Source organism: Rhamphochromis longiceps, linkage group LG22 (genome assembly GCF_057381845.1).
Source record: "Rhamphochromis longiceps isolate RC_006_pf linkage group LG22, R_longiceps_female_GT1.1, whole genome shotgun sequence".
Lineage (NCBI taxonomy): Eukaryota > Metazoa > Chordata > Actinopteri > Cichliformes > Cichlidae > Rhamphochromis > Rhamphochromis longiceps.
Window position 1 is genome coordinate 9,309,948 of NC_140577.1, and position 72,089 is coordinate 9,382,036.

A 72,089-nucleotide genomic window follows, 5' to 3' on the forward strand; every position below is an offset into this window, starting at 1 on the left:
GTTAGGAGTTCGCCTTGTAATCGGAAGGTTGCCGGTTCGAGCCCCGGCTCGGACAGTCTCGGTCGTTGTGTCCTTGGGCAAGACACTTCACCCGTTGCCTACTGGTGGTGGTCAGAGGGCCCGGTGGCGCCAGTGTCTGGCAGCCTCGCCTCTGTCAGTGCGCCCCAGGGTGGCTGTGGTTACAATGTAGCTTGCCATCACCAGTGTGTGAATGTGTGTGTGAATGGGTGGATGACTGGATATGTAAAGAGCTTTGGGGTCCTTAGGGACTAGTAAAGCGCTATATAAATACAGGCCATTTTAATACAAAGTTAATATTGAACACAAAAAGGACCCCAAACAAAAACCTGTGAATGTGGTTCATATATGAATATAAACTGTATCGACTCAGAATGAAATAAGCCCCATATTCCAGGATTTTTCCAGCGCATCCTCCCATTTCCACTTCCGTCACAGTCCGATCCCTCTCCTCACTTTTCAGTCACGTTTGATAACAGCTCTGTGCTGCGGCGTGGAGCCTTGGGGTCGGCCGTCACTTTAAACCCGCTGATTTTACACCGAGGTTCGTCCGCGCAGGAGCGTGCATCAAAATGAAACTACGGTGATGCGTTCGGGGGGCTCACTAGGATGTACGAGATACCCCCGAGTTCAGTCCCACATTGATGAATTGTACATGCCTCGCATCACACCTCCCACGCTGCAGCTTATGTAATGTCAGCCACGCGTGGCCTGGGATTGAAGGAGCTGTGACTCATTCTCATTGCTCTTTATTTTTACCCCACATTCTTCCCACCCACCCACCACCTATTTCTTAGAAGAACAGGGAGCTGTAAAAAAGAAAAAAAAAAAAAAGTATATTAGCTCAGAATTTCCCATCTGTTCAGTGATGTTAAAATATCACTGCAGCCTCATCAGAGTGAGAGCAGAGACTTCTTCATTCCAGATTAATCTCATCAGTCAGACTGTCACAGAAATGACACTGCGGTGGAAATTATAACACCTGAAAATACTCATTCCTCTCTATAAACTGTAAATCTGTATCTAAATGTCTTTCTGGAAGCTGAGATCCAAATGACAGGCCACTTTATTAGATACACCTTGCTGCTTTCCATCGCATCCCAAAGGTTGTCATTTTCATGCTCAAGACACCAGTTTGAGATTATTTGAGCTTTCTGGCATCATTGTAAAGGAACGGACTTGCTCAGCCACAATACTCACGCTGTAGCTATTCTTATTCAAGGTTTCAGATGCTGTTCGTTCAGAGATGCTCTTCTGCACCTCGGATGTAACGAGTTTCTTTTGTTTTTCGCAGCATCCTTTGTAAACCATGGATACGGCTGTGTGGGAAAATCCCAGCAGGTCAACAGTGTCCAAAACACTCAGACCAACAAGCATACTTCTTCTTGACTAATAAGTACCTAACAAAGTGGTCAGTTCACTTTCTGAACAAAACTTTAAGCTACCCCCCCTAAAAAAAAGAAAACAAACAAACAGACACACACACACACACACACACACACACACACTCTGAGGACAAAGGACATATTATTAGGGCTGATAGCCAGGCTTGTGGGCAGCACGGTGGCACGGTGGTTAGCACTGTTGCCGCACAGCTAGAAGGTCCTGAGTTCAATTCCACCATCAGGTCTTTCTGTGTGGAGTTTGCATGTTCTCCCCGTGTTTGCGTGGGTTCTCTCCGGGTACTCCGGCTTCCTCCCACCGTCCAAAGACATGCAGCTTGTGGGGATAGGTTAACTGGATAATCCAAATTGCCACTAGGTGTGAGTGTGAATGGTTGTCTGTCCCTATGTGTTAGCCCTGCGACAGACTGGCGACCTGTCCAGGGTGTACCCCGCCTTTCGCCCTATGACAGCTGGGATAGGCTCCAGCACCCCCCGCGACCCTGAAAAGGATAAGCGGAAGTGAATGGATGGAGCCAGGATTGTTGGTTAATGAATGATGGATGTCTGGTTTAAGGTATCTTATCTTATTCCTCTGTTTACAAATACTGAGAACAAGCTAATAATGGACTAAGATATTATCAGTTGCTTGTTGGGTGTATTTCTTTTGCTCTCCACACTAACTATAAGCTAACGAAGCCCGCTCAAACATGTAACCCAGCGAGCTTCCTGACCCAAAACTCTTGTCCAGTGCCAACATCTGCACAATCACAAACATCTGCAGATTTTTATCTAGATTATAGAGCAGTGGGTGGTCTAAACCATCAGTTTAGAACAGATTAAAAATGTGTTTTAAGGCCAAACTGAGATAAAAATGGACTGTAAAAAGCTCTTGAAAGCAGGCAGCTCCGGTGTCACATGTCGAGGTGTGATGCTGGCGTATTTTCTGTATGACAGAGTTTGTCTTGATGTTTAAAATCATCTAAATTTGCACAAATATGTGTATACATGACAAACTGAGTACCATCTCCCCCACCATTGCAGATTGTTTCCTGTTTAGTGTGTTCAGTGGTTCAAACACACAGTAAAGTGTAGTTCGCTCCCTCCCTTCTTTGTCTCTGACAAGAACTGATCAGATTTGGTGCAGAGTCACTATTTTAAGAGACTGCAGTCAGCAAGAATCCAGCATTAGGTTTTATTACATAATGCTACACCTGCCCGAAACGCTCTCATTGTGCTTAGCAACCTGCAGGCTCAGCTCACACCTGCCAGAACATCGCTGTCACATTCCTGCTCGTTACAACAGCGCTAATCGGCATTTACTTCCAGCACAGCATTGCCTGAAAGGTAAGCGTCCCAGCCAACGGACAGAATAATGACGGGGATAAAAATGCCCCAGCTGAAAGTCACAGGGTGCCAGATGAAGCCCAAATCAGCAGCGACATCTCAGCTGTGGCTTGTTACCGCCATCGACCTTGTGTGCTCAATCAAAATGTCAGGGCCCGGGCCTGGCAGGAAGAGTGAGGGTCCGAGTAGGCAGGTCTGCAGAGGGCTGATAGGAGTCCACCATTGTGCAAACTATTCTGGAGACAAGACTGGTTCATCTGTGGCATTTTACTGAAATATCCACACAGAGGTCGAGCCAAAGGGACATGCCTGAGCACACAAAATGAAAACAAAATGATGAAAAATGACCACACAAAATGATGACAAAGAGACACACAATGACCACAAAGAAATATTAAATGACACAAAGAGACAAAAATGAACACAAAGCGATACAAACTGACTACAGAGAAATGAAAAATGACCACAATGAAAAACAAAATAACACAAAAAGACAAAAAATGAACACAAAGAGAAACAAATTGAATGCAGAGAAATGAAAAATGACCACAGCAGAACACAAAATGACCACAAAAGATGAAAAATGACTACAAAGAGACACAAAAGTGTCAGAAAGAAACACAAAATGACCAAAAAGAGATTAAAACCATCCCACAGATAGACAAATTGACTACAATAAGAAACAAATTGGCACAAAAAGATGAAAAATGAAGGTAAAGAGATATAAAAGGAGCACAAAGAGGGCCAAATGCGTCTCAAACAAACAGAAGCAAATGCAAATACCATGCAGTGTTTACAAAGACTGCAGAATAATAAGCTAAACGATCCAAAACTGCTTAAACGGAAATAAGAGCAGTCCACATCTCTGGTCGTTTCACATGTTTATAACACTGCCCTCTGGTGGCGAGTACGCGTCTCGGCAAAGCTTTGCTTCACACCTACAGTCTACCAACACGCTATCGTGCCGGCATGCTTGGGTAAACAGAACAGCGAGAAAAGGAAATACAAGAAGGCAAAATGACGCAGAGAGTCCGGATGAAGAGGTGGAAGGCTTTGTGTTGTCATGTGTCCACAGCTGCAGACACACAGCAGCTCACTCAAACATTTAAAGCTCGTAGGTTTTCAACCTGCGCTTGGTCTTGCATAACTGTTCTTGTGGGACGTCGCGTTAGGCTGAGTGGTCCTGAAGAGCAGGGACGTCTGACACGTTTACGGCGTGAATCCATTATTGATGAGGATGACGCTTGTTTAGAGCACATTGATTTGGCTCGAGGCGCTCCGCACTTACAACTGATGCGAGCGCATTACATAACAGAGCAGCAAGGAGGAAGGAGGAGGAAATCCTTTGGTGTTGTATCTGAGAAGCATCCGACACAGTCGCTCAGTGAGCAGCGTGATGCTATCAGCTGAGACATGCCCTGTCTTACCATCTCAGTGTTTATAACCGTGTATATCTTCAAAGACACACGCCGCATCTGATGGAGATTCTTATCACAACACCAGATCGCTTCTGCCAGTCTGAAATGAAAATAAATGGGTGGAAAGATAGGAGCTATTTCCGGAGATTTGTTGAAATATATCAGAGAAAGACAACATGGTGGCTGGTTCAATTCCCAGAACTTACATGAGCTGATGGGCTTAAAAAGATGTGCAGTGGAGTTTAAGTACAGAATTGCTGTGTTGTCCTTATGATATGATCAGAAGGGAAAGGCCAAAATAGCTGGGAGTCTGAGTCTGATAAGAAGCAAATGCTTGTCCACTCTGGAAGAAGGATCTAAGTATCTATCGGTGTCTCATGCTGTGCAGAATTTAAATCTCACAGATTGCAAGTTTGAGGCTTTGGGAACAAACCTGACGTACGTAGTGTTGCTGAATAGTAGACGTTCAAATGTCAGTTTCCACTTCGGCATACATCATGAAGTGGGAAAATTTGGCATTGAGCAGTGTGGGTTTTGATTTTACCGCAAAATGACTTCAATTTTTTTACCCTGTAATAGTCACCCAGGTGAGGTGGGCGAGTCTGAAGTGGGAAAATTACGGGGTTTCCTTCATGTGATGTGATTTTATTTATTTTTTATGCTTGTAACTGACTCTTTTGGGTCGTTTATGTGCTGCAGTAGCATATTGTTTGTATTCTTATTTATTTTGTCCTTTGAAGACCACCCTTCTTTTAAGCGGACTTACTCTGATTGGCTGCCCCTCTGACCAGCAGGTTGGTCACAATGGCCAGCAGCAGTGGTTGGACAAGACAGGCTGCTATAGCTCATCATCACAGAACAGAGAGCTATCTCAGATTTACAGGTAGCCCGATGATGGAGCACATTAAAACTCCAGGTGGTTCAAACACTGAACCGTGCTGTCCTGAGATATATCAGAGATACAAACTGTCACTGACATCATACAGAATGAAAAGAAGAAAAAGAAAAAGCCAGGATGGAGAAAGCAAGCACACCAGACCCCGTATTTTCTTAGCTGCTAGAGGATGTTGACTAGTGTTCAAGACCCATGACAGAGACCGGTTCCTGGACCAAATACTTCCTTCTAGCACCCACATCTCCACTGATCTCACCTGGACCAACAATACCATCGCCCTGGTAAAGAAGGCCCAGCAGCAGTTGCACTTCCTCCGCATCTTGAGGAAAAAATAACCTTTACCAGAATCTGCTGCTGGCCTTCTACCGCCCCTGCCTGGGTGTTTGGTACTCGGGCCACAACCGAGAAGAGGAAGGTTGCACAGGAACAGGAACACCTCCCCCAAAATTTTTTTGGCTGCCCTCTGTCACCCGTGGAGGCCATCATCAGATCCTCCTGTCTTAGGAAAACCAGGGCCATCACAGGTGACCCCTTGCACCCCGCCTACCACCTGTTTGACCCGCTGCCCTCTGGTCAGTGCCTCAGGTCAATCCAGTTCCACACCTCCAGACTCAAAAACAGCTTCTTCCCCTGGGTCATTCGGACTGTTAACAAACACTACCCCCCTCCACACACACAAACACACACTACACACCCCACACCTGACCACCCACCTCACCAATGAGCCATGGTCTGAGTAACCCACAACACTCAGGCCACTCACATACAGACTCAATACTCAGACCAAGTCTTTTTGTACTGTTTCCAAACACTTTGCTGTCCAATGTGTGCCTTTCTCTTGTTTTTCATATATTCCTCTAGACTGTATACATCTCTCCTGTTTGCTATTTATTCCTGCTGTCATACTATTTATATTTTAATCTTGCAAAGTTGGCGTGGAGCATCTATAATTTTGTTATACAGGTAAAATGACAATAAGGGGGGATTCTATTCTAAATCGAAAAGCAGAACAGGCCCACTTTAACTCTAAAAGAAGCTTTAACAAATAAATTCATGCAGAAAATGTATATTGAATTATGGGTTTTGGCATCTCTTTGTGGAGTTTGCATGTTTCCCTCTTGTTTCTGTGTGGATTTCAGCACAGATGAAGCAGCTACTCTAAGACAATAACAGCTCCCTCTCTCTGTTTGATAGATGACAGGTACGCCACGTGTCAGGTGGAATAGACTGCAGCCCCTCAGGAGGCCTCACAGGACAAGCCAGTATAGATAATTACCTGTCAATCAATTTTTTATTTTTTATTTTTTTTTAGCATTTATTATGACAGGACGGGCACCTCAGTCCCAGTCAGTCAAATGTGCTATGTGGTGATGGTATCTAGTTAATATGAGCATTAGGCTTTAGTGGAAATATACCTTTGTGGCATAAAAAAGAAGTATAATAATAAACCATAGAACCACTGCAGCAGCCCCACCCCCTCTGTTTATACTCCAGTTAGCACAGTGCCACAGGTGAATATGAGGATGATGCCTCGATTTACAGGAGATCATCGCTGCCTGGATCTGATATTGACTGGCTAAATGAGTGATGAGCTGTGTGACTCAGCTGCTAGTCCCAGCTGCACAGAGGATGAGTCACTGTGAGGGTCCCAGCGGGTGAGAAAAGTCAGAGCTGGACTGCAGACCACAGCTCTGTAAGACATGTTATGCTGCCCTCTTGTGGATTTTAGGGAGAACGACAGATGAATTCTACATTTGGACTCTAAAGGTTCCTACACTGGTTTTTCATAATCCTGGAATGGAAATCTGTTGGATTTTTGTAACTTCCAGAGAGAAGTTTGCTAACATATTGGGATAATGTTAGCAAACTTTTTAATCTTTATTTTAGTGCTTTAAAATAACTGCCACCATGACTACCCAAAGCCATTTCTGGTTGTCTGCAGTGGTGCAAGACTTAAAAAATGTTTACTGAAAAAAATCACCTCTGAATTCTCAGTTTTGTAGTTTTCAAGCAGATCAATCACTTAATTTGAGATTAAGTAATGTTTAATTACATTGTAAATAAGTAGTAGTTTCTAGTTAATTTAAAAGTGATCATTCTGTAGATTCTTAAGTATTTTTTTCAGGTATGTTTTGACTAAATCACCTTTATCCTCCAGAATCAGGACCTGTGGTCTTTAATGATTCAGTTTGCTCCTTATTTGGCCCTTGATCCTTACAAATTGCTGCTTACAGCTCCAAAACACCGACAGGTGGACTAATGCACTGTTTGAGATGATAATAATAAAGAATAAGACCAGTGTTTGTGTTTATTTTCAGATTATAGTCGTTGGAATGGCAGGCTGAATGTTATCAACTGCTTTGTTTGGTTTTGGTTAAACACACATTGGGATATTTGATGATGCAACAGGGCTGTTTTTAGAAAATGTGAATGTGCTAGTTGTGAGAGATCAGAGGTGTACTGAAGAGTTTGGGTACACGAAGTTCCTGTCCTATTTTTCCTAAATAACACATCCCCATATTTGTGATTTTCAGAGTTTCCTGGATTCTGGTCAATCATGAAAGCTTGCAGTCCTTCCTGTCTGCTGCTGGAGACAGAGCCAGAGAGCGAGGGGTGTTATTGTATATTTGTCACACTGTCCCTCACACGCGACCACTGTTGGTCAGGACAATGGTCTCACATCAGAAACTAATCATCGCCAAAGAGAAACCCGGCGGGTGGGAGACGTGGCAGGGGGAGGTTGTTCCTCATTGTTCAAAGAGGAGAAACAATGAGAGTGACGAGCCGACGCTCCGAGGAACAATGGGGGTGAAGAAAAAGACCTTTTCTTCCACATTGTCATCATCATTTAAAATAAAATAAAATAAAAAGTCAGGGGGTGAAAAACTGTCCCGAAGACAGGAAGAGGTGGTTTCTTTTAGACGTTCCTGTAGCTGATTACTTTTAGCTGCTTTAAAGGTTACCCTGTCTGCAAAGCATGATGATAAGAAACAATGCTCAAGTGTTACCTATAATTAGAAACCCACAGGCTGCTGCTTCTTCCACATAAACAAACAGAAAGTCAGAAAGTGATGACTAATTATCACTTTCACTGCTTTTATTTTAGCTGTCTTCACTGCTTCATCTTTTAATTATTTATATTTCAGTTTGCACTTTATCTACTTTCATATTTTACTCCTTTTTTTAATTGACAACTTCCCCCACATTTGTTGTTTATTATCACCAAAATTGACGCTTTCTGTCCTTTATCTGCTGACGCATCGAGCTTTCTCACCCCCAGTTAAAAATTCCAGGAAGCCTTCATCCACCTTCACTCTTAAACCGTCCACTGTTTATACGGTTTTACTTTCAGCAGGTCAAATCGAATCAAATTCATCCATTAAAATCTTATAAACACTGCATGTTTGGCCAAAGTAAAAAGAACAAAATAATAAAACTATTTTAAAAACTGCGGTCAAATCTATTCTTTTAATATTTGTTAGGTTTTATGGTTTAGTCAATAAACCGAATTATAATGAGAATACTTTATTAATGAATATGATCATCAATGCATTATTAGCCATTGTTATTGTCTTATGAGAGACTCCTGACACAGATTTTAGATACCGTAATAACTGAAATCTGTACACGATTAACTTTGAGCAACCAAATCTGACACACAGGTACATCTCAGGCCCCTGAAGGTTCTTATCTAGATCATATATTCTAACATCGTCTTGTTGCCTAGCAACCACCTACCAACAGGCTAAAATCACCTATCTGGCACCTGTAACGCAGCATAAAAGCATCATGTCACATATTTTAATTGAAAAACAATAACCTGCAATTTATGTATATAAAATGGGAATTGTGCATGATACGATGTTATCATGTTGCCTGGCAACCACCTAAAATCACAATTGACATGCTAATAATTTGATTTAAAGTAGAAGCTGCTGTCCCATTAGGTAAAACACTGTCCTTGTTGTCTGTTTTGAAATATCAGCAAGCTAAAGTTTTGCTTCCCGTTTGGGTTCTCCTGGTGTTTCCGTATATAAAGTTTAAAGTTTTGTGTTTATTATATTTTCTGGATTCCTCTTTTGTCTTCTTTAGTTCTGGTTATCTCTTGCTGTTTCATTTTCTGTTTTCTGTAGTCATCAGGTTTTGTTTTCTTGTCTTTTTGGTTCGTTTCTATGTTTACAGTCATTTAGTATGAGTGGCCTCCACAGTGTGTCATCTACGCCTTTCTCTGTCTCACACTGTGTTTGTGTTTCCATCCCTTTTGTTCCATTTGTCGTGTACATCTTGTTTGGTGTCCATATTTATGGCTCTTACTTTGAAGTTTGTTGTTTTTCTTCTTTTGCTTCCTGTCTGTCTTCCCGTAGTTGCCTGATTGCTGGTGACTGTGTCTTGTTAACCCCCTGCTGGTCATTCCCACATCAGCCCAGTGGGTCCCCGTCACACTGTTCGTTAATACTTGCTGCTGTGCTGCAGATGTTCTCTGTGTTCGGGTTTCCCGCCTCCCTGTGCGCGGTTCAACCTCGACCTTGCACGTTTTCCTCTTCTCTCTCTCCCTCTCTTTTTGGACTGATTGCCTTGGCCTCATTAATTCTGGGTTGGGTTTGGGTTATTCCAAGCATTATTATGTTTTATCTACATAGAATTCAACTCAAAGTAACATGAGAACAATATGCTGAAGATGACACCTACAGGAGCTGCTTGACAATGAAGCTCCCAGCACACAGTTTTTGTGCTGATGTTAATGTCCGAGGAGGTTTGGAGCAGCAGAACACCGGTGACCGTTTCCACTTTGCAAATGGATTATCTAAGACTTTTCTCAAAATGACTGCAGTGGCGACATTTTATTACACCTTATTTGAGTGTAAGTTCAGTGAGCTCTTGAGAACGACCTTTCAGAGATGCTTGTAAATCAGATTGCATAGCCAGGTGCTTTCTTTTATATACACCTGTGGCAAAGGGACTGAAATTACCCAAATTTGATTAAGAGGTGTGGGCCAATGCTTTTGTTCATTTAGTGAATAAATAAACTGCCTCTGATTTCTTTTCAGCACTTCACCTTTCATTTTCTGAACTTCCACTCCTCTTTCAATTACAGCCTGCACTTCCACCATAAGTGGCATTTCAACCTGCCATTTTCCCCCTTTTAAACCGCTGTTTAAACTTCAGTGTTTGTATTCCATTTGCCACTTCAGTGATCCTCGGCTGTGTCAGTATTTGTTCCTTTTTATAGTTCAGTTATTAATTTAGAAACGAGAACATGTTTATCTCCATCACCTGCTGCGACCAGCCGCTGCTCTGCTTTGATAAATCCATCAAAAGGATCATTATACAGCTGAAAACTGCGAATGGCCTCTTTGAAATCACAGCACAAAAACCAAACTATAAAGGCGTGACATAGATTTCTGCCATTTTTTTAGACTGTAAACATCCCGACTCGGATTTCATTGTGTGGTCACTGCTGGAGAATTTCTTCTATGTTTAGGATATTAGAGTCCATGAGGATCTATCTTAAAGTAAACCCAGACAGAGATCACAGCTTCATCCAGACGGCCGGCGCTGCTCTGACAGCGGGCCGGGCCTCCGATGGAGACTGGCCTCATAAACTGTTTGTATGTGTCTACGCTTTATATACTGTACATTATGAGCAGCTGGAGTCAAGTCAGGCAGCACAAAGGCAAGGTCAATAATGTGAAGTGATCTGCAGGGTCAAAAGACTAGGCCCGCTGCCAGCCATTGTTGGAAGGGTGTTTCTTTCAAAGCAAGCATGCAATCCCCTCGTCTGCACTCACGCTCAAGTCTTGAGTATTTCCCGTGGAGGAAACAATAAGACAATAGCAGCAAGTGGCTTGGTGGTCAGCGCGAAGGGGGCATTTCTCAGGAATCTGGCTTCATTGTGAAATAATTTGATGATGCAAAGAAGTTTTGTTTGGACAAAGTGTAAACAACATGCAGCCATCTTTATGTACAGTCTGTGCCTCTGTACACCCCGTACCATCTAGTTTCTCCAGTATATGTTTACACATGGGTACTTCTAGCACTATTTGTATAAAATATGCTCACACAAAGAGGTTTGACATGTTTTTTTAATTTAATTTAATTTAATTTTATTGGATGTTTTCTTACTGGCAGCGTCTCAACAGTACTGGTGAATGTCAGGAACAGTATAGCAATTGCGGTTAATCGAACAAATTAATATATTATTTATTTTTACCTGATTTTTTATCCTAAGGGGTAGCAAAACCAATGTATTCCTTAATGAGTGACTATATTGACTACAAGATTGTTTCTTACCTTCCTGTTTTCTCCCAAGGGTGTTTGGGCCAAAACAGTCCCCAGGCTTCCTGAGTTCTTTTTAAAGGTTCCAGCTGCAAGTCATTGAAGGAGAAATTGAATAACCGTACCAGTTTTCATTTGAAATTATATGTTGTAGGCCAAGTGGGGGGAAATGTTATTTAACAGTTGTTGTTATTTTTAAAGTATTCCTTTAATGTTAACAAAGATTAACCCTTTTTTTCAATTCAGTTTTATTTATATAGGGCCAAATAATAACAACAGTCACATCAAGGCACTTTATACTGTAAGGTTAAGACACTACAATAATACAGGGAAAATCCCAGCAATCAAACAAACCCATTTTGGCTTTGATTTGGCAACAGTGGGGAAGAAAATCTTTCTTTTAACAGGAAGGAAGAACCAGGCTCAGGGAGGGGCAGCATCTGCTGTGACCAGTGGGTGAGGAAGAGAAAAAAAACCCACTGTGGAAGAAAGTCAGAGAAAAATAATAACTGTTTATTGAATGCAGAGTCATGTATAAACATAATGAGTCAAGAAGAAACAGTGCATCATGGGAAGTCCCCAGCAGTCTAGGCCTATTGCAGCACAACTAATGAAGGATTCAGGGTCACATGTTCCAGCCTTAAAATTTTCAGCCTAATCTTAAAAGTAGAGATGGTGTCTGTCTCCTGAATCTGAAATCTAAAGCCTCTGTCTCCAATTCTACTTTTAAATATTAGATTTTATAGGATCATTAGAGAAGCTGTGTGTTTAGGCTGTTAGTTTAGTTTAGTATGTAACTCCAGACAATGGTGTGGAGTGATTTAAAAGTCTGTAAAGTCTAAAGCAGGCTGATCATTACAGACTGTCGCTGGAACCGTGGCCCACCACTGGGCTCCACAGCGTTATTTTGTGTTGTGTTTTGTGTCAGTGTTGCTTTTATCTAAGACCAGGGTGTCAAAGGTTTTTTGTTTTTTTGGTTCAGGCTACATACAGCTCAGTTTGGTCTCATGAGGGCTGGACCAGTAAATCTATTGTCCAATAACCTTTAAAAACAGCACCTCCAAACCTCTTTTTCTTTTAGAATATATCAATTGAGTACACGCTGCTGAAAGCATTCACATTTAATGAACTATTGATTTATGAATCAATCAGCCTGAACTGCCTCAAGAAAAATATTATCACTCAGTTTTTGTTGACACTATAAAGAAATGCTGATGTAAAAAGAAAGCTGTGAGCTCGGCACTTTGAGCTACAGACTTTGTTCAGTTCATTCAAATTGTGTGACCTGTGGAATCGATATAAAAAATAATGAATCCTGTCATTAATTTATTTATATCAGTGATCAAATGGCGTTGAGCATCACTTTGTAGCTGATGGTTAGTCGATAGTGTGTTCTAGGCTCTGGTTGCCTAGGTAACCTCATCCCGAGCGACTGTGGCTCAGGAGTTTAAGCAAGCTGTCTACATATCAGAAGGTTGGTGGTTCAATCCCTGCCTCCCTGTGCTTGCATGTTGGGCAACACGCTGAAACCCAAACCACAGTGTGCATGTGAACTGCATGAGCTAACCTTCTGGCCTTCATCCTACCTCTGTCTTAGAGGCAGGGTGACGAGCCCAGATCAAAGTATTGATGCTACTCCTCCACAGTAAAGGAAGACAGTCCAGGTGGTTTTGACACCTGACTAGGATGTTTCCTGGGTGTCTCTCTTGGAGGAGACACCCAGGTTCCCCAGGATAAATTGGAGGAAGTGGCTGGGAAGAGGGAGGTTTGGGCTTCTCTGTTCAGGATGTCCCCCCCCCACGACCCTGTTAAGGACAAACGTCAAAGGCAAGATGATTTGTTCATTCAGTTTCTGACATTAAAGATATGAAACAACTTAAAGATAAAAAGGACAAGCTGTGTGCTGTGCCTCACCTGTGCATCCTTATTCATAGCCTGCCCTGTCCTCTGCAGAAACTGAGACATCCTTCAATACATGCACTGAGAGTGATTGAGATTGTGCTGGCAGGAGGAGACACAGAGGCACAGATATAAGAAAACTCCGGAAAATCTCGGTCCTGCCATACATGTGGATGTCACCTACCTGAACATCCTTGCACATGGTTTACTCGTCACAGCAAACAGGACTCAAAGGATCTGTTGCTAATGTCTTGCTCTCAGATACAAGAGGACAGAAGTCTTGCAAATTCCAAGCACTGACAGGCCAAAGGTGTTTTGGTGACATAAGGAAAATACGTTGCTGGTGGATGATCTTTGTACAGTTTCCAAAGAAATCCCAACCTGTCACATATTTTTGCAACGATTTATCAAAAGCTTGTATTTATGTGCTGTACCGGGTGACACGCTGTAATAATACATCGATGCATCAATTTCAGTGTGATTTAAGGTCAGTTAAGAGCATAAACATCATTGTTTCTGCTCCCGAGTTTACCAAACATCCATCAAACACTCATAAATACAACAGCTACATTCCCTGGCCTCTTATGAAACACTTCCTGCCTCCATAGCGGCCGCTGACTTCTTATCAGCTCACCTCAGCCTCTCTCTCCGATTGGTCGTTTCGGCTGATGAGTGGAAACCAAAGCCGCAGTCACAGGCTCTGTTCTCAGCCATTAAAGAATAAAATAACAAAAAACAAGGTGATAACAACTCGAGACCTTTGTCCTTTTGAGCCCACAAGAATGCTGACTAAATTCCATCACAGTTATTCACAGCCCTCCTCCTCCTCCTCTCCTCCTCGTCCCTGCAGAATTAATAATACATTACACTCAGCAGCAACGTGTGTGCAGTGGGCTGGATATGAAACCCAAAAAAGGGAAAGAAAACCTTGTTCAAGCCAAAGAGGAAAGCAGATCACACGGCTGGAACAGCAACCAAATGTCAAATCAGATATGAGAATGAGCAATTGTGTGTTGGAGTCACAGCCACAATCAAAATGTTTCAGGAGGCGATGCCCCCACCGTTACAATGAGGAGGCATCACGTACCGGAGGCTTTTTTTGGGTATCATACCAGCAAATGAAAACAGCCAACTTCCTCGAGTCCGTGCGGAGACAAAACATGACTTTACCTTCTCTAAAAATGGTTGCTGCGGGAGGGCACGTACAGCAGAGCCAGGGAACGCCGGGAGACGAGCACTGGGCGGAGGCGACGGGCAAAAGACACATTGGCGTTCACAAAGAACAAACAGTGATTGCACAGGAAGACATCTTTACGTTTACAGCTAATAATTAGCCCAACTAAATGTACCTGCATGTAAACATAGAAGACAGATTTCACAGAATATGAGCAATCAGCAAACATGTGGCAGGCCTACTGCCAACAATCACAACAACACAATGTAAAAAATAATGAGAGTTTAAATACATAACAGAGGCTCAAAGCTGCAGTGCAAGCATGTGCGATAACTGCTCAGTAAAGTGCACCATATTAATATGTTAAGTGCTTTTAGTGGTTAACAAAGCTAGAAAAATGCTGTGTCTGGCTTATTTTCTGTCATTAAAAAGGGTTTGAAATAATGAGGCGAGCACACGGGCAAGTAATCCCTATAAGCTTGACACAGTTTTTCTGATCGTGGCTCTTCATGATGTCAGTGAGAGCAGATACCCTTAATAAAGATTACTTTGAACTTCAAAAGGAGCTGAAACAGTTTGTTTCAGATGAAGGATGAACTGAGAGGCTGCACCAAGGGCCAGTTCTGAGACAAATGAGGATTATTAGTCCATGCTGCTCATATGGAAGTAATCCAAGAATAAAAACAGGGAGCTGGTCAGATTTAAAGAGTCATTTTTGATCCTTGTATATGTAAAAAGAGGAAATATTGCTCAAATTTAAATTTTATTTAAGTAAATCCAATAAAACTGTTAAAGAAAACTACAACTTTTATCACTTTTAGGTAGATTAAAAGGCACAGTCACCATTGTTAGTGATCTTAAACACTAAATTGTACAGCCTTTAAAAAGCCCATAAAGTCAGGTCTATTAAGCATTTGGACAATAATATGGTCTTTATATGCTGATATGCTTATTTTGGCTTCTCAACTGAATGATGGCCTCCCGCTCTTGGACCTCATACTGAATGCACTTAGAACAACACTTGGAATCAACTCCAAAGCTTTTATCTGGTTAGTTTCATGGCCAGCCTCACCTGGGCACGAAACTGCCTGTTGTCCATTACTTTTGAACTTCTGAAAACGTCAGACTGTGGACAAAAATGACTGTAATGCTTCTACGGTTCACTTTTGTTAAACCCCTTGAATTAAAGCTGAAAGTCTTGATTTCAAATCAACTGAGGTGGTGCTCAAAAGAAAAAAAAGTGCCACCACTCAAATGCTTCTGGACCTGACTGTTCATCTCCATCAAAAGTATCCAAAAGACTAATTTTTTTCTGCTGAATCTACACTTTAAAAACCTTCCTCTTAATTTCTAACCACATACAGTATAAAAGACAGACACAGCCACCATAATGTAACTCACTAGCTGGTGAAGGCCTGATGAAGGACTGCTCACTTGTTAATGATCCTCCTTTCTCACTCAGTGACCAATAATTTACTAAATTAACTTCATTTTTTATTCAGTATGACCTGAAATTATTGACTGAGCCCACAGGAAAGAGTTTCAATGAGGTCACAGAACCAGAGAGCAGAGGGCCGCTTTCCCCGCTGACTCTTCCACACCCAGCAGAGTCGCCCCCTGCTGGCCATCAGTTTACCCAAAGAAGGCGTAGGTTTCCTGGCTATTATGAAAACATATAACGGGGTTGCAGTTAAGACAAATCACACTGATGATGTAGAGGTATCAAAAACTGATGCATTAAATATGATACACATATCATAACATTATCACCAGGTTCCTCCGCACTCCTCCTGTTTGTGCTGTGAGACGAAGACGATCCATAAAGAGCAGAAACAACACTCCTGAGCTTTTTATGCTGCAAAAGATTTTTATTTCAACCGCCTGCTGAGTATGTACAGGAGAACAGTTTGTACATAAATAGGCAATAGTTATAAATATCAGCAGTTTGGCTGGTACAAAATTAAAAAAGAAGATATTGTACATTATCTACAGGAGAAGTGCCACTTTGGGTTTTATGTACAGCTTTGTCTCTGGGTGGATTGTCCATGTTAGTCCATTCACATGTTACCTGAGCTGCGTTGCACATGCAGCCACAGCGGCGGGTACACAGTATGTGTTCGGGGTTGGGAAGAGAGGGGGGCGGGATTTGTGGCATTTGGGCAACAGCAGACTTGAGGTGGTGGCTGTGTTGGTACGAATGGTGGGTGCAGCTTCTATCATAAGCCTATTGAAAGAGACAGGATTATTGAGCTGGGTGTCTCCTTTAGATATTACAACGCACACTCACGGTCACACGGCTCAATCACAGAACCTGGAGCGGAAAAACACACACATATATCCGTCATGACCAGTAATGGCACCGGGTGCGAATGCTATTCAGCGGTTAGTTTGTTTATGAAGCACACTGCGGCTATGTACAGCTCTGGATGTGCAGATCTGACAGCATCGAGTCCATTCTTGCAGTTTTAATCGCCACATAAAAAAAACCACTTTATGTAAAGACAGTAAAACTGCTGTCACTTGTAGTAGGTCCTCACACCCCTTCTCCGACCACCAGCGCAATGAAAGAAAACACATGGAAATCCTTTTATTCTAGTCACAAGCACGACTGCTCAGACCGACACCGAACACGGCGACAACGATGCTCATCAGTCTCCTGTGAGCCGCATACGAACATGCACAAAGTGCCCGCAGAAACAGATTTCACCGACAGCAGGTGAGTCACGATTGGTCCCTGAAGGCTGAGCTTACACATTCAAACGGGCGGTGCAGACCACGTGCAGAGCAACCCAGTGGTACAGGGGGAAAATAAACAGGGGGAGGGGCTTCAGGTCATTTACCTTTTTTTTTTGTTCAATATTTCCAAACCCCACAATCATCTCACAGGCATTCAGGCTCCTGCTGCTACTTCATTCCAGTGCAATATCGCCCTCTTGTGTGCTGAGCTGGTAGTGAAAGTAAACTGTTACATCATTACATAATTTACCTTCAGAGCCACAAAACCGCAAAAAAATAAAAGAAATAAAAATCAGCACGAGCATATTTTTGAATGTGCAAATGTCCCTAAAAAGTACATAAAACCACTAACTCTTTATGTTGACGTCAGTAAGATGAGAAAACGGGATGAGTAAAGCTAGACTGTGAGCGATACTTTGGTATTTCGACCTCCTGGGTGAAGGTTTGGGCAAAGTTGAACTTTCTTCGGCACCGCCTGTGTCTGGCATCTACATACAGTAACTTCGAGCACAGTCTTCACATTATTTTGTTTTTTCCAAAGCATCATCTTCATCATCATAATCTGTGTCTGCGTGTGTATAGCATCGGGTCAATGCACACTGATCTAAAACAAGGCAGATTAAAGTCAGTGCAACGTGCAAAGTTAAACTTAAGGAGCATGGGTTCATAAACAAAACAATAAAGAAAAAAGTAGGCATAGAATAAAAGAAGAAGAAGAAGAAGAAGAAGAAGAAGAAGAAAATAAATCAGAGCAGCACAATCTGTGACCTTCTCCGGGGAGGGAAGGATGGCTTTCCACGGGGAGTTTATACTGAAACAGTGCAGACATAAGCAGCACTACGGTGAGCCGAGGAGGACCGGGGCTCCAGAAAATCTGCACCTGCAGGACTCACAGACTCACTCGGAGCGATTTCTCTGGGAATATGCTGATTCTCAAGCAGCAAAGTGACCCTTTTCAATGCTGACGCACCTTTACTCCTCTTACCCTGAATAAGGAAGAATTAATCTATAAAGAGCCAAACCAAATCACTCCCTATTACAGACGGCTCCTGTTTTGTTCAACAAACCGTTTATTAGCCTTCTTGCTAAAAGTTTTGATGATGCCCCTCTGATGTCTGTACCGTGAATATGAAGCTAAGGATGTTTTCAGTCAACAGGATGCCAATCAGGTGTATTTATTTAAACAAAGGGGATCTATCAAACACGTTAGAGCAGGGGTAGGGAACTCCAGGCCTCGAGAGCCGGTGTCCTGCAGGTTTTAGATGTGTCCTTGATCCAAAACAGCTGATTTAAGTGGCTAAATGACCTCCTCAATGTCTTGAAGTTCTCCAGAGGCCTGGTAATGAACTAATCATTTGATTCAGGTGTGTTGACCAACGGCTCTCGAGGCCTGGAGTTCCCTACCACTGCGTTAGAGGGACGTTAGAGGGTAAAATGTAAGAGGGGTGTCAAGGTTTGAGCCTGGCCCGCTGCCTCTCAGCAGGAAGGCGTGCGTGATCTGAACCTCAAAGAAGGATCAAAGAAAAATAAAGGTCATGTGTTGAAAATACAATCCCTGACCGAAGTAAGACCTGAAGCGAGGCGTTCACACGAGGAAACGCGCCGCAATCTCAGAGTCTGAACGCTCCTGTACGGAAGAATGGGCTAAAAACCCCTCCGAGTTGATGCGCAGGACTGATCGATGATTACAGGAACGCTTAGCTGCCTTTACTGCTGCTCATGGGCGTAAAACCTGCATACTGACAGCACAGGTACACCTACTTTTGCCTCACACACACTGGAAATACTGGATGGTCAAATTTCCGTTTCTTTTCTCTAATCTGGTTCTTTTCCAACTTTTCGAATGAAAATATTTTTATTATTACAGCAAATTCCTGCAACTCGATTATCATTATGTCCTGTTATATTATGTTATGTTATATTGTTTAATAGAGATAAATCAGATGCAGGTAGATAACTTTACTGTCTCCCGGCTCCACCTTTGTTTACAGTAAAGACATCAGAGTGACATTGATCTCATCCTCTCTCTCTGTCTGTGGAAGAAAGCCAATAAACACACTCCCCAAACTACTCCTCTGACTCCGCTCAGAGTTGTTGTTGGCACGCTTTAAAATCGATCATCACATGCTGGTTTTCCTCTGCCACTTCGCCAACATTTACAAAGTGCAAAAATTCAAAGCTTCTTCCTGCTCGTGAGTCGGATGCTGCGGCTTTCGAGCCATCTCAGGAGAAGGAGCGAGAAGCTGTATGCAGGCCTAGAGGCGCGGCGGCGGTTCAATACTGATGAAGGTGTTTTACTGCTGATGGACACTGCTGTTCTTTTGTTTGTTTGCCGAACTTTTGTTCCGATCGCCAAAGATCATCAGCTCACGATTACAGGTCGCTGTTTAAAAAATAGATTTTTTTTCCTCCTCCCTCAAAAGTTCAACAGAAAGCCTTTGAGAGTCAGTCGGCCACCGAGGCTTGCTGTTTTCACAGAGAAGGCTTTTGGCACGAAGAAGTGGCATAACTCTGGAAACTCAGAAACATGGCTTTCAGGTCCAGAAGCTGAGGCCGAGCCTCTGCCCGGCGCTGCTCTCTGACACGATGACGACCTTCCTGCACAGTGCAGAGACGCTGGGGGGGGGCGCTCTACCCTGGATCCGGCCCTCAAAAGGTCCAGAGGACTTGTGCCTCATGTCCTTCCATAAAAGCAGGCCTAAAGTCTCTGCCCGGCTCGGTTTGCCCGCTTTCACCCCGTCATGGGTTTTCTTCACAGCGTGGCCAGGATCCGCGAGAAGGATATGACGACGGAGAGGGTGGTCTGGCCCACGCCGAGCACCAGCGCCTCCAGCGGTGCCATGCCTTTCCCCGCCACGCGGTAAACGCCCGCCACGGCCGCGCCTGAGGGAGATAAAAAAATTTAAAAGTCAATGCTAATACAAGATCTGGCAAAGAGAAAGACACACACACAGCTGCCTGTCACCATTAAACCCAACTGAACATCCACAGTCAGGGGATCAGCGGACAAACATGTCCCTCCTGGTCTCGCCCTTCTGTCAGTGATGGAGGAGCGTTCGTGCATGCCTCCTCGCAGCCACACTCTGAGCGGACTCGCTGCTCTTCCTGCAGCAGTTCTCACTGCACGCTGTCCGTCTAGTCGTGATTGAGACAAACAGCAGGAGAGGACGTTTCTCTAATCCAGGCACCAAAGCCGAGTGAGCTATTTTTAAACTGCTGGACTCGAAGGCCGAGAAAATCTAAACAAAGTTTACCAGTTAAAGCTACCAGCAGCGCTCCAGCGAATCCTCCCTTCATCAAGGTTATCATATTTACGGTGTGGAGGATGCAATCGCTGCTGCTTTTACAGAAAACAAAGTGATCACGTTACATTTTTCAGTAACAGTAATGTAACAGGTTACTGTGCTATACTCAGCAATTAGATTAGAGTTATATCATGTTGTTACATGCGTTACAAAAGGCTCTTCAGTAACCTGCACGTCAGGCGGATAGAAAGAAAAAATAATGTGTGGAGAAGGAAAACCAGTATTTCTAAAGTAGCATCACACTGGCTTTAAAGTCGGAGTGTTTCTCATCTTTGCTTTGTGTTTGTATTAAAAACTAAAAGAAAAATTGCACGTGTGTCCTGATTAAAAAGAGAAAGAGGTTGGTTTCTGTGTCTAAATCTTCAGCTTTTAGTATCAACAGGGGTTTAGTGTTCAGGTCTTAAACATCAGTCTGGCACTGGAAGGTGCCCGGACCCATTGGCTGCAAACCAAGCCCAAAGGATCACGCCTCCTCCATTGTGCATGACAATAACATTTATTTGTGCTGCTGATATTATGCACTTTGCATTATTACCAAACATGTCTGATTTGGACTCATTTGTCTAAAGGACAATGTGCTTGTGGTTTGCTTAGTTGAAACACAAAAAAGCTGTGCCATCATGCAAACCTTCCAAACACAACATAAACTTAAACATGTAACATGTCAACTGAGGCCTGTAGACTCTAAACTGTAGCTCAAATCAGAGTCCTGGACATTTAATGTTATAGAAAAGGACTTTAAACAACTATTAAAGGCTGACATTTCCTCTGTGCTGCATGACCTTTCTTTTACTTCTACTCAGCTGCGACTGCTGCCTTTGCAGTCTCCACACACACACACACAAACACACACTCTGATTTTGTGCCGGGCTCGCGTACACATGGCTGGTGACGCTGTCAATAGTCTAGCTCACTCTGATTGCTACACATTAATAATAAAGCGGCTTTTCTATTTTTGGGGCACCAGCTCACATCTGTGACGGTGAGTGAGTCATCCACAGAGCCCTACGCTACGATAGACGCAGGTCTATTTACACACCCTGTGCTCACACACTGATACAGTGAGGGGAAGGTAAAGGCAAATAAACAAAGCCTGGATATCAGCTTCACCTGCAGTGTTTAAAAAAATAATAAAGTGAATATTTTTGTGTTTCAAAAATATGATTTACGAATAAATTCTTTACAAATCCTACCATGTGGATTCATGGATTTTTTTTTCACATTCTGTCTCTCACAGTTGAAGTGTACCTCTGGTGCAAATTACTGACCTCTGTCATCATTTTAGGTCGGGGAACTTGCACAATCGGTGGCTGACTAAATACTTTTTTGCCCCACTGTATTGGATACAAAATACTGATATTTGTCCTAGCTCAAGATAACATATCACACCTGGTATAACAATGAAAACAAGTGCCAGTTATTAAAACGTGCAGACAGCGAACAGATTTCCTCACCGTTTTGATTCACAGTAGAAAATAAATGATTAACAATTCCTGATTTCTGCCTTTTTAGAGTATTTTAAGGTATTTTTACTTCACAGTCACCACAGATGTCATCATGTATTATAGATAACTATCTGCACCACTCTACTGTGTTATATTAAGTGTTAACAAAGAGAGATGAATTAGATGGCCTCAGACTAATTACCCCTGGTCTTCAAGGATCCGCTGCCCCTCATTTCTAATGCAGACTTGCAGGTATCATCATTAGTGCTGAAATGTGATACCCATGGACACTGCAGGGAACGTGACCTGAGGTGCACTGGGACTTCTTACCTTCTTACCCTAATGGATCAGTCACACTAGAGTAAAAATAGGACAGCACCTTTTTTGCGACTAGAAAAAGGAAAAGAAAAATGTTTTGCTCTGAGTGAGTAGTTGCAGCGACCAATAGCTCCTGGCCTGAGGATGCATGCTTACTTTCCACCACTTTCAATCGACTGACTGCACCCAATCTAATCACAGACAGACTTCATCTTATTGCTGTTTTATTGCCGTCTTGACACATCAAATTGTCAGCTGCGTTCATTTTGGTTGTGTTCCATTCTCCAACCACTGTTTTTCCCTACTGTGACTGTAACAGCCTGTCGCTACTTGAGAATTTGTCTCAAAGCCGCCCAAACCTTAACACATTCACTTGGATGTAATGATGTAGCTCTTAGAATTGACTAAAGGAACTGACTGTTAACTTAAAGTGAGGTGGTGTCAAGAAATAAGACTGTATTTTGTTTTTTGTTTTTCCCCATTTGTTCTGAGGTTACTGCAGACATCTGATGAACAGCAACATGTAGAAAATCTGTAGATGCAGCTAAAAGTCTGCTTCAAGCAAAAGACTAAACACCCACATTTAAATCGTTTGAGCATTTGGAACAAAAAAAGGAAACACGCCAGACTTCTCCAAGCAGCTCAAAGACCAGGTAGGAGTGTAATTTGTTAACTTTATACTAGCATGTCACTGCTCATCCCCATACCACCCTAAACACGCCCAATCTCTGCTGATCTTGGCCAGGGTGGGCCTGGTTAGTACTTGGATGGGAGGCTGCCTAGCTGGGGGGGCAGTAACTGTAGCCCAGGAGGAAGCAAAGATGGGAAAGATACTGAACTTGTGCCCGTACAGAACATTACATCACTGGGATGGTTGGTTAAACTACTGACTGCTTAAGAGACAGAGTGAAAGTGGACAGTATATCCTTGATTTCTTAACATAAAACATTGTAATAGTCAGGTGAGGATTAGTTAGAGGTCTTTGTTACAGTGCATAGACGAATCTAACACTCAGTGGCGTGAATTTAAAAAAAAAAATCTGAATAGGGATTTTACAAAATGTACCTTTAAATGTTCTTGTTGTTGTTGTTTGGAATATCTTCAAAGTTAGTGTTTAGGTCATTTGTGTGTGTGTGTGTGTGTGTGTGTGTGGTTGGTATTTTTTGGGTGCAAACTCTTCCTACCAGCGACAACAGTCCAGCCAATCACAAAAATGTTGTTAAATTAAATGAACCCTTATCGTGCCGACACGTTGAAGTTTCCTGGGCCACATAAACAAACAGGCAGGTAAACACAGAAGCAGATTAGTCTAAAAATCTTTCTCCTCCCTGTCTCTCTGTCAGCTTCTGTTTTCTTCTAGTTGACACGAGTTAACACACGGTCACCTCACCCAGCGCTCGCTCTGCCTTCCTGTCACCTCTCGTCTTCTTCTGGGTGCTGAACGCCGCACTCTGAGGTCGCTCTAAAAATAACCCGTCAGCAAGAAAACAAAAGGGGAAGTAAATGGGCTTACTAGTGATGACGCCTCCGGAGAGCGAGGCCAGGAAACCCACGCTGACCAGCACCAGGGTGATGAGGCGTCCCCGCTTGTGGCGCTGCAGCATGACTAACATGAGCAGCCCCACCGCCCCGTGGACGAAGAGCGAGGAGAAGAGACACCACAGGAAGACCCAGTACCACATCTCTGCAGGGAGAGAGAGCCAACAACACAGATCAGATACAGCCTGAAAGCACAGGATTTACCGCTTACATTAAAGGTGCTCTACGTACAATTTAACTAAAGCTTTCACCAGCAGGGGGCAGTGTGCTGAAATGTTTTCTCATCTAAATGCTTTTTTCTTTTACTTGCTGAATTAAGGTTAAACTGACCACCTGCACCATCTATTATATTATAGTATTATATAAAAGTACAGCCCAGCCTCAGAAGTTAAATATCAGGTAATATCTCTCGAACACAATGCGTAGTTGCTCCAGATATAGTATAAGTATAGCACATAGTAGTATAAGTATATACTACAGTACAGTATGATATAATGTCTTAGGGGTTCTTAATGTAACAACTGCAGCAAATAAATTATCGATTAGTTTCATAAATATTAATCAGACAATTACATTTTTTTTTAGCCTGAACATCAAACATGGCAACAAATTAGAGAAATCACCGCTTGCACTGAAATAAATATTTTTACATTTTCACATTTTTTTATATTTACTGGTTAATAACAATGATGATGTATAATGATAGTTACTGCAAACATAAAGACTACATTTTTTCCTATTTGTTGGTTTACATCACCATTTTAAAATCAGTCAGCTGGCACATTAAAGTAACAACAATCCCCTATTCTAATATATATGACTTTAACAGAGTACTTTCATTTCTGGTGAAGCATGAAATTAAATATCGATCTGAGGAACAGAAGCAGCTTTCACTTACAAAATGAATTATGAATTGTTTACCAAAGAAACCATCCTGAAGCAGACTGGTCCCAGCTTTTAATGTTTTTATGTGTTTCTGACCGTTTCACAGAGTACATATAAAAGTCGCCTCCTGCTGGTCTGTAAACAGAAAGCACGTTTAAGGCTTCGCTTTTCTTTTTCTATACTTTTACAATGCTTTTCCTTGTGTTGGAACACAACACAAGGAAAAGTTAACACAGTTGTATTGGGACTTCTGAATATTCCTTCCACCATCATGGAGCACAAACACAGATGGATGACCTCGACACCCACCGAGGACCAAATGTCAGTGAAATCTGCCTTCAGTGGATAAATCTGTAATGGTCTCTGTAAAACTCTGGCCAAAATAACATTTGAATTCTTAGTCAGAGTCTGTCTGTTGCACTTATTGATAAATTACAAGCTTGATTCAATCTAATTACGTTTTAAAGCAGTGATCATGTCCATCCTTGATGTACAGTGATTTGATTTGACATCACAATGATCAAAACAACGATACTGGGAAACGGTGATTTAAGCCCTTGTGATTTATTTTGCTTCCTTTATTTTAGTGAAATAGCTGCATTTACATATAAAGGTCAGCTTTGGTTTGCATAACGTCGATTACACATGAAACTTGAAACAGGACTTAAAGACAACAGGTTTGTAACAGAAAACCTGCTTTATAGATAAAAGCTGCTTATTTACTACTGCAACCTGAACACAGACAGAAGCAGGGGCTTAGTGGGATATCTGTACATCAGCTGCTTTAATTTTTTTTTAACCATCTCAATAAACTTTATCCTAGCTTTCAGCAACAACCTCAGGTTGTAAAAAAATATACAGTCAATAAATAAACAGCAAATACACAATAAAAATCAACAAATACAACTAATTAAATAAGGCCGTATTTGCATCAGGCTATCCTGCTCATCTAGACCTGAAAGAAAACAAGAATAAGCAGTTGTTTTAAAATGACTGAGCTGTACGTGGGAAGTTTGGTTGTTCCAAAAGTTAGGAGCTGCCACTACAAAGACTTTGTAGACTTTGCTTTTAAGCCTGGACTGGACTATCTGGTCAGAGGCTCCGAAAGTTCTGTTAAGTAAGGTGGCACCAAACCAATAAGGCTTTTAAAAACAAGTAAATTTTAAACTGGATCCTGATGGACAGGAAGACAGTGTAAGGAGGCCAGAAAAGGTGTGATCACCATGTTTCTTTCCTGTCTAAAGGCGAGCTGCTGCATTTCCTACAGCCTGCTGACAACGAAGTAACGACTGATCAGAGCCGACAAATAAAGAGCTACGAAAGTCTAAGAGAGGTAATAAAAGCGTGAGACTCTGTCTCAGAGTCATGCAGTGGTGGGAGGCAGGCCTTCACCTTACTGAGCCGCATTAGTGATAAGAAGCTCTTCTGAACAAAAGAGCTTCATGCAAACAAACGCCGATAATAAGTAATCCCGAGGGGGAAGACACAACTTATAATATTCCGTTCTAGTCTTGAAAAATTTACATTTACTGCTTATAAAGAGTGCTTCCAAGATGAAACACTGCAGCTCAGCCAAGATGCAGAGCTACAGCCGCTGCTGCACGTCTGTGAGGCGAGGGGAGGATTTCAATCTACAGCAGCCACCGTCTAAGTCAAGCCTCATCAAAGAGGCAGCCGACCGTGGCGATGGACCCGTGGCGGAGATGTATAAAACCGCTCAGAGCGACATTTCAGACAGCGAGCCCGACATGAAGCGGTAAATGGAAAATCTCGTCTGAAACAATAGCATACGGCCGCCTTTTGTGACCATCCTGACTGGAGATAAGCTTTCTGAAAAAAAAAAATGTAATCGTAGAAACAAACGTCTGCAAACTAAAAATGCTGATAATCCCTAAAATGCCAGCAAAATCATCTAATTAGCTTCCACCAAACTCGACTGTTCTCCTAGAATACACATAATGCACCCTGCAGGGTCCAGACTGTGCTGCCGTTATAACAGACTCCACTGAAAATGAGAACAGTAAACAGCATTTAAAAATCACACTCTTCCTCCTCCTCCTCCTCCTCGTTCTCCCTGTCTTTCTGTGGCACAGGCCAGCTTTGTCTAAAAAGGCTCCGGCTTCATTGCACTTTGCCAGCGAGGGGCCTTTGGTTGAACCCCTGGCACCGTGGGAGCCAGAAGGAGCCAGCTGGCCGTGAGATAACTGAAGAAGAAAAGACACCAAGTGAGAAAGGATGACCCAGCCGAAGCATGGCAATGCTGTCTGTGTGTGGGCGCGATGCAAACAGGAAACGTGACATTATTTTGCAGTGTAAACATCACAACGCCCAATTCTATTACCAAGTATTTCTCAGAGCTCTGGGACACGAGGACCTCTTTAGCATATCCATTTAACCGAGCTCCTCCACAGTCCACTGAGTGCCTACATCTACTTATTGATCCGGCAGGCGAGCGCCGGGCCAGGCGGAGAGAGACGTGACAGCGGAGTAACACAATGGCTTTTTGTCTTAAATGACTGAGCACGCAGATCACGCTGCAGTGTATCCACTGCTGTCTTTCTGCAAGCATCCAGCAGCAGAGGAGAGAGTGATATCTGTGATGGGACCCAAGACATAAGAGAGACACACATACAGGAAGTACAGGGAGAGAGAGCCCCGCTTAACTGTAGCCCCCGACGACACGAAAGCTGATCAGGATTCAGCATCGTGTAGAGAGAGCCGGCCTTTAATGCAGGCTGGAAAAGATGAAACTCAAAGATCCTGGAGGAGGTTATGCAATGCTAACATCATCGCACACAGACTGTGATATCGCCCACTCGGTCTAAAGAACTACAGACATCCACAGGTTAAACAGACAATCACAAACACCATTAGTTTATGTGTAGTTAAGGGAATGAGTTGGTTAGCAGAAGTCTGAGAAAAAGAAAAGAAAAATGCGGAGTTCAACGTAACTAACGGTGAATGGCAGGTAAGCTGATTGGCCGCAAATGCTAGAAGTTTCTCCTCTAAACCTCACGGTTAGATTCAATATGTAAGGGTTCAGTGAGATCAACTTTGCCAAAAATTTCACAAATGGAGAGGACAGCTGGGATACTCTGTGTTTCTACTTACTGATAAAATAATCCGTATAGTCTTCCACCATCACTGATGGATGGAGCCTGACCCGGACACCTACTGAGGACCAAATGTCAGCGTGATCTCTCTTCTGTAACAGTAACCTGTCATGCTGGTCAGAATAATATTTAATAGCATAGCTGGAGGAAATCTGTTGCATTTCTTGATAAGTTACAAGCTCGATTTAGAGAGAAAATGGGTCGGGTGAAATGTTCAGTGGAGACACGAGGCTCGTTATTTATCTCAGCCGACTAAAATTATCCATGGCAGCTAATTTTTTTTGCATTGCAGCAGATGCTGGAAGGTGAGGTGCACATTTAGTTTCAGGGGACAGCAGGCAGCGCAGGTGGTCACGGCTATGAAGAAGCACCTATAGGGTGAGAAATGAGTGCAGTAAAGTGCTGTGTCATGTTCAGAGATAGGAGCGAACACAGGCTAAAACACAGTGAGAGCACAGTATTAACTTCTGCTAATCCGCAACTACAGGCCGAGGTCTTTGTCAGCACGGCGGCTTTAGAGCTCGCCTGTCAACAGGACAGAATTTTAAAAAAGCAGGGGCTCGTGTATTTGGTGCCTCGTCAGAGGTTGGAGTACACAGGCGGCTGCAGAACATGAACCATTCCCGTGTTGAAGCCGCAGCTTCTCGAAGCAGAAGGCTGCCGAGTTCACCTCTCAAGACGACGAAGGATGGGTTTGTCCAAACGTGGAGAGAGGGAGAGCCAGCCTGACACATCTGGCAGTGACTCTGTCCCGTGATGCAGAACAAGAAGAGGACTATGCTAATGTTGATTCCATTTCGGATGATGCTTCTTCTTTTTCGGAGAACCGAGCTACTATGACGTGATGTATCGTTAAACTGTACACATGCACCACACAGAAAAGCATACCTGCTAATTAGTGCAAAGTAAAAGACCAATAAGATAATGCCACTGCAAATGCTCCAAAAGGCACCAACAGCACAAACATGGCAGTGGAGGTGAGGCCCAGCAGACTGTGATCAAATCCAGGTGCCTTGGGAACGCCTGTCACTCAAAGCGACCACGATCTTCACTTTAGCATCCAGATGCATAAATTTATTTACAAAAAGAAAGAAAGAAAAGAAAATTTAAGCCTGTGTTGATAGTTATGATGTGGGAAAACATCCACTGAGGCTGTAAAGATGCTTTTAATGCTTTAAAGTTTATTTTAACACAGGAGTCTATGGGGATTGACTTGTTTTAGGAGAAAGCCTCAAGTGGCCACTGGAGGAACTGCAGCTTTTGCCACTTCAGCATTGGTGCAATGTTTTTAAATCCTGAAGGTTGCTGCTTGGCATTCACACAAAGCTTTAACTCCTAATATAGCTGCATGTGCCCATACATAGACTCGATGCTTTTATCTGAACCTGCTAAACTCCACTATACCTTCTGTTTAGTTGTCTGCCAACTCCTGACAGAAATATCTGGACCTTTAACTGAGCAGCCAAGTTGCGCTTTCTGTTTTTGTGTGTATGTTTTACAGCTTCACCTGAGCTCTTTTTGCTTTTGTGTGCTTGTTTGCAAAGAGATAAAGGCTAAAGCAAACAGCTAAACACCAGACATGCTGAGCTAAAAAGCTGCAGATCAGGGAACGTGCAGAGTGAACACAACTGATTAGCTTTACACGAAGAACAGCTACACAACATGTTACTGTGTGAGATAATAAAATGACTTTTTAGCAATCTGATCATCGCGTAATCACAGCAGGCAAACAATTAAAACTAAGAAAGCCTTTTGACATTATTATTGTGAACTGATAATACAGGATTTCTGCAAGTCTATTACAAGTTCATTAACCCGCTGGGTGTCAATTAACCACCCCCCAAGTAGGCTAATGCATTGAATATTTTTCATTTTCTAAGACCAAAGCAGGTAAAAAAAAACAAAAAAAGGGATAAAAGCGCAAAATAAACATGATGTTGTATGAGTTTCCCTGTTTAACCGATATTCATACACTTATTTATTCTAATCAAGACAGGCTAAAGCACTCATTGCTGTAATAAATGAGGTTAAATACATTTCAGTGCCCTCCAGCTGGTAAATATCTATGCATATGCAATGCATTACGCTGGCGTCTCTCTGCTTTTCCTCCTTTCTCCTCATGAGCTGCACATGAGCAGCTCTGCTGTTCTGCCTGTGTCGCCACACAATTAGCAATCGGCAGATTAACAGCACCTGGTGCATGCTGGATTAAGAATTGGATATTTATCTGATCATCAGATTTCTAAAGTTACACACTCTGACATCGGAAAGGTCTGTGTGTAAATGGCACTTCCTTAAATGCATCTCAATCGTACCACAAATCCCACAGATAGATAATAAATGAGTGACAAGAACAGCATGTTTTTATTGACTGTGATTCATCAAAGTGAGACAATTTCAAAGTAGCTGTTCACATTTAAATATGTTCTTTTCACTGGTTTTCTGAAGTGAAACCGCCTGCTGCGCACGCCTCATAAACAGGAAGCACTCCCCAGGGGCACAGATAAAAGTTTATCTATCCGTTCAGGGCTCCCCAACTGTCCCCCCTGACCTTCTTTAATGTCTCAGGAGGTCGTTTTTCACCTGTCTGGGGGGTCAGGTGTGAGATTTGTGAACAGTATTCTGTAAAGCCCCGGGGCGTTAGCTCCTCACAGCTCTCTTCTCGCCGCTGCAGCTCAGATACCACAAACTTCTACATTGCACTGCAACTTCCTGCTGAGTCAGCGTGATCAACTGTGCCTTTTTTTCCCTTCCATCCCTGCATGATGTGTTTCTCAACACAGGATGTCAGCTGCATATTAGACAACCGGTCTGTGCCAAGCCAGCCATGACTACACGTCCGGCTCCTCACTTTGCAGAGTGAAATGCAAGAATTTCTATAATGTGCAACACACACGGTCCCCCGTCCACTTCCTCAAAAAAAGAAAAAAGAAAAGTGATGACAATGCTTTGAACAGCTGGCAAGTAATAATATTTCTTGCTGAGGAAGTTCATTCTGCTTGGAAAGAAGAGATAAAATGCCCACACATTGCTTTTTTGGTGCCCCGTGATCTGTTTTTGTGTCATAGGAACTTTCATGCATTTCTTCCACTTTTCTTAAACCTCCTTACAAATAAAAAAGGAGGAAGAAAGTCATCTTGTAAGCATTTTGTTTTGGTACAAAGCACATAATTGATGGCAGCAGCTCAATCATCTGTATCAACAAGTGACAGTTCAGCCATCAGCCCGCAGAGATGCCTTCATCTCGTATTTACAGCTGCATATTACCTTCAATATCAAAGCAGACATGCTCTGGCTCAACTGCATTCAAATAAAACAGGGAATTGAACTCAGCCTCACTACTTCTAGAGTCAGGACCATCCCAGACAGCATCCCTGCCCGCTAAGAGGACCCTCCCTCTAATTGCCCCTTTACTGAAAGACAAAGGAGGGGGAGGAGGCCACATTTACTACGCATTCACGAAGCAGAAAGATTAATTAGCCGAATGTTGTCATTATTTTTCCTGACGGACTCCTGAATAAAAGAGTGAGATTTTGTTTTGTTTTGTTGATGTTGTGGTTCAGGCCCAGCATCACCAATAAAACACACCAGCTTGCAGAGACAGAGATGGGGAGGTGGGATGGAAAGGTGGCACACAGATGCCCCCTATGCATAACAGCAGCCATGCCCTTCCTGCTGGCTACAAGAAAAATGACCACATATATTTGAATGATATTTATATATATTCTTCTTTAAAAAGGAAGCTGCACATGCTGCTGGTGGTGATGACTTTTTCACTGAACACATTTAAAAAAAAAAAAAAAATGAAGCAGCAGAATAGCGGCACCTTTCATTCCGCATACCTGTGAAGTGGTGCAGCGCCGAGCCTTGCACCCAAAGGCTCAGCACTTGCTGCACCGACAGATTAAGAGAATAATCCTTGTCCGTTGTCATGTTTCCGCCGCCGCCGCCCGGGTTCGCACCCCTCTTTATCGTATAGCTGTACTTGGCTTTAAACGAAGGCATGGATGAGGAAACCGGGGTGGCATTTGGATGTGAGGCGGCTCTCCCCGGCGCGGCTCGCCTCTACCGGTGCCTCTGCTTCGGCTTGACGTCCGTCTCCGCTCCGGGAAGGGAAGGGTCGATGGCTGGTCGGTTCATCCTCGGTGGTGGTGTCGGTGGCGGGTGTACGGAGGCCATGACGAGGATGGCAGCGGGAGCTCGAGCAGAGAAACGCACGGTCGGCTCGTCCTACATCAGCTAGCCCTGCTACATAACCCTTAAAGGGCCAGCGGTCCTTTCCGTGCGAGGGGTTCACGGTGACACATCCCCGTGCTCGTGAAGCCGCTTTATGAATGAGGAACAAAGGACAGCACGGTGGCGTGTGCGCAGAAAGCGTGCGTAGTGGCCATGGCGGCTCGGGACGGCTACGAGGGGGACGGGGACGGGGACGCTGTAACGTAATTACGACGCACTGTGACTAATATTAGGATATTAATAAAATACTAATAATAACAACAGCAATATTTTGACAAAAGCTAAATAAAAACTATCATTTTAGACGCTGTGGAAAGATTTAATGTTTTTATTTTAATTTTTATTTTACGTTATACAGTATTTGCCAGCAGAAAGCGAAAGAGTGGTTGCTAGGCAACGTAATAACGTTAGCTCTTGAACGAATAACCAAATCAATGCTAATGCTAAAGACTACTTTAACAGAGAATATATAAATAAATACCATATACACTAAAAGTATTATTTGTTGATTTCTTAATGTTTATTTTATTTCAACTGTTGTGATATTAAAATTAAGTCTACATTAAAATTAAATGACCTTAGAAGCAGCGTTGGTCATGACGTCAGTGGAAGGTGGCGCTTATTGGTCACCCCGAAACACCTGATATAAAAAAGTAATATGACAGGATGAAAGTAAGCAGAGGAATAGAGGGTATTAGTGGCAGGGTTATCTGGTAATATGAAGAAAGAACCCCTAAATGCTTAAATCTGATTTAGAGCTTTAACTTAGATGGAATAAAATATTCAGAAAACTCTGTGGCGAGCCAGTCTGACAAACCCAGTAAGACAGAAATCAGAGCAGGTGAAAGCTATTTTAAAAAGTGTGAACCTTTACATAATTTTTTTTATCCTCATCATCATCTCATATCAGATGTTTAAAAAAAGAAGAAGAAGATAACAGTGTGATATGGGGAGGCAGGGAGGGAACAAGGTGTTACGTAGACGCTGAATGTTCTGGCACATTTCTCTGAGGAGCGCAGTATTTTAAGACGAACTGGCCCAGTTCAGAGGTACGAGGGCGAGGAAGCGTCTGACATCTGACATCTTTTAAATCTGTAGATCTTTCTCTAAACGCAAACAGAGGGGGGAATAAACAGACAGCTGGATCACGAGGAGATTCGTGCAACAAAAGAAAATACAATTACGGGTACTGTTAAAGAACGTTCACTGTAGAGGAGACAGGAGGCAAGTTTAACACTTTATTTACACTTTCCTCCAAAACAGCAATCTTTTTGATACACATAAGTGTACTAGCTTAAATCAGTCTATATGTTTATTATGCATCCACAAATAAGGACAAGACTAAAACTCAAAATTAACAAGTCATAGCAGGCAATTTCAGCTGTGATTAGGTATGACGAAAGCACAGTAAGTCGTTTCATTTCAAATGAAGCCAAAATAAGTAGTCACATTACTTCTTTAAATCTAATCATGTCACATTTTTGGATATATTTGTTTTAAATGATGGTTTTTGAAAGGTAACAAGTTATCCTTTTGGTTCGCCGAGTCTGTACTATAGTGCACAGTGTACTATAAATTCACTTCTATGACCAGTGACAATAAAAGAACGCTTGCTTTTGCTGACTTTTGTATTGCCTGGGAGCTTTGGAGATGTCACCATAGTAAAGTGAAATTCACATTACATTCAGAGTCCAGCCAGAACTTCATACATCTGATACAGAAATTCCTCTACAACATGGCGATTTAACTGTAAAATTAATATGAATGATTCATATGAATTAATAGGAATGATCAGCAAACAGTTGGCAACGAGTTAATGCTGAGTCCCTACTGCAAAGAGATGTGCAACAATACAGACTGATGCAACAAGGCGGAGCTTGTCAGCAACAAATTTTCATTATTACCACCTAGAAGTTGCGTGCTAGGTATTAGCCTTTAACCATTTGCTTACTGACTCAGACTTGCTGCAATATCTTGGCAATCTGTCTGCATTTCTAAGTTAGACAGTAATTAATTTCAATAATATTTAGTTTTATTTATACAGTGCTAAATCACAACAGTAGTTGCCTCAAGGCATTTTATATTGCAAGGTAAAGATTCTACAATAGTACCAAGAAAACAGAGAGAATCCCAACAATCATATGACGCCCTATGAGCAAGCTCTTTGGCAACGGTGGGAAGGAAAAACTCACTTTTAACAGGAAGAAACCTCCAGCAGAACTAAGGTCAGGGAGGGGGCCATTGCTGCAACCGGTGGGGTAAGAGGAGGAAGACAGGTCACAGAGTGATTGATATCAGTTGAAGTTGGACCACAATTGTTTGGAGACAGGTTGTCTCACACCAGACAACCTGTGCACTCCCAGTTGCAGTTGTACATGGTTGCACAAAAGTTGAGGGAGTTGCATGCTCAACCTGTAGGCAACCAACTGATTGCAGCAACTACTTGCAATTGGTCTCAGGCACCAATAAAGTCCAATGCAATATATATGTATATATATATATATATGTGTGTGTGTGTGTGTGTGTGTGTGTGTGTGTGGATGTTGGTTCTCAGCCTTTCAGTAATCAGATACACATTTGTTTAATTCAGTGCGATGCTAAGAAATATTTCTCTCCCTTTTAGAGACCGCCTGAGTGGATTACTACTGTTTGTGGAAATGTCAGCATTTTCCATCTGTGTAGCAGTTTTAGCCATCATACCACGAATAGTTTCACAAACAGCATCACTGTTTTAACCACGTTTGCTGGGTTGCCTCTGTGGGCACTCAGCAGATTGCTTTGTCCTGTCAGGTTTTCACAAGGTTGCATTATCTTTGCATTTCACTGCAACTATAGGCATGTTGTCTGGTAGAGAGTAAATTAAAATTTCTAAAACACAGCCAAGTGCTGTCCTGAATAGTGGATAATGGATTTCAGGGTAAATTGGTTTAAAAAAAACAGAACCAGTGATATGGTTGTGAATCATGTGTTTCTATCACAAATGTAAGAAGACGTTTCACCCGTATCCTGTATTTACACACTGAAATAAGATACATACAAAGTGTTGGTGAAATGCTTCTAGCACTTTTCTTCTTCCTTCCTCCATGTTTCATCACAGCTCTGTTGAAACCTTTTCTTACATCTCTTCCTGCCCTCGGGGCTTAAGATAGACTAACATGCTTAGGAAAAGGTTCAGAGAAGAAGAAAGAACAAAACACCAAACATTGTGGTTTTTCTTACATGGATCTATACATGGAAAATGAGCAAATCATGGAAAATCAAGCATTATGTTGTTAAATACATGCAATATAATCTACTAAAGAAATAAAGCGCTGTTTTACTCTAGCACTGGGCTTTGGGAGAACGAGCAGACAAGACAGCAAAGACTCAGTGAGGACCTTGTGTGGTTTGCTAAGCAAATGTCAACCTCTGTTTCCACGGGATGCTTGACTTTTCAAACAACATCCACCACAAGTGCACATTTTTCCACCATGAAATTCCCCAGAAAGAATATTTTCCCCCTTGGTTACGTCATAGCAACACAGCCAGAATCCAGTCCATCTCTATAACAGGGTTCACATCAGATGAACATAAATGATCAAATAAATATTTAAATATTTAACTCTCTAAACAATCCTAAACAGGATCCCAAAAGCAGAATAAAATGAGCTATGTCAAAACTAAAATACATTTAATACCAAATGAAAACACTGATTTGCAAACACTGCAATCCTAAAATTGAACTTCTGATATAGAAAGGGTGAAGTATTAGTTCAGTTAGAAAAAGATATTTGCTGTTTTCTCCCTACTATGGGCATAGGCATTATAAAAACAGCACATAACACAGCATGGAAAAAGAAGTGGTGGAAATGGGTTGCAAAGGGGCTTGCAGTAGTCCAGCAACTGTGATGTTTGCTTTGAGAGTATTGGTGGAGGAGTGTAGCGAAGGTCACAAGGAACTGCTGTGTGGTTTTGTGGATCTGGAGAAATATGATAAGGAAGGACCTGTGGTACTGCATGAAGAAGTCAGGGTGGTCAAACAGCATGCAGGACCATCCAAGGTGCAGGGCATGGATGACAACAGTGAGACAGTGGCTAAGAATGACAGATGGGTTCAAGGTGGGGGTGGGATTACATCAGGGATCAGCTCTTAGACACTTCTTGTCTGCAGCAGTGATGGACAGACTGACAGATGAGATCAAGCAGGAGTGACTGGTATGGTGTTCACACATGGCACTGTGATGGGTTCTGAGAATATTAATCGCAGTATTGATCCAGAGGTATGTGCTGGAGAGAAGAGGCGTGGGTCACATTATAAATTTGTTGCTACTAGAAAAGTCAAATTTTAGATCAAAGTGGAGGACAAAAGGTCAGACGGAGATAATATGATACCGTTTCAGTACAGTTGAGGAAGAACATTCGCACTCACCCTCATTTGCGTCATTTTAACCAGAATTCAAGTGTATTTTAGTCACTTCTGTTTTCGGTTAAGAGCGTTGGTCCTGGATCTGACTTAGCAGCAAACCATGAACACTAGAGTCAACTGACAATTTTAAGCATCAGCTTCAGTTTCAGTGACCCCAATATTAGCAGTTTTACTACATTTATTTCAGAAGACTTCAGAGCAGTCAGTACAAAGTTAATCAGTCTCGGGAGGTTGCCCTTGTTTATCTGTTTTTATCCTTCCTTATTATACTGTGGTGGATTTTATGGTAAATTTACTGTGGATGCTCTTTTTCTCTTTTTCTGTTGATCCTGCTGACCCATGTGAGGGTCAGCTCTATGTGGGCAGACGGGCTATGACGGTGCAGAGACATCAGTGGGTCCAGGAGTGGGATGAAAGAGTCCTTTGACTCTCCCACAGCTTTGGCCGCATCTTTGAATTGATCTGTCCTGGAGCATGAATCTAAGAACAAAAAGAGTCTCGCCTTTTAGTTTGCTGTCAGCTAATAACCACAAACACCAGCTGGGAAAAATAATTCTGCTTTACCCCCGAGACACCCCAATTTTGTTTACTGAAGGAACACATGAAAAACAAGCAAGTTATTAACATATCAAATGCAGTCTGAGTCGTGCTGATTTAATGAACTGCCGGCTGGATGCTAAAATAAAGGTCAAACCCGAATTAGGTCAGAACCACGATTAATGAGTCTCACTGAATAGGGCAGCAGACAGATTAAAATGTCATGTTAAACATCTCCTGTCTTTGAAGTACTTCCTCAATTATAAATCTGCCTGCTCTAATCAGAGTGATGATTCCTCCTGTTGGCCAGTAGGTGGATTCCTTCTCCCATTTTTCAAAGCGATCCTTACTTGTAGTTTTCCATAAGAGGGCTGCTGGGTTTTTTTTCTCCTTTTTCCAACAAAGACGTCTGGAAAACAAAATGACATAAGGTTAGTGGGTTACAAGGCCATTGAATTACTGTGTTTGGCTTTTTTCTGGGACGTGACTCATGACTGACTGCTATTGTCATATTCTCACACATGTGTTATTGCATACTGTTGAAGTGTCACTCTGTGCTTTTGAAAAGTGAGGACATGTGAGCCCCCTTTCACACAAGCGGGGGATTTTTTCCTTTGGGGTGGGGGCAACATGAGATGTCACCGTATCCTTCACAGATCCATTCAGTCAGCTTGAGGTTCTGTGAGGACCTGCAGTATTTTGGACCTGTTTCTTTTACCTAACATATATATGAAGGCTATTGTGCTCATTTCTGCCTCTGTGTAACTCGATCTGCCAGGTGAGATATCGTCCCCCGTGAACCCATTTATCCGCCGGCGCTGCGGTCTTTCTGTCATCCCTTCTCTCGGCGTGCTTGTCTTCTAGCGTTTCTGCCCTCCGCCCCCCTTCAGGCAGATGGTCGTGGCCTCAGGTGAGTCATCTGGAAAAGCCCCCTCATCTGGCTAACATCCCTGTCACAGTGAGGACATTAACTGGAAGCAACCGGCTGTGTGATGAGTCAAAATGTAGCTGACTTACTATTAGACATGCAATCGCTTTCCTGGAAGTGAAAGCACCTGAGCAAGAAATTGCCTCAACCTCATTAACCCAAGAGGATGGTGAATATTTTTACCTGTTCCTGTACAGGTTACCCTCTCCCCTCCAAGGAATTCAAGCCCTTTGACAAATTCTGATTTTAATTTCATTATGAGGTCAGCTACAGTAGTCTCTAAGTACTTTGTAGCTATATTGTGATTGTTTTTTGTTTTTTTTGTTTTTTTCATAACGACAGGTAAATTAACCTGTTGTAAAAGTAGTCTTACAGCCACCTCCAGGGCTGAAAATCAGACCCACTTGAGGGAGGCTTCAAAAGCTAATCAGTCTCCAGAGACTCTCGGGAATAAGCATGTTTGCAGCTTAGTACAAAAACTGGTTTTAGTTCACTCCTCACAACAAATGTAAGACACTGAATTTTTAAAAATAACTCCTTTTAACTGAACGGTGTTCCTCATTGTCTGCTAGGCTTCAAATTAACTACTCTAATTCAAGTTACCGAACGGGACTATCAGTGTTATTGGAGCCTTTTCAAACATTTTTATAGAAACTAAACGATAAATGAGGCTTTCTGTATGGTACGACACCAGTATTATAAATTTAACAGGTATCTGCTAATAAATAAATGCAGTTTGCTAATTAAGCTTGTTAGTATCAGCTTGTAACTCAGTCACTCAGAAAGAACCGACATTATGCCTATGGCTCTAAAATAGTCTGAAACCATCAACCACAGTCTATATTTCCTATACCTACAATCATCAGTATAAATAGGACACTACTCACATTATTTCGAAATTCAAGTTGACATCCAGAAATATAAAAGTTTTTTTTTCCTACATGACAATTATTTTTATATTGTTCCTATGATAAGTTGTTAGTTTGAACACTCTATTTAAACTATGTTCTAGATTAAACTAGTTAATAGTTTAACTCATTTCAATAAGTAGTCTAAATTAATTGAACTTTAATGGTGTTCATAGTGAATTTTGCCACCTTTAGGCAAATCCAGGCTAGCTGGTTCCCATCTGTCATGCTAAGCTAACCATTGCTGGGTGCAACGTTACCTTAATACTCGCTGCACAGATATTGATAAGGTTTCAGTCTTTCATTCTCTTAGTAAGAAAGCACAGCATACCTTATCTGTCTTTATCTCATTGAATCTATTTAGACCGGTTAGGGCCAGTCTGTGGTTTCAGTGCAGAGACCCACATGATGAAAATGTCATCATTTGTATTTCCAACTATGTATTTTTGACTGATTGAGACGTTATCTCATCCTGTTGTGATGTTTACTGCTCAGTAGGGAGTTTTTGTACTAATTCAGCGCTTATCTTAGATAAGGCTGACGCAACTCTGTGACCTTAATCTGACCTGAGGTCAGACAAGGAAGATGTCACACAGAGGCCACTGGGACCCTTTGACCTTTGCAATCACATGGCGAGACATGTGTTACACAGCAACATCTTTCACATGAACTGAACACAGACTCTTCAACCGAAGGCTGTAAATAAAAGATGGAAATAGCCACCATGATGTCACCAGTTCGATTCAATTTAGTTTTATTTATTTAGTACAGCATGACAGCAGTCCCCTAAAGGCACTTTATATTGCAATGTAAAAACCCTACAATAGCTAAAAAAGACAACAACAATCAAAAAACCCTTCAGAGCAACTACTTGGTGACAGTGGGAAGGAAAAACTCCTTTTTAACAGGAAGAAACCTCCAGCAGAACCAGACTTGGAAGCAGCAATCACCTGCTGTGACCGACGGGGGTCAGTTGGTCAGTGAAGTCCAGTTTTGAAGCCTGAAGTTTAGAAATCAGAACTGACTATATTTGGATCTAATGTTACCTGATGCTAAAATTCTTCGAGAACAGCAGCACCTAGCATTTAGTGAAAAAATGCAGGTCTCTAAAAAGCAAAACTTTCCACCCTTTCCGTGCGTGGGGCGCTAACGCGTTAACGAGCTAACTGCGCTAACGTGTTGACACCACTCAGCCCCACACACGGGCGGTCCGCGCTAACTCGCTAATGAAGATTTGCCTCGTTAATGGGGTTATGGCGTTAACGTCATTTTAACAAGATTAACACTGACAGCTCTACTATAAAGACTAAAACAATGGACGATGTGGCCCTTCTGGAAACCTTCATCTCACACTGGGCTGCCCAGTGTGAAGCCGCTGGGATGAGATTAGGCACCTCCAAGTCTGAGCCTAAAGTTCTCAGCTGGAAAAGGTTGCAGTGGAGTCTCCAGGTTGGGGATGAGTTGCTCCCCCAAGTGTAGGAGTTTGAGAGTCTTGTACATGAGTCGGATGAGAAGGGAGATAAACAAAGTGACTGGTGCAGTGTTGGCAGTGATGCAGATGCTCTACTGGTCTGTTGTGGTGAATAGAGAAGAGAATGAAGGCAAAGCTGTCTATTTATTGGTAAATCTGTGGTTCTTTATCACTTTATAAAATGTAAGTCTTTTCAAGCACCTTCTGTATATCTCAGATGGCTACTAACAACACAAAGCTGATAAGGTACTTCAACTGTAGCATTTTTATCTTTAAAAAATCCTCAAAGGCCAAAACTGGGACCACTGCGGTTGTAATACACTGACAGAAACCCCAAAGAAAACTCATTTGACCTACAAAACCAACACACTGATAAATTAACTCATCTCCAACCACAAGTATTTAAAGGTAGAATATGTGTTGGAAAGCTGTTTCTGGATCTGGCATATACACTATGTGTCTGTTTGATTGATAGCCAGCAGTACCAACACTAATCCACCCAAAAGTTCAGACACAAACACTGAAACTCTATTGTTCAGAACCGCACTGGTGCACAAACGTGAAGTCAAACAGAGTTCACCGGGGCAGGCTCTCTGACTCCCTTTGTAGTGAGAACAAGGAGCTCCCACAGGATCACAAGCAGGGTTATTGTAGCTCACCTTTGATGGCTCTCTGGAGGCAGGTGTTCACAATCGCAGTTTAAACAACCGCCCCGTTTGAAGTGGCACGAGTTGAATCAGGGAACGAACGAGGGTTTGATCTCCCCTTGGCTCTACATGAAAATAGCTGCACCTGAGAGAGCCCGCGCTTGACCACAACCAACGGCTACACCTGCATCAGAGAAAATCTTCCCCCGAGGATGCAGCTGACTTCATCCCGTCTGTGATTTTTCTCCCTATAAAAACTAAATAAAAGGTCTCATAAGATTGTGATGCCGTTTTTAGCGCTCTTATCCTTTAAATGAGCCGTTTCTGTTTGCTTATTGTTTTCAGTTTCCTTCGAGTCCTGGGAAACAACAAAAAGACATAACTGATTAACAGCTGCGTATTAGAAGAGGAAATTTATTGCAGCGAGCGGTTGACCTCATGGTTTACTGTGTGTGATTAGAGGGATCTTCTCCCTTTGAAGGTTTACATCAAATAAGCGTTGAGTGACCAGTGATGAGGCGGTTCAGCTGTGGGAATCTGGGATCCTCACTGCTTCCTTCAGGCAGTGCAGTTCTGATGAAAGACGCCCGAATCTTCACTACTGGCAAGAAATGTTAGGCAAAAAAAAAAAAAAGTGGAGCAGAGGGTGAGTCATTACAGAGGATGAGCTGCTTCATGCCGCGCACGTGGGCGGATCTGGCCTCTCATTGAGAAAACGCTCCCTCGGGGCACAGACTTTCTGTTTTGGTCAATGTCAAAACAGGGAGTTAATCACTCACTGCAAGAGTGTAATTTTCTTGTCCTCATTAATAACTTTTTACTTTGATGTGTTTCTATATTGCAAAAAGAACAACAACGCAGCATTTTTGTGGTGGTGAAAAGTGTTTGAGTGTAAGTTAAAAATAACTGAATGGAGACCAAAAAGAGCATTTAATATAAGCTTTAATAAATGTAGGCGGCAATTAGGTTTGCCCACTTAACATTTTCTATCCATCCATATCTGTTCCCGTTTGTGTTGCTTTATGGGTTTTCCATATAGGGTGCTGGGCAAAAGTCTTGAGCCACCCCTCATATCTATATTTTCTTGGAAATTGGGAAATAGCTGCGGCGATGTATTGAAACGTGTGCAAACGTGCATACATGGAAATACAGTATATAAGGCAAAAACAGAGTTTTCACAGTTTAACAAGCTTGAAAGTCATTATGAAGATTCTCCACCCATACCACAGGGATGGCCCGTCCCTATGACAGTATTCAGAACCAAGAGTATAAAAACAAAAAACCTTGAATCTGAGTGTTTGAAGCCATCTTCTAGCCTGAGCTTTTGCCTGATAGGGAGTTCACAACCCTGACCTCATTGCTTGAAACTCTGGCCTTGTTAATTATGAGCAATCCAACCGTGTACCAGTATAAATATAATGGAAAATAAGGCAAAGCACAATAGGGCCCTGTGACATCTGCAGCTATACAACACTTGCACAGAGACACAAACATAAATGACAACATATAATTAATTTAAAATATTCACGATTATCCTGCTTTATAAACTTTGTTAAATGTTGACTTCTTCCTTTGGTTTTATGGTGCAGGGGTGATCTGGCTGAAGCTGGCGTGTTTAATCATTTGGATTTATTTTCAGCTCAATCAAAGAAGCTTAACTGACTGATGAGTTTGTTTTTTTATTATTGGATCATTTCTTAGTGTTTATTCCCAGTGTTTCATCGGCCTGCATGTAAGTGTTTACTTACTACGCCGTGCTGGCATAACAACTCGTGTTTAGTTCTGTTAAATTAGCCTTTTGTGGGTCCAAAGAATCATTTTGGTCTTTTTGGTCTTTTTTTCACTTCGGGGTAAAATAAAAGACATTTTCTTTAGAAACTACACTGAGTTCCTTGTGCACATCCAGCTCGGCCCCTTACGGCTCCCCTTTAATGGTTTACTTCACCCAACACTCAAACTACTGTGTCTCTAAACCTGTAATCATCTACCAAAGAATTTTGTGTTTGACAGAAAACTGGAGCACGGCCAGTTTTGCTAGAGGTACAAATGGTGAGCTCGAAGGCCTCGTGCTGCTCACAGCACTCTTAAGTATCTGCGCTTGTCTAGTGTGTATTGAGTCTATACGGTTGATAAGAGTGACACATTGTTAGCCTGAGATACGCTAACAGATATACTGAGGTATTTGTCCTCTAAAACACACTCATCTCCTGTCTGAGGCCTCCTCAACAAAACATGAGGGTTCTTATCTCAGTGGAGGTCTTTGTTGGTAACCCCAAAGCTTTTTGTCTCAAACTGTATGTACGTATACTCAGTGGAAACTATAAATACCTCTCAGTCATTTGTAGAATGGTTGAATACTGCTGCTGTTTAGCGACACAGGCTGCTGCATTTCATAGCTTACCTGGACCTTTAAAAGGAGCTGTGATGGAAAGAGGCCAGACAGGCTGCAGCGTGATCTACACAGCAGGTTTATGCAGGTCACTGTGTCTCACTCGTCCTGCAGCAGGATCTGTAAGGCTAGATCCCAGACACTGATAGGACTACTGGGACGGGATGGTTTTGGCTGCTCCGCTGAGTAAAAACGCGTCGGGAACATTTATACTTCTGGAAAGTTCGGTGTTAAGCTTGTCTGTATCACCCACATACCGCTGGCATCCTTTTCCCCGACTCTCCAGACGAGTTATAGAGGCCCTGGGATGAATATAGGCCTCCTGGGGGGAGTTAAGTTATTATAAGTGAAGTTTCAGATTTTGGCTGTTCCTCTGTATGAATCCACTGCTGCACGGTGAAGTTTACAACATGGGGATGAAACATGCTGCATTTGTGTTTCTTTTCTGTTGTAAGTTAGCTTTTATTACGAATTTCTAAACTGCCATCTACTCTGACACTGACGCATCTCAACAAATGCTCTCTGTTGGTGAAATGCTCCTGACTGTGAGACTCTTGATCTTTCCAATGACACCATCACACTGTTGACTGTATTGCCATGAAATTTAGCACATTAATGATTCACAGAGAGTTTATCTTTGGCTTTTGTAGTCATCTTTTTGTTTTTAAAGTGAAATATTGGACTGATTGCCATTTATTTTGTTACACACATTTCTGTCCCACTCACAAGGAATCGTATTAAGTTTGGGAATCTCTCAGTACTCTTTGTACTTCCATTATTAAATCAAGATTACATTCAAAGCTGTTTGTCTCAGGTGCTTTTTTCTATTTAGTGTTAAATAATAAAATATAGCATGCTAAGTCACAGCCTCAACTCCACTCAAGTCAAGAACAGATCCCTGCTCCACCCATTTTTCAGGAAGCTAAGAGTCAGCTGTAATGATCGGTTCCAAGTTGTTATAATTTTTGTCAAAGTTGCTTTTAAATCACTTTAAGATTGTTTTGTTTCAGGGAGAAATTCATCCTTTACATTCTTCATGTTTAGCCAGTTATCCCAGTAATGCATATTCTGAAATAAGTGTCCAAGGTTTCGCAACTGTGGTGCCACCAACAAGTCGAGACAGCAGCTAAATCACAGTTTTTGTTAACTGCTGTGTCTGGCTTGGATTATTGCCTCACTTTACCGTTACTCTTTTTTTCCCTTTAGTTTCCTTTTAACTCACTTTTTACTTCCACTTTCATTTGCTGTTGAAGTTTAGGAAAAGGTCGTGGTTTGGTTGCACGCTGAAAAATGCAACCTAATCTGACTCACTGTATGCAGATGAAGCCAAGAGGTCATGTTAAAGCATTGATTCCAAAGGACACATTGTTGGTTTCTCTGTGATGCCACCAAATTCTCCCAAAACTGCAGCGCTCGATGCCCTTGGAGGGAGAATAGGTGGAAATGGTAACGTTCCAATAATAATAATTAAAGAAGTTTAAATTCACCACAAGTGGAACTTGGAAGCTCTATTTGGTAAATAATGTACTTGGTCATTGTTTTAGCATTTAGCCCAAAACCAAGTACAACAGTGTGTTGTGCAGCCTCACAGAGCAGCTTATGTGTTTCTGGAAGTTTGTTTTTACATATTTCAAATTGAAGTCAATAAAATAATTCATTTTCCAGTTTAGTTATACACTCACAAAGAAAATCAAACAATAAAGAAAACAGATTATGAATTTAAAAAAACATGGAAAGGATTTCCATTTGATTAAATGTCTTTCTTTCAGTATGAACCACTTGGCGTTGCATTTACATAAAGGTGGACCCAATAGTAGAAAGTTTGTTGGACCAAGACATTGCAAATTTGGACACCCTCTTTAAAAAGAGCTGACACAGAACCGGAGTGAATCAGCGGGCCCTTCAGTTAGTTCCATCTACTGTTCACTGAAGCCTCATCACAAATGGCCTCAGTGGAAGGGTGGCTGTCACGATGATGTTCTTAAGTAAGGGAAACGTGCAGGGTGAGGTATTCCAAATTACACAAGAACTGGACTGAAAATCAGTGGCAGCAGGTTTCATGGAGTGATGAATTCAAATTTTAAATTTTTATTTCAAATTGCAGTCAATATGTACAGAGGACCTCAGGAGAGCGCTACAACAGTGTTTGTCATCCGTATGGGGCTGCATTTCAGCCGGTGGTGTTGGAGATTTTGTCAGAAATATAGTGTGAGATTTTGATCCACTTTGCAATACCATCTGGACAACATCTGATTGGCAGTAGCTTCAGTTTCCAGCATGATAATGATCCCAAACACAGTGCCAGTGGACTAAAAGCATGCCTGGATAGAAAAACGCACAGTGGAACACCATCAGTCATGGACTGTCCTTCCCAGAGCCCGGACCTCGGCTTTATTAAAGCAGTGTGGGATCATCTTGACAAAGAACAGAAGAAAAGAACAGAAGGTCCTTCAAGAAGAACTTTCCCTGAAGAATACTTAAAGAATTTACCAGAATGTTTCCCTGAGAGAGTTCATGCTGTGATGAAGGTTAAAGGTGGTCATACCGGCTGGTCAAACCGTCTGTTTGCAAGGATCAGAAGAAAGTTGGCTTAAAACAAATGGATTTAAGGCTAGATCCACATGCACAAAATTATTTTTTAAAACAAAGAGTTTTGCTTCATTTTTGGAAAAATCTCTCGGTCAATGTGAAAATGCAAGAAACAGTGTCAAGAGCTTCACAAAGCAACAGGTGTTGATACATATTGTCCTCCCCTCACCCTTAATGGGTCGCAGCAGATTGCTGCCCCTCCTTGAGCCTGGTTCTGCTCAAAGAGGTTTCTTCCTGTTAAAAGGGAGTTTTTCTTTCCTACTGTCACCATGTTCTTGCTCACAGAGGACCCTCTGATAGTTAGGCCTTACAAATCACGACCGTTGTTGTGATTTGTCACCATAGAAAACGAACAGAATTGAATAAACCCTAAGTATACAGAAATTTTGGCCAATCAGAAGACTGCAAACAAGAACACAGTGCCCGAAAAGCTGCTCCGAAGTACGCTTGGAGAAATGGCTTGTTTTAGACAAAGGATTAGCTGAGACGCTACAACCAAGGTCCGTTTAAAAAGACGGATTTTAAAATGTGAATCAGGCAAAGTAACTCTAGTGCAGAATAAAAATATAATATATAAAACCTAGGAATGAGCATAACAGGTCGAAATTAAGAATCCCACAGCTGTAGCTGTTTTTAAGACCTTTATCACATTGTGAAGTTTGAGTTATCTGAGTCTGCAGAGCTCCAAATGTTTTGAAATATGTTATACATAAAGGCGAAAGACTTCATAACGTTCATAAGTGCTAGCTCGGCTGGTTAGCATGCAAACATTTCCTAATTAGGAATGGTCAAAAACACAGAAACAAAAGTGTGCAACAGTAAAAGTCCAAAGACCAGGAAAGTTATTCAAGTCTATCCTGTGCAGATGAATACCCCGCTGTATGTATGGATGCAAACCCAGCCACACTGATGCACTTCTGGTGTATTTAAGAAGTGAAACCACCTATACTGTCACTTATTTGTAACCAGAGAATAAATTGGGATGTAAACATTTGGACAAACAGTGCAGTCTGACTCACTTTTAAAACCATCTACACTGGGTCAACCCACCCTTTAACCAATCATTTTCTATGCATCGTAATGACACATTTGTCATATGTTTTCTGTTTGTACATGGATCCTTTTGAAATATGTGTATATAGGTATTTTGTCTTTTAAGATTTCGCTGATGTTTTAAAGAAAGGCTGGTACACAACGTTAAATTACAGAGATCATCAGTCCTGTATAACACAACAAAGAAAACATGTCTCATTCACATAAGATAAAACGGGCCCCAGCATCATTATTCTAGCCTATGTAAGAAAAATCCATCTGGTCAATAGTATATAGAGAGATAACTCAACTCATCCTCTTGATAAATACTACCAGCGTGTTTGCTTATATCATCTACACGTTGATAAATGAACAGGGTTTGTCTTAAAGTACAGCACGTATTTCGGTGCTTTGTCAGCAGTCTGGGAAGATACTGTTTTACACTTTAAGCTCAACGTCAACTCTTGATAAAAGCCTTAAAAAACATAGTTGTCGGCTGTCTCGCTGTCTCAGAGATCATGTCTTCACTGATAAGACTGTCAGAGAGAAAAAAAACTCACAGACAACGTTGACGCTGCCTTTTCCAGCAAGAGGAGGAACCACAGTACTCACTGTGGGTGTACATATGATCTACTCTGAGTAAAATGTGTATGACTCCATGCAAATATTTAGACTCAGCTACACAGTAACTTTCCCCCGAATTCATTAAGTCATAAAACCAGGGGTGAATCATTCTTACATTAAGCACCGGCAAGACTAAACAAAATTTACAGAGCTCAGAGGGCTGATGCAATCGGTGGACGCCTGAGCTATTTCTGTTTCACTTTGTGCTCTCCTCATTCCCAAACACCACGTGGAGGCAACTGACTGCTTCTGCTGACCATTTATACACTTTAAGCCCATAAAATAAGGCCTGTTAAAAAAACAACTTGACTTTATATATGGCTTCTGCCCCCAAAACAGCGAATGTCCAGTCCAATTTTCACAACTGGGTCTGACCTGATTCAATTAAAATACTACCAATAGATTTTTATGACGTCTATGAAGCAAAAACAGAAGAGAACAGCTGTATAGTTTGCATGCTAAAGTGACAAACACATAGAGCGGTCATAAGTTATAAAAAAATGGAAGAATTCAAATGGTGGGATATCAAAGTTCAGTGTAACATTAACACTGAACTTTAAAAAAACAAGAACCTTTTATTGGAGCGACTAGCATTAGGGCCAAAAAACCCTTACAATCAGCCCTCTGCCACTGGATCTATTGGTTTTTCAGTCAAGATGCATTCAGTCAAGTCAGTCGGTGGAACAGCACAAAGGTCTGCCATGTTAGCCAAACGACTGTGTGATTCGTCATTTTAAATGGATTTCTTTTTATGAAGCAGAGAAGCACTGTGTTTTAAAATATAACAAAAATTTTAAAGAGTAGTTACATAGTTAACGTCTTACAAAGAGGAATGCTGAGGACATTAGGATTAATTCCAGCATTATAATGTGGCAAAAGTCTGCTAATATGTTACAGAATCAATCAATATTACCCTGTTATTATGGGGATACTACCATAAGTTAGTATGTAAAAGTTCAAATATATAGATTTATTTACAGCAGGTTAATATGTTCTCATAAATATATATATGTTGCTAATAGGCATATGTTTGTTTCCACAATGTCCCCCCAGTTTCTGGCCTGTTGTTACTCAATTAAATACATTTAAGTGTAATATTATTCAGCTGTTGATACAAGATAAATACTTGAATGTTACTGATATTACTTTGTAGTTAAGTGTCAAGGCTAAAAGGCTGGTATGTGGGAGTGGACCCAAAACAGACTCAATGGACACACGAGTAATGAATTTAACAAGCTTTACAGAGAAGGGGTGGGAAAACCACAGAGTCCAAGCAGAATGTCACCCAGATCGTGACATTAGGTCAGGGGTGTCAAACTCCAGGCCTCAAGGGCCTGTATCCTGCAGGTTTTAGATGTGTGCTTGATCCAACACGGCTGGTGTAAATGGCTTGATGACCTCCTCAACATGCCTGGAAGTTCTCCAGAGGCCTGGTAATGAACTAATCATTTGATTCAGGTGTGTTGACCCAGGGTGAAATCTAAAACCTGCAGGACACCGGCCCTCGAGGCCTGGACTTGGACACCCCTGCATTAGGTGGTAATAACAAGCTATTTTCATACTTTCTTGTTGCCTTGTTTTCAACTTATTTCTCCATGATTACCACAATGTTACTGAGCTGTAAGAGAAAATGCAACAATGTTTCTATTTTTGTGTTCTCTACACGGCTCATCAGCCACGGTCATGAAAAAACACACACATTTTCCATGAAAAAGTGGCTTTTCTGACTTTATTCACTTTGATGCCGTGCCTACAGATAAAAGTGATACACAGCCACAAGGAAATGTGCTTTTTTTTATGATTTAATCAACAAATACATCAACAGATTGAAAACGTAAGTATAGCATTGGTATCAGGAGCTAATCTTGTCCCTTTTAATTACTTAAGAAGTAACTTCTTGTAGGTGTTATGCATGACTGTCGACTCGTTTGCTGAAATTTCTGATCATTCTGCCATGTAAAATCCTTTCAACTGGAAGCTGTGAAGGTTTCCTTTCATGTACAGCCAGTTTCAAATCCTCCCCACAACATTTCAATATGAGTCAAATCCTCCGTTTCCCCCTTTCCGAGCCATCCCTTGGTGGTTTTTCTGCTGTGCTTGAGATCATTACCCAGCTCCTCGGAAACTGACAACTGTTTGCTTTAAGAGTCAGATGAAAACAGACAGGCTGGAAGTGAAATATTTCTGTGAATGATTAAATTTTCCGTACAGACATGTGATCGTCTTTGGTTTCGTGCCTGGGCGGTTTAATCTAGAAGTGGGGGGCAGGTGCAGGCAGAGTCTAACGCCAGGTGTGATGAGAAATTGCTCAAGCACGAGTAAAGAAAGCAGTCCTATTAATTATTAAAGACAATTCAAGAGAACAGAGAGGAGCAGCAAGGGGCGGTGATTTACTGTATATATCTGAACTAAAATGTAAAAAACACCATCAATTTAAAGAAGGAATACAAAATCGTGCTTTTATCTAAAAGATACAGCAGAAAGCCTGAGCTCAGCTGAGACAGAAAGTGATACCATTAATAATCTTGACAAACTGTGACCCGATGCTGAGCGAAGGGCAGTTTATAACCGCAGAGAGACTTTTCTTTCTGGTGCACAGTAAATGGAAGCCACTGTGCACATTTTGTTTGTTGTTCTGGAGCGAGTTTCTGCTTCTAAGGTCAAATTATATGATCATACTGCTATTTTATGACACTTGAGTGCATATTTAGGGATAATAAAAACAACTAGAATGTGCTGTTTTCTTACCAGCATCTCAATTCAGCAGTGTTTTTGGGGCCCGAGAGGCATGTGCTTAAAAGACAAACACCCCCACCGAGTTACCTCCATATAAGGCTGCCATGCAAGCCTCACTGCATAACACAGCTAACCCCAGAATTACCCAATACCTGCACAAACAGAGAAGAAGTAGGAACACATTTTGTACTGTTTGTCTTTGTGGTGCTGACAGAGCGAGCGCTGCCAGGTAAAATTAGTTCACGTCTGGGTTTCGGAGGGTTGATGTCATCGGGTGGTGACGCTGCCAGTCTGCAGCAGCTGAAAATTACAGGGCACGACCAATAACATGGATACATAACAGGGACAAACAACAAAACAATGCTCAGCTGGGATCTGTTGACTCTGGAATTTTTTTCCTGCTTCTCTGTCCAAACAGACAAAATGAGTTTTGGCTCTAATAAAAGATGAGGATGGTTAAAATAAAGCATTTGCATGCTCACCAGGTTATAAAAACCCGCTATTATTAGCTGCAGTGAGCCCTATCTGCTATAAATAGAAGAAGTCAGTGTTTCGCATCAGATGGAAAGTAGCAGTAACATATGTGTCAGCTTCCTTTACAGAGAGAGCAACATCTGGGATTAACATGTGGCTCTGGCTACGTGTGACTAAGCAGATCCTTCCATGGAAGTCTATGTTTGAGCCACTTCTGATTGAATCTCGAATCAAATCGAATCTCTTTAAAGGTCTGTTTCAATGACTAATCCCCCAACTTGGGGGTGTCACACTTCTCAGTTCATGAGCTTATAAATTTAAATTTGAAATCTTAAAATATGCAAAATATAAGTGTAATTTCAAGAATAAATATTTGAATTCACGGTGGCTTTACAAAAGCACAAAAAACCTTTACATGAAGTCCATAAATACACTAGTTTACTCTTCATTGTTCAAATCACGCTGACATCACCACCCCAGGAATTGAAATACTTTTTTTTTAAATTAAAGGATTTCCCTGCCATTTTTACACTTTCACAGACAAGGTCTTGAATAACCATCTAATCTTAAAGACCTCAAAGAACGTATCAACCCAAGAGAGCACTTTGCTCCCAGACTGCTGGTTTACTTGTGGTTTCTAGACATTTAAAAGGAGAATGGGAGGCGGAGCTTTCAGCTTTCAGGCCTTTTCACTGGAACCAGCTTCCAGTTTGGATTCGAGAAACAGACACCCACTCGACTTTTAAGAATAGGCTTAAAACTTTCATTTTTGATAGAGCCTATAGTTAGGGCTGGATCAGATGACCCTGAATTCTCTGCAATAGTACCAGGCTCCTGGGGTATTCCCATAAATGTTTCTTCTTCACTGACCTTTTTTTCTGTCCCTGTATATTTACACACTAATCTGCATTGGCAGATAGCTGCAGCTCCCTGAGCCTGGTTCTGCTTGAGGTTTCTTCCTGTTCAAAGGGAGTTTGAACAGCTTGCTCAGAGGGGCCCATCTGATTGTTGGGGTTTTCCTCTGTATCATTATATATTGTTGTGATTTGGCGCTATATGAATAAAACTTTATTGAAATGAGCTGTACAATGAATGTTTGAATCATCAGCTGGTTTTGGTGAAACCCTCCATTCCTATTCTTTGAGTGTGCATTTTTATAATAATTAAATGTTTAGTACTGTTTGCAGTTCGTTCAGTGACTTCTTGGGTTGTTTTTTTTTTGACTAAAATGAATAATAGTGAATAAATTCTTTATCTGGGGTGATGGATGGCTTAATTCACTCAGGCAAACCCACTGACGGCTGTTTTGGATCTTTGATATTCAGAAAATGGGACCATGGTTACAACTTCAAACTCCAAATCAGCTCATAACAACAAGAGCATTAGGCCATGAAAACATACACAATGTGCCAGACAATCCAATAATATCTGTCCCTTCTTGAAATGCAGCTGAAAGGAATTAAAATCATGCTCTGATTCGCTCTTGTCCTGCTGCACTGAGGACGGTGCGGATACATCATGTGACCATTTTATATGGCATTTCTTCTCTTTACACCACAATGATGCCGTTTCCTAAAATATAGTAGCTCATCATCTCAAATCCCCTCAACTAAATCTACGTGTAACTCAATCAGATTGCATTCTTTCTAATAAAGAATGAAGCAGCGCATTCATGAATGGGAGGCTGCTGGGGTGGATGGAGGGCACGTAGCACAGAGCAAATGACTCATGTCCAGAATCCCGTCTGTGGTCAGGTTCAGACAACAAAAGTAGTCCAGTTAAAGTCAGGGAAGGATTGTGGCTTCGATTAAATATGAATAAAAACATTGTGTATCAATGTACTCTGGCATTTTCTTCTTTCCCATAATCACCGATCGCTGTGGGGAGATTACTACGCCGCAGGATCAGATATCTTGGCACAAAAATATAAAAAACATTTTCACATCTTTCTGATAGAAAATGAAATAAATTTGAAAATGCATTATCTTGGAAAAGACTTATGAGGGATGATGAATGAAGTCAATCAGTGAAGTAACCCCCCCACCCCACCCCACCCACACGATTAATACCGTGAGAAAGAGAGTAAGGGAGAAGAGGAAAGTAAACAGATCGGATCCATGGAGACTTCAACTCCAAACATTCAGGGGAATCCTGGGACGATGGCATCAGATCAGCTGAATCTCAAATGTTGCAGGGGGCAACCTGTCACTGCTTTAGGCTTTGCCCATGTGGATGGAGTAGCGTGGACGTGGGGCTTTATGAGGTCATAATTTAATGTAAGTCAGTCATCATGAATGAAAATCTGAACCCAAACTCTACCAGAATATAACATTTTGGCGATAAGGAGACAAAGAAAGTCATTCTACCTTACACAAAAGTAAACGTCCTTCCTGCTTTTTCCCCCCCAAAAAACACAGGATCAGGATATGGTTCTGTGGCTGGTGTTGTCACTGATGCAGACTTAAACCTGCACAGAGAAAATTCATCTTACAACCAACATATTCCAAAAGGTCCGACTTTTTTTGAAGGCAACTGATCTCTGTTTCCTGTTTTCCTGCATCACACTTTTTCAACTCCCACTACAGCTCTGCGATTAGTTTGCAAGTGTTTGCAGAGAAGTCAGAGTCTTCCATGCAAACTACAGGCAACCCTGACAATCTGATAGCAACCAAAGAAACCACAGAGAGGCTTTTTTAGTGCAGCATCGTCTTTGCAACCAGTTTTACCCTGCTTGAAGAAGACACCTAGCAACGTTGTCGGACGGTATGTTATTGTTGAGGTTAATGAGTGTCTAAGAGTGGCTTAAATCATGATTGTATACGGAGAGCTGGATGTGTAGCAGCCAGAGTTTGGCCTAGAGGTCATTCACAGTATTACAGCCGAAACAATCCCCTTCAAAAAGCTTTATCCATGTAGACCACAATTATAAAAATGCAAGCAAGCTAGGCAGCTTATCTTTTTATAATTCACTTTTAAAGCATAAAGGTTTTCCTATTTTAGCTTTTCCTCAGCACTGTGACCTTATCCGGCAGCATACAGGATTATTTAATAACAATTTTAGAAAACAAGATTAATATCCCTTTTTTCAGCCCTGAACAGCTGATCCATTTTAATCCTGTGTGTTTACAAAACAATTGATATCTGCTCTACTAAGCTTACACCTCCACTCGAAAATAACTTTCCTCTGAGGAAATTGGATCTTTGTGAATTTGTGTTTTTTGTGTTCGGCTCCTTTTAAACATTTCATGAAGGTTCAGATGTGCAACAGATGTCCCCCTTCTCGCTTTCCAATTTCTTTGCATGCGTGCAGTGGAAGCTGAGGTGGGGGTCATTACTGCATCTTGGCTGAGCGACTTGATGGGTCACAGTTCAGCGGTGGAGCTTCAAATGAGGAGGAAGAGAGGCCCGGCGGGGATGGCTGCTTCTTCCATCTGCTTTACCTGCGTCTCTGATGGTTGCTCGCTCACTTACAGACCCTCTGTGTCTTTAATCAGTGAACAACACAAAACAGAAAACATAAAGGACACGCACAAAGGACGAGGCATACCAGGCTTTTACAGCCTTCATCTGAGAGTATTAGAAACACACACTGGGCACAGTGGGCCTGTTAGGGTGGGAGGAGGTGCGCCAGGGGTTAAAACGTGGTTGGAAAATAGTTTTTGTGTGCGTGAGAGAAGAAAAGTCCTCTGCGTAATTCGCCCTCCTTCTCTATCTGATATATTTAGCAGAGCTGGCCCATCTGAAAGCCCCCAGAATGCTGGGCATTTTTTTTGATCCATGCTGAGTTAAAGGGGAAGGCATGCAGGCCTGATCCCAGGGTCACCACACTTAAAAGCTGCTGTGGACAGCAGCCAGCCGGGTGAAGGCGCTGACGAGATTCTGACTCAGTGCGAACTTGTCGGCATGTATATTTGTGTTTGTCCTCATCTGAGTCAGGCTCAGCAGAACATCAGCGAGTGACTCAGGCCCTCAGGTATGAAGTATTTGGGCTTTAAGCCTCGTCACAGAGCGAGGACTCCCTTCATCGGGAGAAAACGGTGGGTGTGCCTGAAAAGTTTGTGTTATTTTGGTTCTTAAACCTTTATTAAATTCTCTTTGATGGTGACATGAGCTGGTGGTTACTCGTGAAAGTTCCCCTTTCCTGGGCACCCTCACAGCTGTTGTGCATCAGTGACGCTGTAGTTAAAGACTGCCTTTTGCACCCACTCTCTGCTGTCGCTATCATTGTGGTAAATACCCTAACTTCAGTGCTTTGTGCTCAGTAATATTTTATATCCTTTGTTCCCTGCTTTAAATCTCTATGTTGTTTCCCAAAGTAGTTACCAGCTTTTCCCCAAGGAGTGTGTAGAGCCGGCTTCTCTCACCGGATCCAAATGGACTACTGCTACAACAACAAAGGCAAAGACTTACCTTTAACCGACATAGCTGCCCACACTACATCGACACTCTCTCTCCCTGGATGGAACATCCCAACCGCAAATTATTAAGACTTCTGAATCAAATCAAAACTTGCACCAAAATCTTCAGTCAACTTCCTTTCTCTTCTTCTGCAGACCTCCCTGCTCTGCACCATTAACCAGTCTTTTCATCATTCACTCCACTCTCTATGACTAATGACTAAGTCTTTTAAACCCTTCATCAGTGGTTTGAGCTCTTTGGGTCCAGCTTATGCAAAAAATAAAAATAAAAAATGGCAGTAATCATCAGGAAACTGCACAGGGACTGCAAATATGACTGAAAGATTCAGATTCTTGCATATTCACAACCAACGACTTTATTCAACACCATCTCATCTCAGTGTGTTACATAGTGCCATTCTGCTCCCTTGATTTATTATTTTACTTTTCTGCATCAGTGTGGACATTTTCAGCAAACAGAGCATTCGCTAAAGCCGCCTCACGCTGGTGTTTTAAACGGGTTAAAATTGTCACTACAATCGTCTATAAACACAGAACTCAAAGCCCTAAATTTTAGGGCACAACAAGCAAATGAAAAACCGTCTTTGCTTTGAGCGTGTTCAGCTTCACAGCCACAACAGAGGGCATCAAAAAGCACTGCGCTAAATGAAAAACAACCTCCGACCTTTGGCCATCAATGAAAAGAAAAGAAAAAGGCCACAAAAACCTGAAAGTTGGAGTTACCAGATCTAACATGGTAACAGCTTCATGTTTAACACAGCACCAGTGCAATAACTATGTACGCAGATGGCCATAATAACAGGGTTCCCATCATAAATCGCCCCCTCCCTCCCGTTCAGAGATGGATCCACCCTCGTGGCTCACCCGCCAGGAAACACATCTCAACTCCACGACACTCCTGAACCCCAAGCCGCAGAGCTTTCACCAGCATGGCTCCATGGAAAAATTAAACTGGACACTGCGAGGAGGCCCAGCTCTGTGGTCATGGCAGGGAAATATGATTGGATAAACATACGGCAGAGCTTTGAGCTGCTTCCCTAAGTGCCCGGGGGTGATGTGACGAGAAGCAGGCAGAGGTAGGGGTGGGCTTTGGATCTGAAGGGCGTATGCTATTCACGGAAGAATTGGTGGGGCTGATTTTCACAGAAGGTGGAAAAGGACATTCATCCATGCAGAGCAGAGCAGGCAGCAGTGCCATCCTCAGTCAGTGTTTATTAAAAACAGACCTCATTATCAGCCCACTCTGCCTGCCTGGGCTATTTCAGTCTGCAACGAGCAGGTGATTCATGCTAGAGCGATCGGTGCCACGTCTTCCTACGTCACTCACCTCCTAACCTGAGCGTGCCCTCTCTAGGAAGAGTCTCATTTTTCAATTAAAGCCAATCATTAGAGTGTTATTTCCTGTCTCAGTCTGTAACCAGCTGGGTTCCTGCGAGCATCAATCTGTGGCCCGACAGCAAATGTGGGTTTGTCTGCTCGCTGCATCGGAAACTAAGCCTCCAGAGGCACACATGCAACAAATCATGTCCATCACAGCTGGATCTGGGTGCTTTGAAGACAATTATTGCTAGTTTGAAGCATCCACACAAAGTGCATTCAGATGTAATGGTTTTTATATTCTCCTTTGATTTGGATGTAAAAAATAAGACTAATGAAATGCATATAAAAGCTTTGGATAGTATTTTTATAATCGCATATGTGAATATATGAAAAGTAATACATCTTATTTAATGGGATTTAATACGTACAAAATTGTAACCGCAGGTGTTCGGTGAAAGTAAACACATTTTGATGTTAGACAAAGATGTATATGCAAAATATAGTTTTTAAACAATGACTTCATTTTTTAGGGGAAAAAAAAATCTGTGATCCTAAAAAACGTAATCCTACATATGAAAAATTAATTCCCCACAAAGCATAATAACTGGCTGTGCCGACCATGAGATCAAGAACTGTAATAAAGTGTTTACAATAACTGGTAAACGCTGTTCAACATCACTGTGGAGGAATTTTGGCTCGTTTAACATCAACCTGAGCATCTAAATCACACCAAAGACCAGACTTTGACTAGACCACTCCAAAATCTTCATTTGGTTTTTTAGCCATTCACAGGTGGACTTACTGGAGTGTTGTGGATCATTGTCCTGCTTCATAACCGAAGTATGCTTCAGCTTCTGGGCACCGACTCATAGTCGGACATTCTCCTTCAGGATCTAGTAGAAGGCGAGACGAGCCTGTGTGTTCTTTTTGGTGAGCAGTGATTTTCTCCTTAGATGCCATTTCCGCCCACTCTCCTTTTTATTGTGGAGTCATAAGCTCTGATCTTAACTGAGATAAGTGGGTCCTGCAGTTCTTTAGATGATGTTTTCATTGATGCTCTCTTGGACTAAATTTGGAAAGCCGGCCACTTCTGCCAAGGTTCACCACTCTTCCAAGTTTTCTCCATTTGTGGATAATGGCTCTCACTGGGGTTCAATAGAGTCTTAACGCCTTAGAAATGGCTTTTTGTCCAGTTCCAGACTGATAGATGTTAATGATTTTATTTCTCAGCTGTTTCTTAGAGCATGATATGAAATGTATGTTCCATCCCGTGCCCTCCGATCTCAGGATACTGACCTTCTAAAAGTTCCTAAAGCCAAAAAAGACTATTGAGGAGCGTGCTTTTTCGTTTGAAAGCGCTTTATAAATAAAGTTATTATCATTATTAGTATTATTATTATTATTGTTATGTTACTTTTTGAGATCTTTTAATCTAAACTAAAAGGTGAAAAATACTTTTTTCACAGCACTGACGACGTGCTTTAAGGAATTCAACTTTATAAGGACGGCAGCATCGTTTGGTTTCTGAAAATGTGCTTACTTAACAAATAGAACTTTGTTAACTATAAGACATTTTCCCATCATTCATTACGCTTCTCTTGCTGATAATTGTAATGCTAAATATGCTGCAGGCATCAGGAAATTCCCTGCATACACACTTAAAATCCAACTGAGAGGGATATTAACTGGCTGCAGTTGTAAATGACTAACATGCTGAAAGTGCTGCAGGGGTAAGGGGGTTTTTGTAGGCTAACCTGGAAGTTAGCCTACAGAAAAGAAAACCCAGTCGTTCATAGTTATTACATCTTCTTTGATACTTTGACAAAAAGCCAATCGAAAATGTCACGTTTGCAGATTTTATCACACAAAGTCTTCTATGGGAAGTACCGTTTTATGATGCTTTGTTCAGCAAGGTAATCTTCACAAAATGATGACACATTTGTAAGTGTAATAAACTAAACAAACTGCTAAATACTATGCTGCAGAACAAAAACAAATGAAAACAAATGAAACATCTGAAGTTTGTGTTAACTTTATTTCAGACATCTAACCAGGACTGATTACTGCAATGCCCTAACACAGGGGTGGGCAACTCCAGGCCTCGAGGGCCGGTGTCCTTGCAGGTTTGAGATGTGTCCTTGAACCAACACAGCTGATTTAAATGACTAAATTAGCTCCAGAGGCCTGGTAACGAACTAATCATGTGATTCAGGTGTGTTGACCCAAGGTGAGATCTAAAACCTGCAGGACACCGGCCCTCGAGGCCTGGAATTGCCCACCCCTGCCCTAACACCTACAGCACACTAACCGGTTATCGAGACTGAGAATGCCTGATGTACACAGGCTGATCTGGACATGAACAGTGTAACATATGAAGAGAGTTACCTGACATCACCCACTGGTTTGGGAATTCTTGTTATAAATCCTTAATTCCTGGATGTTTTTGCCATCACCATCTTGGTGTTTAAGAGCCAATGAGATGATTGAAGGGTGGATCTGACTGAGAAAATAAGCACACTCATTGGCTAACAAGTTGTGACTGACAACCCTTCAGCTAGTGAACGTATCCTTGGTATTCCTCCTTTCTGATTATTTGGGAAACCACCATTACAAAATGAACTTCCTGTTTTATTCAGTATCATCTTAAACTAACAACTGAGCTGTAAACTCTTCAAGCCTAACAACGCTATACCCAACTTGTAAACTCTCAAGCATTTACGTGTCCCAGAGTTTATCAGCAAGGGGTTAAAAAAAAATCCAACATCACAGTAGGGCTGAGACACCTGTTGTTCATGTCAGATTTATAGAAATTAGTGAAATTTGTGTGATAAAAATGATATCACCAAATCTGATTATGCACCTTGTTCACCTAAAACTAGCACAAGTGATGGTTTAGTCTGTTTTTAAACACAAATCGACATATAGTAGTTTGGGCGATGCTAGCCTAAAAACCTGTCATCCCTGCAGCGTGCTGCATGTACTGTGTTATGGTTCAACAAGTTGCAAATATTAGAATATTAGCAATTAGGCCCTCATAACTGAACAAGAAACCTAAAAACAATTATGTAAGTGCTTTTGGCTGCTCTCTTATTTCTAAAGAGGTTGCTGTGGCTCCTACAGCCTGCAGGCTAAAGTATCCTTGGGCCAGAGTTTGAGTGTTAGAAAGCATTTAGATGCTGAATGAATGTGTGACTGTGAATGCCCTCATTGACCCACCGGCACTGAGAGTGCACTACTGTGATCCCCTGGGTCTGGATTCGTGTCTCTTCCTGGACTCGAACCGGGGATCTTGTAAAGCGAATCTATTAACCACAACGTGCTGCTGTTTTTCTGATTACAACTGTAAGCATCAAAGTTTAATTAAGCCTCAAACTTTATCTCATGAACCAGCCATAATTTTCGGGGTGACAGTGACAAATTCACAGGGGAAAACCAAGACGCGCAGTTTTGTGTTTCGCTTTCTTATTCCTGAACTGAATATGAAACAATTTGGATGCAAACTCGTCCTTTGTCTCCATCCATCGCAGTAAAATAAACTCATCAGTTCCCCAAATTATCCGGAGCACCAAGAATAAAATCCCTGCTATCTGTTCCTCATCATGGTGTTTTTCCCCTTCCTCCCCCCTCACTGATGAGCTCATTTGCATGTCATTATCCCACCATCCGTGAAACGAAATGTGGAATTACTTACTGTGAGACAGGGAAAGGAGAAGCAAGAGTAATCTGTCTGCCAGTGAGAGGGAATCGAATTTGAAATGCAAATCATAGAAATAATTACGGCTTTGCATTGCTAATGGCATCACAGAATAAACAGTAATGAAGGTTTTTTTTTGTTTATCTGCAAAAATCTTTCAATCTTTGTGTACTTTTATTCCATTTTGAGCTCCTCTTTCAGAAATTAATTGCTTACCCAGAGAGGAAAGTTCATTAACTAGTCATTAGTCTGTCTTTGTCAAAGTAAACCTTCGGTAACTGTGAGTCACAGCAGTGTATTTTAACAGATTGGTGCGATAATGAATTTGAATTCCACACAGACGTTTTCCTCCACACTGAACGCTCTCCAGCCAAAACAGATGCCTGCATCACCGCCGCTGCTGTAAACACAAATAAATCACCGAGGCAGATGGAAACTTTTCATTTTTGTGATTTAAAGTTGGACAAAAAGACGTGAGGAAAGTTTTAACTGATGTGAAACACAGTGATATTGTGGTGAAAGCATTGTGATGATTGAATCAAACATTCAGACAAGTTTTGACAAAGAAATAAACTCCACATCCAGCCACAAAGAAAGCTAAAGCTTGATTACGCTTAATTTTCAGGCACACGGGCCTAGATACCAGTTGGCAGCTGCCTGGCAACCTCTGGTCACCAGAGAAATGGAAAATTCATCAAACCAGTTCAGAGTGGTTGCTGGAGTTTGACGGCAGTTGCTGGGAAAATTATTGCTAAAGCTTCAGTCACACAAGCTAACAGACCAGTCAATGACCCCCTGGCGACCTCATGTTGCTAGGGAAAAATGTGTATTTCTCAACCACGTGGTGAAAGAATTTCCCCGGTGCATGTTTTGGTTGCTGCCATATTGTTGCATTCCCAGTTTGAATGGAAGTGACGGGCTTGTCTACCAACAAACACTGACCAGCTTCTCTCCAAGCTGCAGTGAACCTGTGAAAATTGTGAAGCGAACAAGAAATGGAGAAGGTTCGTCTTCAGCAGCAGCTAACATGTTTCAAAAGGCACAACTTTTACTCCATTTCCACGTCATGTTCCACTTTTTTGAGTTTTATATGCTAGGACTTAGCATTTGTAGACAAATAAGAAAAACTATAGGCAACCGTGGCAATCCACGAGCAACCAAATCAATCACAAGGAGGTTTTTGAAGAAGCACCTTCTTTGTAATTGATTTCACACAGTGCGAGCCAGCAACCACCAGGAGCAACTGCCAAGCATTTGGGAAATACACATTTTTCCCTATCAAGCAGTGGTTGTATCAAGCCCAGTATGACGGACATCTCTTGAGCAATGTGCATATGACGTTGCATAATAAACTTCTATACTGTGCTTCACTGAAAACCGTGCAATAGTTTAGGTCAGCCATAGTTTGTGTGGAAGATGACACAACTCTCACCAACCAGGCCTCACACAGGACTAGAGACCCGTCAGTGACCCCCTGGTAACCTCGGGCAGTATTCCCTGATTGACTGACAGGTGGCTGTTGTAGGTTGCTGGCTGTCAGCGGGAGAAATAAAGCAAAAAGACCTTTCCTTAGCCTTCTTGGGATTGCTTGCATTGCTTGCAGATTGCCAAAGATGTACAGTTTGCGTGAAAGATACTGGCTTATAAAAACCCAACATTTAATGTCCAAATTTCAGTGACCAACAACCAACATATTTCAAAAGGTACAGCTTTTACTCTGAAGGTGGTTCAGATGTTTTTTTAACAAAAAGAAGAGAAATATTCCAGGAAATTACACAGCATGTGATACTGAAGCTTGCTGATAGACTGAGAAGAAAGTGAAATACCTAAAGTTTGTCTTCAGTGACATTAACAGACTTTAAGCTGTTTGTCACAGATGTCACTTACATCTTGACTTTTACTAATAGATTCACCATTTGTGTTTATGTGACACCCGCCTCTAACCAAGCGACAGAGATGAACCTCCAGTCGTGTTTAGACAGGCTTGGCGGGAGTCTAGCGGGGAGGCTAATGGCTGGTTTTTGCTTTTTCAGGTGGAACCACAGACAGACGCTGAGGTCAGTCAGAGCTGGCGGCACCGGTAACCACTGCTGCTGCTTCTGGCCCACATGGTTGACACTACAGCCCTTCAAACACAACTTTATCAAGCACTATTTTCTCATTATTAAACATGTCACTCACAGCCACCTCATTAGGTGCACCTTTCTAGTACTGGGTGAGACCGCCTCTTCTCTTCAGGACCGCCTTCATGTTTTATACCATAGATTCAACAAGGTGCTGGAGACATTCAGAGATTTTGGTCCATGTTGGCATGACAGCATGGCACAGTCGCTGCAGATTTATGACCTCTGTTCCACCAGAGATAATCGTCACTCATCATAAGACACTTGTTAACTGCTGCATTTTGACTGAAATTTCAATACAGTGAGAAAAGACTGTGGGCGGCTTTTGCACGTACACGGTATTTTGGTAAATGTGTAATGTGTTTTGGGTTCACACTTAACTGGTTTATTGGACTACTGAAAACTGAGCTTTTGAGAAACTCCTGTCAGGGTGAAGAATTTAGAAACCAAGATTCTGTCGTGTTATTGTTTGTGGCCTTTGGATTGGGCAACATTTCTCACGGTTAGTTTTTTTAGTTTAAATGTGTGAGATATTTTTCAAAACAAACTCATAAAAATCCCTGTTTTAAAAAAAAAAAAAATATCCATGTGGCTTCGTGACATAGCCCTGCCCTACTTCATGTGGGACTGCACAGCACTTTTTGTATCTGTTTTCCTGCATCCCACATATTGTGATGTTGTCCCACGTTTTGAAGCGTTCTATGGCTCTCAAAAATCAACACTGAATGGCGGTTTTCTAAAGACTGGCTCTTATCCAATGCTGCAAAGGAAGTAGAGGAGACTGTCTCCCCAGGGGTTTCATTTGATGTCAATCAAGCTGTGCACACGAGAGGTTAGAGGCATCAGGAAAATCAGGAGTCAAACCAAAGTTAAATGTTATGCAAATTTCAGTGGGATGTGTTGGAAACAGTTTCACAAAGAGAACGTGAAACTATTTATATTTATAGTTGGTTAAAAGTGGTTATTTTTCCAGTTGATACAAGGAGAATATGTGAAGTGACACAAAAAAGTGTCTCAAAAAGAGATACGTCATTTTATTTAAAAAAAGATAAATTCCCCTCTCACCCTTGTGAGCAGTCTGTCCTTCAAGCTCGGGTCCTCTACCAGAGGCCTGGGAGCTTGAGGGTCCTGTGCAGTATCTTTGCTGTTCGTAGGACTGCGCTCTTCTGGACAGAGATCTCTGATGTTGTTCCTGGGATCTGCTGGAGCCAATCATCTAGCTTGGGGGTCACTGCACCGAGCACTCCGATTACCACGGGGACCACCGTTACCTTCACCCTCCAGATCCTCTCCAGCTTTTCTCTGAGCTCTTGGTACTTCTCCAGCGTCTCCTGTTCCTTCTTCCTAATGTTGCTGTCATTCAGTATCGTTGCATCTATCACTACACTCGTCTTTTCTGTTTGTCTACCACCACTATGTCCTGCAGGTTAGCCATCACCATTTCGTCCGTCTGTATCTGGAAGTCCCACAGGATCTTAGCTCGGTCATTCTCGACCACCTTAGTTGGCGTCTCCCATTTTGACCTCGGGACTTCCAGGTTATACTCGGCACAGATGTTCCTGTATACTGTTGCCAGGCACTTGGTTATGGTGTTCCATGTATGCCTTGCCTGCTAGCATCTTGCACCCTGCTGTTATGTGCTGGACTGTCTCAGGGGCATCTTTACACAGCCTGCACCTGGGGTCTTGCCTGGTGTGATAGACCTCAGCCTCTATAGATCTTGTGCTCAGAGATTGTTCCTGTGCTGCCATGATTAGTGATATATTAGTGTTGTGGCATTAATAACGTTAAAATGACATTAACGCCATAAATGCAGCCCCACGCACGGGGCGATCCGTGCTAACTCGTTAACGGAGATTTGCAGGTTTGCAGATTTAACGAGACTAACGCTGACAGCACTAATATATATACATGCTGTGTGGGATTGTATGGAGTGATGGACCAAACAGAAAAGCTCTTTTTGAGTCTTTGTTCCCTCCTGACTGGTTTTAATTTGCGTTTGATTTTTTCTTATATTATTTAATATTTTATTTTGTGCATTGTGAACACTGGATTGAGGTTAGGAGGGTGGACTGGGGGACTTCAGGTGGATAATGACTTTTAGGTATATGGTTATACTTCATAATACAGTTCTAAAAGAAACATTTCTATAAATTATAAATTGCCGTGTCACTGAGGTGTTGATTCTGCTTTTTTCCTGGATTTTTTGTGCATCTGCTCAGATTGACTGCTTATGAAAAGGCGCTTTCATGAATTACAATAGAAAGAGGTGATATCCAAGTGCAGGGAAACTAGACCTGTGTCTGTTGTGTGCTATTTTTAAAAGACAGCTGTAGCAAAATTTTTGCCTACCACAAAATTTTGTGTGGTAAATAATCTCTTCATCCCACTCTTGGTTTGTTGGAGTCTGGTCACTATAGGAAAGACACAGAGATGCATTTTGAATGTGGAGCCCTCTTTCTTCTCGAAATGTGACTAAATCCCGAAACTTACAAAACGCTCTGCTGACTGTGACTTGGCCACTGGTCACAGTCACCAGCAAACTACCAGTGTTATTAAGAACCATAAATATGGTTCTAAACATGCAGGGTGATGACTCAATGAGCCGCCATCAGAGTGAGTCAAAGCTTATCTCTCTTATCGCCCCGTGTCATTCCAAGTTGAGCAAAACCACATCCACCACAAAATAAGACGCGCTCTTCTTTAGTGTTAAATTCAGTGCAGTTTGCACTAAATTGCATGCTTCGTGCTTAGAAAGTCACATTTGCATGATTTATTTAAATTTTGCACTCTGAAAGACAAACGCTTACCTGCATCCACACCTTTCATTAAGGAAACTGACAGTTCACCTTAAGCCAATGCAGACACTTGCATTTTAATGCCAGACTTGTGCACTTGTATCTCCTTTGTGAGCAAACAGGACACGTAAGTTGCTTTGATAAAGCACAATCAGAAGGGGTTGGTGCATGAGTTATACTGGAACCAGCCAGCCTTATCGCACTTTTCAGGCAACAGTGTTTTGGGATGTCAGATAGTGGCTGATTTGTTCCTTCAAAAGTTCACTTCCTCGTTATGCTAAAAACTCCTTTTGAAAAGCGTCTCTGGGGCCAGTGTGCGTCACATTATGCATACAAAGGTTTCAGTAACACAACCCAGCACTGATCCTCAAGACTCTGCTCACGTCGTCGGCCTTTTCTCTTTCTGTGCCTCTCTCTCACCCACATATATGCAAACACAGCAGGGAGCTGAGATAATCCTCAGCCTGTGATGACACAAGCCCGCGGGTGGTCCAAGTGGTCAACAACTTCTGTTCACTCAAATAAACTGAAGGTGATGGGAATCAACAGGCAGCCTCTTCAGCTTGCTTAGAGAATTACTTTTGGAGCTGGAAGTAGCCGGGCAATTTGAATCGGTGTGAAACTGTATAACCGGCCTCTCGATGCAACTGGACAACGAATAATCAGAGCACCAAAACATGCAGAATCACGCTGGGCAAACACATCCTTCTTATCTCTGGAGGCTTTAAGGCAATGAAAACACACTGTATCGTTATTTCAACAAGGACAAACATAAAAGCAGCTCAGACTTTTCCACATCAGCACTTTTACGCAGTCATATATCAAACCTGTCTCTGTTAGATAAACAGTGTTACGATTGAATTGGCTGGATGGAGTCTCAACGAGAGGGGCACCCAGACGTCTGCTTGTACCAGCAGTCTGGAAATTTGCCAAAAAGTACACCAAATATAGTTTTGCATGCCTGTAAAAATGGGCATAAAAACATAAATTAGTAGAAAACAAGTAACCTTTTCTTCTCTGTTTTCTTAAACTTGGTTTAATGGTGTTGACCAAAGAGGCACACTGCATCCACGTCAGGTACACAGATTGATATAAAACATCTAAATAAACATCTTTAAAAACAGGCTTAATGCTTCCATATACATCTATAGGGGGTTGTCTCGATCTGTCTTGAATGATGAGCTTATCTGTACGAGCCTGTTGACGGAGCCGATTGTTACCACATGCTAGGGTAGGATGCTGGTGCAGTGCTAAGTGATGCTGGCTGAGAGCAAGAATGTCCTGGTCAAAGGTTACATTTAAAACAACAGAGTTGACCAAACATTAAAGGGAAAACTGCACTAAAGTCCCAAAATATTAAAACATTAATACAACGTTAAAGGACTAACAAATAAAATAAAAGCGGACATCTATTCGGATGTCACACTAGAGCCAAAGTCCAAGGAGAATAGACGTGTTTTCAAGATTGAAATGTTTGTACCGCCTCCGTATCCGCTGTGCAGGTATGGAGGGGTAGATCAGTCCGTCGATCTGGTTCTGTTGCTACAAAACCTCGATCACCTCCCAGTTTTAATCTGCTTTCATGCTTGCATAAGAGCAACTGGTTAGATGACCTTAGAGCTCTCACAGATGCGTGAATGTGAAACAGCTCAGACAGACACAAAGATGCCATATCATTTAAAACTTTAAAGGAAGCAATACAATCTTAAAATCAATTCTTAAATGGATAGGCAGCCAGAGTCGTGACAGGACCGGGGGGATGTGTCTGACATTTAACACCAGTTAGAAGACGAGATGCTGCAAGCAGCACACATAACAAAGTAGAGGAGACTAAATAATTGATAAAAGCAACTGAAAAAGTTCTTATGAAGTCCTTCATGAGAAGAACCTTTCCACAAAGTTTGGATATAACTGGACCTCCTTTTCTGGACATCTTCTAATCAATGATCTGCACACATGGCTTTTTGCATTGGGGTGGATCAGGATTAGACAGGATGCATACTGTAGATAATATAGTAGTTAATGTGTGAAGGGAGTAGGCATCCTTGTACTTTACAGGTACATAAACTTGAGTATCATCTGGATAACAATGGAAAGTGATTTTGAGCTTTCTAAGAACTGAACTGAAAATGAAGGCTCCACAGAGGCAGAATAAAAGACAGAAAAGGCCAGAGACAAAAACCACAGTCCTTAAAAGTCCAAAAAGGTCATACATGAGGGAAATTAACAAAACCATGTGAACCACTGGAAAAGACAAGAAGATCTGACAACTGAGGAGTGCAGGGCAGGAGGTAGGCTCTGTACACTGGGGAGGGCGATGAGTTGATGAGACTGACATTTAGGGGGGAAAAAGAGGAATTTCCCCAACATTATAACGGTCAACACCAGCTAAACTGGTAATATAGTAAGCAAAAATAGTAATATAGTAAGACAACATTCTTTGACAACATCATTTGACATTTAACTTGAATTCAAGGTGAGGCGTCAGGTTTAATCAGCGCCAGACGGCGGACTGCAAACAGCGCTTTCTTGTTTAAAAGGTGGCAAAAAAAAGCTGGAAGTTTAAAGAATGAGTAACAGATTTGATAACAGTGGATCGTTTCAGTATTTTCCATCTCTATTGTTGGATTTTAAACAAAGATGGAAAAACAGACATTAGCCTCTCAATAATCATTTCTCTCCGTCTGTCATCTCCTGACCCTCGTCCAGCTCTAAAGTATTTCCAGTTAACCCAGTGGGATCAGCGCTGTTTCTCAGCATGTTTCCACGCTCATCCTGCTCCATGTCAAATCGCTGATGACTACGACCTCGACCTTGTAAATCTCATGGTGAAGCACTGGCTAGCCTCTTGTCAAATGATAAACTGCACATGTGTAATGTCTGCTGGAGTAAGTGGCGGTCTGCGAGCAGTGAAGCAAAGGCTGCTTGATGCTGAGGTAATGCTTGTCTGCACAGCTATTGTAGGAAAGGAGCGCCGAGCGAGGAGCCATAACAGACGGCTGAAGCTGCGATAGCGCGATAAGATAAAACCTCTGCTGCTTCAGTCTTATTTACACTCTGACAGGGCTGTCATTGCATTTCATTGCTTGAACCTGAGCAGATCAGCAGGAGAAACGCTGCTGGAGAAACATCTTGATCAAGTAAAACAAATAAAACCCTTGTGATGATAATTTCTTAGTAGCTTTATGTTTCAAGCACTAACTCGAGGTCTAAGCAGGTACGATTTTGCATAATTCCACAAAATGTGCAGCTTTAAGACCAGTTAGGCAGCTTTACATTTGTAAATAAATGCCAAACTATCACTGCATGGGTCACCTGCTCAACCCAGTGAGCTAAACTTGAGCTTTAGAAGGTTTTGCTCAAATAAAATAAAAAATAATCAAATTCTTCTTTAATGTAAAGAAGTGGAATTAATAGATACATTTGTTAACTAATTGCCTACTTTACTCTATGTGATTTTTAACTTTCCATAATACTTAGTTGACACAAGAAAATACACCATCCAGCAGCTTTGATGCTTTGCTTGTGAAATAAAGTCTGATGTTCCCCACGGTTCATTTATAGAGCTGTCATCAAAGTGTGCATATTTCACCATAACTACTCCTTAAACCTGCAGATTAAAGCATTGTAAAATGACTGAATTAGTTACTGTGTGCAGCATTTAAAGGATTTGGTTCAGTTTCTCAAGTACCCTTTCGTCTTATTTGAGGCTAATGCCATGCAAAGTGTTGCATTAAACCCAACACAGTTTGTTAACACGCTGACCTTTAATTAGAGTGCTGATGTATACAAACACAATACAAAAGGGCAGCTGGTGCATTAATAAACACTTCTGTTAGTGCTGTCAGTGGGACACAAAAAAAAGATTTAAACCTCGCCTGTGTGCAAAGAGTAAACAAACCGCAGTCATCAGCATCAGAGCTGTCGGGTTTAACATCTGAGTGACGGTTGTCTCTGCGCAGCTTTTATTTTCCACTGACTGAACTCTCCTGAGCCACACAAAGAACAAATGTGGTGTTTTTTTAACAGGAGACGCGCGCTTAAGAAAACACCCCCCCGCCCAGGCCTGCTGTCAGCTTAGGGTCCCTCAGCAGTTCTGCGAACACGCTGTGCTGTCAGTCTGTCTGGGGTGAATCTCTCGGGAGGGTCCGTAAGGCGAAGGTTTAGATACATGTTGAGAGCAAAGGTCAGAGGTCGGGGAGGGGCAGCACAGTTCAGGGACAAACTCTGTGCAGCGAGGCGTGATTTTTACAGTTGGGTTTGTTGAATGCTTCAGTCATACGCTCTCTACGTGCACTGCCTCGCAGACGCCACAGATTCAGTCATGTGAACCTGCAGACGGCTGAAGATGAGCAGCACGTAACACGTTTGAGGGGGCAGTGTTTAAGTTACGGGCAATTTAAGTGCACTAATGGTTTGTTTTTGCTCGAGTAGAATGAAGAGTATCTTTTCTGTAGTCTGGAGGCGTCGGAAGAGATTTTTGTGATTTCATAATTATAAGCAAGCAATCGAGGGCCCGTCTTCTAATAAATCAGCAAGACACCCACGCTGAAGCAAACTAAAATAAAGATAAATAAGATGGTTCGCTCCTCCTTTGAGTCGTTTTGTGTCCTGTAAATGTCACACCACAGCGTGTTTTTCTGTTAATTTTGCATCTGTTTGTGGTGGTTTTGAGTCATTTTCTAATTATTTTTGCTTCTGTCTTCCAGATCTTGTCACAGTTTGTAGTTTGGCACCTTTTGGTCGTCTCTTTGCTTTTAGTATGTCCTACTGTTTTGCCTTTTTTTTTTTTTTTACAAGTTGTTGTAAGTCTTGCGTCTCATCTTTGTAGTTTTGAATGTGTCTGAAATAATTTAGTCTTTCTTTGTAGCTGTTGTTCTGCTGTGTCTGTTTTTGGTGTTTGCTTTGGTCTGATTTTTATTGATCTCTCTTTTATTATTGTGTGCCTAAAATTGTCTTGCATGTGCACTCACCAGACACTTTAGTAGGCAAACATTGCTTGTACTGAGCTGGACCCCGTTTCCTCTTCAGAACTGCATTGATTATTTGTGGCGTTCATTCAGGACAGCGTTGGAAACATTCCTCAGAAATCTTGGTCGTATTGACATGAAAACATTTGCTGCAGATTTGTCAGCTACATCCTGAAACTAGGAGGCATATACATTTTCTGGTACCCTGGGTTCACAAAGAGATGGACATGGTCAGCAACAACACTCAGGTAGGCTGTGACATATAAATCATGCTCAGATGGTGCTAAGGGGGCCAAAGCGTGCCAAGAAAATATCCTATATCTTATTCAAAATTGAGTCTCAGCAGACCAGGCAACGTTTTTCCAGCCTTTTGTTCTGTTCTGGTGAGCTTGTGTGATTTGTGCCCTCGGTTTCCTCTTAGATGACAGGAGTGACACCAGGTGTGGTCTCTGCTGCTGTATCCCATCTGCTTCAAGGATCGACGTGTTTGCAATAAAAAGCCGTTATCGGTATGGTGTACCTAATGATCTGAGTGTATCTGTGGTAAAAGTTTTGTGTCTGGTTCTTTTTTTTAACATCTCTTTATAGCTGTGTGGGTTTTTTTGTCTTTTTGTTGTATTTTTGCATTTTTTTGTAGTTGTGTGTCTGCAAATCGTCTCTTAGGAATTTGTGTCTTTACGTGTGGTTTTGTAGTAGTAGCATCATTTTGTATTCATTTCATTAATCCAATTTTGCAGGTAACCTCTAATGATCTGCTGAAAATCAGGCCGTGAGGTCTGTTCTTATTTGATAATCCCTCCATGATCGATGTTGCTTTGTAGTCTTAATCCTTCTGCGTGAAATGAGTCATAAAAGGACATGGCTTTCTTTTCCCTTTTGGCCATATGAGTCAACATGTCCTTGAGGTGCACAGTGGCATATGCCGTGCTCACTCATTGTGTTCCCTCTCCCATCCCTGAGGACTCCTTATAAAAAGGTGGGGAGAATACCTGATCTCTCTTGTGTTTTAAGTGGTTAAATCTCGGGTTACGCTCTCCGCTGGGGGTGAGCCTGTTGCATTTTGAGTCCTGTTTTCCCACAGAACCTCCAAGCGAGGAGGCCTCAGTACTTTCTGTCTTGCATGAAACACTGGAAACCCGACACTCTTCTGTCCTCAATCCCGGCTGAATGGATCCGAGCACGTAGGGAGATCGCCTTTCAACTCCCACGTCTGACACCAGCTTTACCCAAAAGGGCCACACCAGGTTCAGGCTTGTCAGTGCTCCACAGCACACTCTGTACGAGTAGCTGCAGCTTTTGCAGCTCAAGTAGTTTAATCCATGACCTTTGCAGTTGCGCTTTGGCTTGCATGGCTCACTTTTTTGATAGTGGAAGAAGTAATCCTTCTGCTTAAACAGAAAGCTGTGGGTAAAGTGCTTTTATACCTGAGATTTACATGAAAATAATCATCAACTCTGGTCTGAACAGGACTTTTTATGGCATTAAAGTTAATCAGAAATAATGGCCATAGTAGACAGCCACAATATAGCCTTCTGTTTATTACTATGTAAATCCCCTTGTGCCCCAGGTTGGACAGGGATCCAAAAGGGTGTCATGTTGTGTCTTGCATTCTGGGTCCTGTTGGGTGTCCTTGAGCCATTCCCGAGCTGTTTGCGTGAGGTGTCTTTACCATGCAGATAATCTTGAATTACACCAATGTTTAGATGAGTGGCACCTGTCAAAAAAACATTTGCATGACTTCTAGCACCAATGTTTTCCAAATTAAGTTTCTCAGTAGCTTCCAAATTCTTTAAAATTCTGGTTTTCTTGTAAGTCAAGGACCAAGTTTCATGCTCACAATCATTCATATGACATATTTCCTGACAGCTTTATGAAAAAAATACTAATGCACATTGGCTGTGACCCGATCAACAAAACTGCTTATTTTCATTAAGCAATAAATGTATATAGTAAAAGTGATCAGCACCATATTTTTTGTACTTATAACCACACCAAAACTGTAAAAAGATATCATAAACCTAAATCAAATCATAAATAGTG

General features: G+C 41.9%; 1 protein-coding gene across 1 annotated transcript; it reads right to left on the reverse strand.

Annotated features, from left to right (window-relative positions):
- Positions 1-16,806: 16,806 nt before the first annotated feature.
- tmem170b (transmembrane protein 170B) lies at positions 16,807-32,138 on the reverse strand. The gene is made up of 3 exons (XM_085396748.1): positions 31,593-32,138; positions 23,727-23,897; positions 16,807-20,028 (listed from the first exon to the last, which is right to left on the reverse strand). Exons 1-3 carry the CDS (start codon positions 31,753-31,755, stop codon positions 19,898-19,900), a joined length of 465 nt encoding a protein of 154 aa, XP_085252874.1. The 5' UTR covers positions 31,756-32,138; the 3' UTR covers positions 16,807-19,897.
- Between the last annotated feature and the right edge of the window lie 39,951 nt (positions 32,139-72,089).

Coding starts and splice junctions, on each gene's coding strand:
- tmem170b (XM_085396748.1), bottom strand. CDS start 31,755: ATGCCTTCGTTTAAAGCCAAGTACAGCTATACGATAAAGAGGGGTGCG. Junction 23,898..31,592: donor GGCGCTGCACCACTTCACAG/GTATGCGGAATG, acceptor CTCTCCCTGCAG/AGATGTGGTACTGGGTCTTC. Junction 20,029..23,726: donor CTCCGGAGGCGTCATCACTA/GTAAGCCCATTT, acceptor TATCTCCCTCAG/GCGCGGCCGTGGCGGGCGTT.